General features: G+C 44.7%; 1 protein-coding gene across 2 annotated transcripts; it reads left to right on the top strand.

The window, feature by feature from the left end:
* Positions 1–12510: 12510 nt before the first annotated feature.
* med25 (mediator complex subunit 25) lies at positions 12511–50831 on the top strand. Of its 2 annotated transcripts, XM_084328584.1 has the most exons (20): positions 12511–12628; positions 17886–18035; positions 18669–18714; positions 18839–18963; positions 22855–22953; positions 23881–24001; positions 24178–24334; positions 26035–26159; positions 27897–27972; positions 28947–29281; positions 30409–30510; positions 36493–36578; positions 36763–36820; positions 36948–37055; positions 39415–39594; positions 43131–43241; positions 43508–43579; positions 49185–49355; positions 49557–49674; positions 49982–50831. In XM_084328584.1, exons 2-20 carry the CDS (start codon positions 17911–17913, stop codon positions 50083–50085), a joined length of 2319 nt encoding a protein of 772 aa, XP_084184710.1. In that variant the 5' UTR covers positions 12511–12628; positions 17886–17910; the 3' UTR covers positions 50086–50831. The 2 variants fall into 2 exon arrangements, with proteins under 2 accessions (XP_084184710.1, XP_084184711.1); XM_084328585.1 differs by lacking the exon at positions 43508–43579.
* The last annotated feature ends 21258 nt before the right edge of the window (positions 50832–72089 follow it).

The following is a 72089-nucleotide window of genomic DNA, read 5'->3' as shown; positions in this document are numbered from 1 at the left end:
TATGTCCGGGATGATGACGGGCGGTACGATGCTGACCGAACAACAACATGTTCAGCACGCCCAGGCGGCCGGAGCCATCCTGCATCTGATCCAGCTGCAGGCCATAGCCGCCGGGAAGGTACGCGCCCTGGCCATTCTATCCCAGCTCCATCTTTGGCTGGAGCAGGTGAGAGTGCCGGACAGGAAGAGGCTTCCCCTGCTTACGACACCCCTCTCCGATGCTGGGCTCTTCGGGTCGGCGATGCAGCTCATGACCGCAGCCTGCAGGGATATGGAGGAGGAGCGGGCGGTGCTCCAGCCCCATTTCCCCCCGCCCAATGTCGCCGGTGGAGTCAGACGGAGGCCTCGTCGTCGGGGACCCGCGACCAGTGTTGCAGTGCTGGTATAACGCGGTATAACGGCGTTTTACCTCGGTCACTGAGGCTGAAGTACGCGCAATCGCGCACGGATATGTTCCCGCGTGTACGCGCAGTCACGCACACAAAAATCCGCTGTTCCCATTCGTTGTAACTAAGTATCGGCTCGGCCCGCGGCCACCGTTTTTACATAACAAAAGCACAGGTAGAGTAGGCTGACCAAACGTCCTCTTTTGCCCGGACATGTCCTCTTTTCACGCCCTGTCCGGGGCGTCCGGGGGGGGGTTTATTAATTCATATAAATGTCCGGGGTTTCACTGTTTTTCAGTTTCAGTTTCAGTTTCACGGCCCTTTGCGAGCATCTGAAGGCTCGGGGCTGCATTTTTCGCCGAACATATAAATTACCGAATAAAGCGATATTCGTTGCCATTCGAATGCCATCTGAATCGCCAAAATCCGTGCCTCGGTTCTCGAGTTACATGCCGATATGTCAGGCATGCGACTTTTTACATGGCATTATCCAACCGGACTCCCGGAGAAGCATGCAGCTGCAGAGCCGCAGAGCCAGCGGCGCTCTCTGGGCCGCGCGCTGACGGCCGCGCTGTGAGGCAATAGTATCTAGCTGCAGGACGAGAGCACCAACACTCTCAGGACCGCAACACTTTAAGGACCCACACTTTAAGGACCCTCGCTTCCATTGGCTGATTTGGGTCACATGACCGTCCCACCCAATGGCTGAATTGATTGATTGATTGATTGATTGATTGATTGATTGATTGAAAACTTTATTAACAGATTGCAGAATGGGTACAGTACAGCTAAATACATACAATTGTTAAGGGGATGCAGACCAGAGAAAGACTTTCGTCTTGTTTACATCAGGGTCCCCCATTTTCAATTCATCATAACATATATGACATACACGACATACAGATAGACAGTACTGCTACATCTATACATGTATGACATATACCAGATTTGCAAATACAGTACTGTTTGTGATACAAAAGTTTCATACGCTGCTACCTTTTTCAGCTTATCTATTTCAAGGCAAAAAAAAAAAAAAAAAAAATCTGTGCCAAAAAAAACTGTGCATGCGCGCGCGCACACGCGTGCACATGCGCGCGCACGCGCGTGGAGCGTTTGACCTACTGTCAATTTGCCACTGCACCACTGCCCGCGACCGATGCCACCGCCACTGCTGGCCCTTCGGCGAAGAAGGCCAGGAGGAGAGAGGGCGCCTCGACCACCGCAGCCAGCCCACCCACGCCCGGAGGTGACGGTAGGGATCGTCGAGACCAGGCACCCCAGTACCGTCCCTCCGGGGCGAAAGCTCCCCGGGGTGGCAAGCCACGAGTGGCTCGTGGCAGGCGCCGCTGATGTGACTTCCCCTCCTGTTACCCCTGTTCCCTTCCCCGGCCCATCTATGTTTTGTTATACAATAAAAAGTCCCTCCTAGGAGGGACTGTATTTTGTTACAAACTGTGTGTTTATTCACTACATATGATGGGGATACGATGTGTAGATCCTCGCCTAGTGTGGGGTTGATAGGAGAGCTAGACTTTTTTAATCTTTGGTTGGTCGCTACATATATATATGTGTGCTTAGCAAGGCCTGTAGCTAACACTCGGTCGAAAGGGTTTTTTCTTCCTCGGCCTGGAGACTTATGTTCTTCCTATAAGGGTAGAGGTTAGTTGTGTGTTCTGTTACTTTAAAACAGTGATATTGAGCCAGAACACTGTAGTGTTGGCCTACAGAAGTGCTTGTGTGTGTGTAATTGTACCACGGTATTTTAGACCGCTCTCTCTCTCTATCAATCTTCTGTGTTTCTTGAAACATAAAACACAGGTGTCGTGTTCACACATAAACCTTGGCCTTGTTATAAACCCTGTTCACAGACGTTGTCGTCTGTGGCTAGCGTGTGTTGGGTTAGCTTATCCTATGTATATACGCTGTTCATTTAGCATGCTGGCTACTTAAGGTATCATCGTGGCTGTTTATTATTGTCGTATACGATGGTTGGGTTCGCGAGGGGGTAACCGGATAAACCCCTCCTTCCCTCTTTTCTGATTGGTCGGGGGGTTTGACCCTCCGTTCATTCGGTCCTGCCGCGCTGATTGGTCAGTACGGCACGGGGGGGGGGGGGGGGGGGGGGGAAATTCCCTGACTCCTCACCTATCACGGTCGGTTGAGTCATGGGATTCCCCCTGCCATAGAATACATCACTGGGCACGTTTCTATTGGTCGCTGACTTCCGTGAGTTCTTTACAGGCCCCATGTGTGGTTCTCTGTTATTGTCAAGTTGTTGTGGCGGAGCGTAGGGACTTGGTGTTCTGCTACGCTCGATATATGTGTAACTTGAGCCTTTTGGTCACATGGCTCAATGTTACATTGACTTTTCAAGTTGTTGCTCACGTGGGAAGTCTCTCTGGGGGTTCCCGTCCCCTCCTTGTGGAGTAGGTTGACGGGGTATTGTTTTTTCCCCTCAGCCGCGTCACATGGGACCCATGTCCGTCTTCTTTTTTCTCTTTTTTATAGAAAAGAGGAAATAAAGAACAACGGCTTCTTGTCGTTCTCCCAGGCGGCTTGGAGGAACAATGTCTGGTGTCTTGTTAGACTATCCATTGGTGTGTTTTGGGTCTCGACCAGGGGCGGAGCTAGGGGGTGGCTACCTGGGCTCAAGCCCCGGATGTATTCTGAAAAGCCCCGAATCTATTTAAAAAAAAATAAAAAAAAATTAAAAAAATGTGTTTTTTTTTTTTTTTTTTTTTTTTTTTACCATTCATCATTGTTACATGAAAATATGTTTGCACCAGATTTAGCAGAAGCTAATTTCCATCTGTGGTCTATCCAGCTGCTAACTGTATTTGAGTGAGTTAAGTCTTGGTGTTATGGTAGACTCAGACCTAAGCTTTAAATCACAATCAACAAGTTGACAAAAACTTAATTCTTCCACCTTAGAAACATAGCTAAAGTACGGCCATTTATAAATCAAAAGGACGCTGAAAACCAGATCCATGCCTTTATCTCAAGCCAACTCGACTACTGTAATGCACTCCTTACCGGCCTCCCGAAAAAATACGATGATAACTATTTTATTGCAATGCACTATTGCATTATTTTATTCTATTTGACTAACTATTTTATTGCACTGCACTATTTTACTTTGTATCAGTGAATCATAGATGCCTGGCCATAAGAGCATTCGGAGCATCTCTGCTCTCCCACTATTGAACTTGGGGGAGCAAAGGTATGATCTTGCTCCACCACTTTTTGATTATATGAAAAATATGATATATCCCCCCCCCCAATATATAAATCTAAGTTTTATAGTGAAAATAGCAGCTTTATTGGTCAAGATTAAAGGCTCTATATTGCAGGAAATTGCACGTACAGGTTCATTAAATTCAAAAAAAATCTGTCGTGGAGGGGGTTGTGCCGGACCCCCTCCAAACCACCCCTTGCCTGCCCCCAAAAAAAAAATACAAAAAAAAGAAAATAATATTTAAAAAAATATTAAAAAAAAGAAAAGAAAAAAGGGGGGGGGGGGCCATCTGGGCTAAGCCCCGGATCTCCTACAATCCTAAATCCGCCCCTGGTCTCGACGTGTACATAGTGCTGGCCCTGGGTGCTTCTCATAAGAATCACGCAGGGGCCTGCGCGCCTTGGTTGCTCATCATTAAAACTGCGTTTTTATGGGGCGACTGGGATGGAGTCTGTCTCTTCCGAGCGCCAGTGTTGTCTCGATGAATTCTCGTTCATATCTGGGGGATGTTAACGGAATAGATCAAAGCATAGGTAGAGGGGTCTCAAGCCCTTGGGGTGGGCCACCGAGCGCGGTACGTAAGGGACCGTCTGGGTGTCGCCCTCTATAATGTTTTGGATCTACACGCGTACCTACCCAGTTAGGACAGCCGAATCCCGTCCAATCTTTCGCCGTCGACTAAAGACTTACTTCTTCAACCATTATCTGAAATGAAATTTTTTTTTTAAATAAAATCTAACCCTGACTAACCTTACTGTCATGCACTTGTCCTAATAAACTAACCTACACTGTAACACGCAACACTTTGATGAACATTGTTACTCAGCTGATAGAGTTGTACCCTTATTGCTGTCTTGTCGTACAGAACTTGTAAGTCGCTTTGGATAAAAGCGTCAGCTAAATGACTAAATGTAAATGTAAATGTACCCCCCTCCTAGTGTTGGGGATGTCGGCGTGATTAGGGCACGGGACTGGTTCTGGTTGCGCCTGTGCAGGTCAGTTAACCCGTTGTCCACCGGGGACGCAGATCTGCTGTTCTGGTACCCTGAGGGACTTGTGCTTTTTTCGGGGGGGAAAATGCCGGGTCGGCCCGGGTGTCACAGGGTTTGACGTTATGGAGATGTTCGTGGTTGTGTTACTACGTGTTACCCCTCACTGTTGCTTGGTCCATGTTGTGTTGTACCTTGCGCTGCGCTAAGGGGGCCTGGTCCTTCTCCATTCTTTTCGCCCCTCTCTTCTCCTGCTTAAGCATGGCTGGGAGGGGGCTGTTGAGGTGGTTCTTATGGAACTCCTCTGGCATCCCTGTGTACATCCCGGTCCGCTGGGCCGAAATTGTTTCGTCGACCCGTAGGCCTGGGATAACCCCTGTTTGAAAACTGAAACACTTGTACTGCGGTATAGCCAGTGTTTACCCACAGTTGTGTTTTGGAGTTTTTTCTTGCAGGGTTATAGGAACAACCGCCTCATGTTTGGTGGTTGGTTCCCTGGTGTGTTGGTAGCTGAGTCAACTCTCGGGTTAACCGCTTGAGTGTGCCCCCGCACGTTTCATGACGTCTGCCAATCGTGTCAGCCTTCTCTGCCTCGACCCCTCTAGAGAGTCGGGGGGTTTTGTGGAGGCTGTGACATGGTGCGCAACAATACCAGCATACGCCCCTTCCGCCGGGGTGCTGTTTCAGCAGTCCCCTTTGGCGCCTGTCTAGTCCGCAGTGCTCCAGGCTCAGGTCAAGTGCCTGTTGCCTGGATTGAGGGATCGACCTCTTCTGGAGGTCATCTCCCCGGTGCTCTGCCTGCTCCCGCTGTAGGTGTAGCCTCTTGAGTGCTTCGAGTTTACAGCCATGCCACCCTGAACGCGCCCGATCTCGTTCGATTTCGGAGGCGGTATAGGTTCAGGCCTAGGTTGTGCTTGGATGGGTGACTGCCTGAGTATACCAGGGTCAGTGAGTCAGGCGGCGTGCTATTGGGGGGAAGGGCCTGCTCTTGGATGGCCCCTGTCGGAATACGCTGGCGATGTGGGGGGCGGTGTCACTAGTGACCGCCTGGTGAGGTCTCGATGGTGTGGCGTCATTGGCCTCTCCAGGCCCCCCTTTTTCCGGGGGGTCCTGTCCCTTCTGGGTCTGGGTCCTCCTTCGCGCTCCGCTGCTACGGCCTTGCCACAGGGTTGGGCTTTGCTCTTGACCCCGTGATTTTAGGGGTGGTAACGGGGGTTTGTTCCTTTTTCCGTTTGTTCCCTAGTGGTATGCGGGTTGTGCGTTTGTGTAGTCGTGGGTACGCCCCACGGTCTGCTCACCCTGTGCGTTGAGTTGCCCTTCCGTCCTCCAATAGGGAGGGTCGGGGGGGCTCGGGTCCTCCCCGGTTCTGATGGTTGTGGGGGGCCTCAGCGGGGTACATTTGTCGAGCTCAGCTCTGCTCAGCTTCTGTGTTGCACTATGACGCTGAGCAGAGCTATACGATAATATAACGTACGGTTATGTACTGAGGACCCCTTGATCTTGCCTTGTGGTGAAAGATTGGGAAGGAGATGAGGGCATGGCCACACCCCTGCTTATGTAGGTAGCGGATGGGGGTGTGGTCAGACAGATGTTGGTATGTAAAGGTACATTGTGAGTTTTTATTCAGTGCGCAAGTACTGAGGTGGAGTATTTGCACTATGACACAGAGCGTCACTATACTCATATAACGTTAGGTTATGACTATAACCAAGTTCTGTTAGTTAGGGGCGATGCTTGGCATCGCTACTGCACTATCTCGCGTACGTGCACGCGTACTGAATAAACCACAAATGTACCTCTAATACCAGTATTAGTCTGACCACACCCCTCATCAGCTTACCTTCATAAGCAGGTGTGTGGTCACCTGCTCTCCTCCTTCCCAAGCTTTCACCACAAGGAGGGTAGCCCCCCTATTAGGGACGTCACGGGAGGGCGACGGACCCGACCGTGCGAAGAGGCACTCAAGCAACTCAACGCACAGGGTGAGCAGACCGTGGCTTGACCCCACGACTACACACACGCACAACCCGCATGCCACCCGGGAACGAACGGAGGAACAACCTCGTTACTGCCCCCAGAATCACGGGGTCAAGGGCAAACCCAACCCCGTGGCAAGGCCGTAGCAGCGGAGCACGAAGGAAGACCCAGACCCACCAAAAGGACTGGACTCCCTGGAATGGGGGCCCGGAGAAGTCCATGATGCCAGCATCAAGACCCCACCAGGTGGGCACGTAGTGCCCCGCCCCCCACATCGCCAGCGTATTCGGACAAAGGCCCCTCAGTTACTGCACCTGGTATTCCCAGGCGGAACCAACCAGGCCAGAACCTGCCCAGCTTCCGAGATCGGACGAGACCGGGCGTGTTCAGGTCGGTATGGCCGTAAGCCGAGCGGGCCCCGTCCCCCCAATAGTACACCGCCTGGCACACTGACCCTGCAGAATAGGCAGTCAGCATGGCCGTAAGCACACAAAAAAGGTTAACCAACGGAAGCAGGCAGCGCACCGGGGAAAAACCAGGCAACAGGCTGTTAACCCTAGCCTGGAGACTGCGGACGAGACAGGCGCCAGAGGGGACAGCTGAACACAGCCGCCCCGGCGGAAGGAGCGTAAGCTGGCGGTGTTGCATGACCAAGCCTCCATTTAACAACCCCCACCCAGAGGGGTCGAGGCAGAGAAGGCTGACACGATTGGCAGACGTCATGAACGTGCAGGGGCACCCTCAACGGTGAACCCGGGAGTTGACACTGCTCCAACACACCAGGGAATCAACCACCTCGGTGTTACCCAATGCGGTGGTTGTTCCTATAACCCCTCAAGAAAAAACTCCAAAACACACCTGCGGGTATACACCGGCTATACCGCAGTACAAGTGTTCCAGTTTCCAAAAAGGGTTAACCCAGGCCTACGGGTCGCAAACATCACTTCGGACCGGGCCTGGCGGTACGGGAAGCACAGGGTCACCAGAGGAGGTCAAAAAACCACCCCCACAGGCCCCTCTTCGCCATGCGTGAGAGAGGAGCGAAAAATAATGGAGAACCAGCCCCTAAGCACACCGTACCTGGTATTCCCCGGCGGTCTCCCAACCAAGTACTAACCAGGACCAACCTGTGTAGCGGCCGAGATCCGACGAGATCGAGCGCGTACAGAATGGCATGGCTGTAAGCCATGACGACAGTGCTGAGTAAAAACATACCCAACCAGGGTCTCCATAGCGCTTAACCCTGTGACACCCAGACCGACCTGGCATTTTTCCCCCTGAAAAAAGCCCAAGTCCCTCAGGGTACCAGAACAGCAGATCTGCATCCCCGGCGGACAACGGGTTCAACTGATCTGGACCAGCGTGACCAGAACCAGTCCCGTGCCCTAACCACGCCGACATGCCTACTCCAGGAGAAGGGCAGATATGCGTGTTGATCTTAACATGAAAAGAAGGCGCCACCCAGACGTCGGGACGAACCGCGCCTGGTGGCCCACCCCAAGGGCGTGAGACCCCACTACATATGTTCAGATCCATCCCGTCATCATCCCCCAGACATGAACGAGAATCCGTCGACAACCCACCCAGGTCATGGGATGTGGTCGCCGGAAGAGGAAAAACCCCCATCTCAGTTGCTTTATAAAACCGCTGTTTCAACCACAAGCAACTAAGGCGTGCCAGTCAATCGCCTGTTTACAGCGAGCTAGCACTATACGTGCGTCGGGACACACCCCCATCAATGAACAGGCTATTTAGACCTGTCATTGAATCCCCAAGGCGCCCAGGGGAACGACAAGAGGGGCGTGACACTCCCTAACTCCAACACTTCTGGAATAGAAAGAAGGAAGCATCAACAGTATGTATCCCAGTCTACACAGCCGGGGTAAAAAATGTTCACATTTTTACATCCCACCACCCTCCCATAGGAAAGAGACGGGGATCCCCAGAGAGACTTCCCACGCGAGCTGTACAGATTGAAAAGAATATATTGCACCTTGAGCCATGTAAAAAAACTGGTTTTAGGGCCTCCGGGGAAGAGGCACCGAACCCATACACACTCAATAAACGAATTGAATCGAATATACATACAATAGAAAAGGACCCTTCTAGAGGGTCCACTCACTTTGACAATCTGAGGAGGAAGGCTCTGTACTCTGATGGAGGCTTCCTCACATGGAAGAAGGAGTCCGAACTCACAGAAGGCCTGAGTAGGCGCTTGGTGAGGAGGAGCCCTGACCACCCCCCCTGAAAACAGATCCATCACATGGACCTGAACAGCACACGGAAGTCCTACCAACAGAGACGCGCACGGTGACGTACTCTATGGCGGGGGAATTCCTGCGCCAATATACCAGGCCGTGGGACCAGGAACTCCCTCCCCCCCCCCCCCCCCCCCCCGTAACGTGCCGAACCGCCACGTGACGGGAACCTTGAAGGACAGGGGGTGTACCCCTGACCGACAGAACAATGGGGAGAGGAAAGGTTACCAGTTCACCCCTTTACGACCCCACACCCATGATACGACGTAACGACAAAAAGAGAATATGACACAGTCATAGTCAGCTCTATGAAGCGTTTCACAGCTCCACACAGCGCACGAGCTAACCTGCTATCTGATTTTTACTAAGGAAAAACACAGAATAGAGAGGGCTCTAAGAACCCCGGTCCAACATACACATGTGCTTCTGTGGCCAGTACAACCCAGTTGTAGGTCACATGACACACACAACCCATCATCACCTACAAAAAATGGCAAAAACACTCAACAGAGGAACGCCGTTTTTTTCACAATGAGAGAATACATCATTCTTGATTAGTATCGACCACAGGCCTTGCTAAGCACACATGACAGCAACCAAACCAATTTCCCTTTAGGAAATAAGTTTCTCCAGCAGATTTAGCACAACCTCAGCAATCAAGCTGAGAGTTACATCGTATCCCTACCACACAAAAGACACAATTAATGCACAACATGTCTGATAGGAGGTGATAAAGTCCCCAGGGAACCGGGGGGGAAACACAATCCTCCTATTTTACCCTCAATACGGCCAGTTAAAACAGGAAAACCTGTTAATGTGTGAACTCACTGTTCATTGTCATTACAGTCTGAGAAAGAACATTCTTTTACTCACTCGTCACCAAGCATAGCTTCATAGGTTAGTTGCCTTAGTAGTGAGTACACGGTACACATAAACACCATGATGTTTCTCACACAACAACCAGATCAATACATCACGACCTGCACGGAGAAGCTAACTGCCAGTGACAAAAACAGCTCACACACAACCCGCAACGTATCTCAAATGCATTGCAACAACACACGTTTTGGGAAAAAACACCGTTATTCACAATACATTTAGCAAGGTAAAACCAGAAGACGTGTTATGAGGTCTGGCCAACCCCGTACCTGCCCGGAACGCAGATCAGCGAAGTGCAGTCACAAGCCACCGTAGAACACAGCCGTCCCGTGTTGTTCGATCCGGGCAGCGTCGCCGCTCCACCAGTCGCTACAGTCCTCTTTGTTGACGCAATCCCCGTCTAGGCTCAGGCAGGGTCGACGAACATCCCCTGTCAAGGATGACGTCGTGGTCAAGAGTGTAAAACATGTTAAAAATCAAAGCACGTTCAACAGAATAGCATCAAGCTAACGGCTGCTCCAACCGTTCGGGTGCTATTGCTTCCGCTCGCGAGACGCCGATCTACGACGCACGCGATCAGGAGCGAGCTCCCGGCAGCGCGCGAGAAGCCAAGCTACCCCGCGCCAGGCCACCGACCGGGTAACCGTAAGCTATGAACATGTAAACAATGACATAACACTCACCCAGACAGGCCGCCGTTCTGAACCCTCCTCACTTTTTAAGAGAAAAGAGAAAACAAGACGTCAACACCGCTTCACAACGGTGACATTAACACGTCCGGCGGAATCAGCACAGTACCAACTGGCCTGTATAGCTGACTTTGAACATGAATCTGCCGCTATCGCACATTACATGCACATATCCCCTCGTGAAGGAATACTCTCATTTGGATATGAAAGATGGGGTCTTAACACGGTGACAGAGAGAATCCACTCGTCCAGAACACACCGGGATCACCAGTGTCAATGGTCGCGGCCCACTAGTTAAAACTATAATGGTCGCCAGACCAAGGCCTTCTGTCGCCTAGACGGCTAAACAAAGGACCCTAGCCTGGGGCCGGTTTCCATAAACTTTGTCAAGTAGCCCCCATAGCACTAACAGACAAGTGGAGCCCGCCAGCAAACACTACTCACCCAACCTGGAACGCACCGCTCCTCACAACAGCGGCATGTCCGACAGTTCAGCTGTGGCCTGACAGGTTTCACCCCAACAAACACAGCAAGGAACTGCAGTTGAGAAGCATGCAGCGGCGTGCTCCCAATACGAAAACCGGTGGAGGGTTTGTAGAATGATCATCATCTTCTAGACACTCCAGTACGAAGACAATATCGCCGTATTTTCTCGAAAATAGTGAGAGAGAAAATAAAGATATGATGTCAACGTATCCTTGTTTCCCAAGCTGTTCCTAATCCAATTTCTTCCATCATGGTGTCAAGTGTGGGGATCTACCGAGGCACCTCTTCCTTGTGGTGAAAGCGAGAAGGAGGAGAGCAGGTGACCACACACCTGCTTATGAAGGTAAGCTGATGAGGGGTGTGGTCAGACTAATACTGGTATTAGAGGTACATTTGTGGTTTATTCAGTACGCGTGCACGTACGCGAGATAGTGCAGTAGCGATGCCAAGCTAAGCCACTAACGATACAGAACTATGGTTATATACATAACCGTACGTTTACACCGTAGAGTTGAGATCATCGAAACTCTATACACTGACTACAGCAACTCTTTTGTGAATTTGTATATATTCGATCTGCACTGCCACTATTATGTCTTTTATACGGACAAATTATCTTGGAGAGCAGTCCATTTATGCACCATTTGGGCACTTTTTGAAGCAGAGGTGATGCACCCGGACTTTGTAATAATGTTTTCATGAAGTATTCAGTAGATTTATCCAGTTGTGTTTTTGAGGTTATCAAGAGTTTTAATTGGGGATTTTTCTCTTGAGTAGACTCTTTTTGTATCACAAACAGTACTGTATTTGCAAATCTGGTATGTCATAAATGTATAGATGTAGCAGTAGGCCTACTGTCTATCTGTATGTCGTGTAAGTCATATATGTTATGATGAATTGAAAATGGGGGACCCTGATGTAAACACGACGAAAGTCTTTCTCTGGTCTGCATCACCTTAACAATTGTATGTATTGAGCTGCTGTACTGTAGTCTGTACCCATTCTGCAATCTGTTAATAAAGTTTTCAATCAATCAAACAGGAAGCGAATGGTGGGTAGTACCATAGATATCTCTATATATATATGGGTAGTACTGTACTACTAGATTTCAGTGCAGCTTTTGAACTCATAGATCACGAGTTGCTGCTCATCAAACTAACTGCATATGGATTCAGAACTGCAGCTGTTAACTGGATAAAAAGCTATCTATGTAATGTGTGTTGTGTTTAAACTGGCCACCGTAAATGTCCAAACCCCCCCACCCCCTCCTAATGTACAGTCTCCTCCCCACCGTATGTATATTTCTCTCCCACCCACCCACCCCCTCCTAATGTACAGTCTCCTCCCCATCATATTATGTATTATACTCTGTCAGGATCTATGGGTGATAAATGTCACTATGAATTGAAAATGGGGGACCCTGATGTAAACAAGACAAACGTCTTTCTCTGGTCTGCATCGAGCCGTACTGTATTGTACCCATTCTGCAATCTGCTAAATAAAGTTTTCATTCATTCATCCATTCATTCATTGTTTCTAAATCGGATTTAAAATTGAGCTTGTAAAAATGAATTGGCTCCGCCCACCACCTGCACACACTTCCGTGTCAAAATACAAATGGTTTTGTCCCCTCTTTGGTTCTGCACTGTGTTCAACGTGAGCTAGCTTTCATTTTATATTGGGCTTACTATTATTCATTGTGGTGGCAATCGAATAACGTTACCATCAGGTGAGTGATACATAATCTGCTAACCACTAGCTAGCTAAAATAATAACAAAGCCATGGCAAACATTATGAATGGCAAGCTAAATCAGTTTACTAACGTTAGCTTCGCTGGCTAACACCAGCTAATGTGCGTTAGCAAAGCTAATTTAAATTGTAAACTAACTAATATTAGCGTGATCTAAGGTGATTGAATATAAGACAATATAGCTTGCCAGGTAGCATTTCAGTTAATAACCCGAAAGACCACAGCACTAACGTTAGCTAACATGTATATATTGAAGTAACATGGGATTGAGAAAGTGTGGAATAAGAATGTAAGACTAATCCACAGTATATGCATTGCATAAACTAACCCTGGGTTCTCAAACAATCAGGATCCAAAATGAATCGCAGACCTTTACCTTGCATCTGTCGGGTACTCATGATGATGAGTATGTCCAATGTACAGTTAGTTTCTACGTCAAATGTATACTCTCTTTTCTGGACTCTTTTCGTATCACAAACAGTACTCTATTTGCAAATCTGGTATGTCATAAATGTATAGATGTAGCAGTACTCTCTATCTGTATGTCATGTATGTCATATATGTTATGATGAATTGAAAATGGGGGACCCTGATGTAAACAAGACGAAAGTCTTTCTCTGGTCTGCATCACCTTAACAATTGTATGTATCTGTACTGTACTGTACCCATTCTGCAATCTGTTAATAAAGTTTTCAATCAATTCAATCAATGAAAGCAGTAACGTGTTTGAATGAGCCTGGGAGGTTGGGTCCATTTCCGATTTCCGACCATGAAGTTACATTAGACTTGTCTCCCTGCGTGCGCCTTTGAGAAGGTCACTAATGGAAGGTATTTTTTCCCAAGTGATTGATTGATTGATTGAAAATTGTATTAACAGATTGCAGAATGGGTACAATACATTGTACAGCTCAATACACACAATTGTTAAGGGGATGCAGACCAGAGAAAGACTTTCGTCTTGTTTACATCAGGGTCCCCCATTTTCAATTCATCATAACATACATGACATACAGATAGACAGTACTGCTACATCTATACATTTATGACATACCAGATTTACAAATACAGTACTGTTTGTGATACAAAAAGAGTAAAAACATTGGAGGTGGTTGGGTGGGATGGGTAGGGGGGGGGGGGTAACTGTACATTGGATTATCGACAACCTTACTAGGTCCAAGAAGAGGGTCTCGTGTATTACTGGGTTAGGACATTTACTGTACATTGGAGTTAGGGTATTTACAGGGGCCAGTTTCGAATTGCATCTTGGTAACCTTCTATGCGTTAGCCCCGTTACCGACACAGTGATAAATAGGCCACCATGGCTGCAATGGAAACATATGCTAATCTTATTGAATAATTGTTGGAAGCTGGTATTAAGACCCATACAGAGAGTTCAGTCAAGTCGCAGCCAGATGGGTGTCCAGCAATGCTCTGCCATTAGTGTGAGAAGTTTCTGTATCCAACACAACCTCAGGCTCAAACAGACACATTTTGGGAGGCAGGTGCTCAACCAAAAAGAAAGTGAGTAATCTAAGGTGATCAAACACGAGACAATATAGCTTGCCAGATAGCTTTTCAGTTCATAAACTGCAATATCACAGCACTTACATTAGCTAACATGTTTGATAATTATGGAAGTAACATTATGGGATCGAGAAAGTGTGGAATAATAGTGTAAGACTAATCCACAACATGCATTGCATATACACTAACCCTGGGTTCTCAAACAATCAGGATCGAAAATTTATCGCAGACCTTTACCTTGCATCTGTCAGGTAGTACTGTGTTTCAATGAGCCTGGGTCCCATGGTGTGAGGCAAAATCGCTATTTTGGGTCCTGGAGTGAAAAAAGAGAACTACACCAGGACGAGTACTAATTCATGTCAAACTAGCCCCTTCTAGCATTGCTTGGTGTTTCAAGTGTTCATGTCCATATAGTGTTAAAACCCTCAATTATCCACCTCTTAATTCGAGAAGGCTGCAGAGCCGCAGAGCGGCGCTCTCAGGTCCGGCGCTCTCAGGACCGGCGCTCTGAGGACCGCTCAGCAGCGCCACCCACCCAATGGCTGAATTGGAGTATTGCACTGTGCGGGCGCGCCGCGCTGTGAGCTGTATGAGTAAATTAACTATACTTTTGCTCACACAATATCTTGAATGAATGAGTTTATTTATTTCGAACATAAATTGAAAATAAATAATAATAAAAAAACAAGTAATAAACAGATTAAAAAACAAACAAGCAGGAGTAGGATGAAGTGTAAACGTATATAGTCCTACCCCTTCACACTCTATTATCTTATGCAACTCATATTCACTCCACAAACTGAAATATACATACATTGTTGAATGAACAGCCTGTTTCTTGAAGTTAGACTCTCCTCTAAATTGTAACTCTCCTCTCGATTGATTGATTGATTGATTGATTGAAAACTTTATTAACAGATTGCAGAATGGGTACAGTACAGACAGTACAGCTCAATACACACAATTGTTAAAGGGGAACTCCAACATTTTGGGAAATTAGCTTATTTAACATCTTCCCTGGAGTTAGACAAGAAGATACACACCTTTTTTGTCTCTGTGCGTGCATTTTAGCTTTGGGAATAGACGCTCCGTTAGCATAGTTTAGCTTCATCACTGGAAGTGAGGCAGGACAGTAGCCTTACAGTGCCTTACAGTGTATTGCAAGGTCTGACATTGACCAAATTCGATATGCATGACCTTGGTGGGCTCTAGGTCAACTCCTGAAAAGGGGGTCAATGTCAGACCTTGCAATCAAAAGTTAGGGGGCGCACTGAAATTATGGCAAGGGTTATTAGCCCCCTAACTTTTGATTGCAAAGTCTGACATTGACCCCCTTTTCAGGAGTTGACCTAGAGCCCACCAAGGTCATGCATATCAAGTTTGGTCAATGTCAGACCTTGCAATACACTGTAAGGCACTGTAAGGCTACTGTCCTGCCTCACTTCCAGTGATGAAGCTAAGCTATGCTAACGGAGCGTCTATTCCCAAAGCTAAAATGCACGCACAGAGACAAAAAAGGTATGTATCTTCTTGTCTAACTCCAGGGAAGATGTTAAATAAGCTAATTTCCCAAAATGTTGGAGTTCCCCTTTAAGGGGATGCAGACCAGAGAAAGACTTTCGTCTTGTTTACATCAGGGTCCCCCATTTTCAATTCATCATAACATATATGACATACACGAGTACACGACATACAGATAGACAGTACTGCTACATCTATACATTTATGACATACCAGATTTGCAAATACAGTACTGTTTGTGATATAAAAAGAGTCTAAAAATCACAGAATTTTTTGGATGTTACCCGGGAGTGAATTGTTTCGTGCTTTAAAACATGATTTGTGCAGTCTTAAATTCAGCCAGGTCCCCGAGTTTCATGGCATGTGATTTAAAAAATAGTGTGTTTGTGTCTTCCAGATATCCTACTTTATTGATAATCAAATCGAAATAAAATGTATTTGTAAGGCCCGACAACACACGTTAATGTCCCCATGGGCCGGACACGTCTTTTTTTTTTTTTTTTTTATCCACTTTTTCTCCCATTTTCTATTTTTCTCCCATCCCAATTTCGTATCATCCAATTCAACCCTATCCTGTCTCGAACGCTGTTTCTTGCCTCCCACAAGCCGGCTGCAATGTGGACTAAGCCATACATTCCACGAGTCCCCTCTGATACTCGAGGTAGCAGCCGTCGCATCTTTTCACCTGCGCAGCGCGATCTTTCAGCGTCAGGGGTCTGCGCTTTGGAGGGACGCCGCCCCCGTCGCTTCTTGATTCTACTGCGCAGGCGCACCAACCGACCTGTAGGAGTCGCTGTCCACAACGTCCGATCCCCACCCATCAGTTTCCCTCCCCCTAATACTGCCAATTGTATTAGTGCGGACGACCAGCTAAACTGAAAGCAATGTGGAGCGCTGGGTTCGAACCCAGCCTCTCCAGCATTGGAGGTGAGTGCCTTGCCCACTGCACCACCTAGCCGCCCCGGACACATCTTCTTTAAACAAGTCAAGAAGAAACATCACAATAAGTCAAGAACAAAACAATAGAACACCATAAAGTCCACATTTTTTAAAATAAATGCAAAATAAATAAATGCAACACTCCCAGACTTCCACGTGAAGGTAAGGAAAAACTCACTAAAACCTAGCAATAGGAAGAAATGCACCACAGGCAATGTGGAGGAGAGAAACCTTAGAAGGGCCATTCAATCCTAATTGCTCTTTTTTGTAGTGTGCATAATGGTTTTACTTTTATAAGTGTTACCCCAAATCTCCACACACAGTAGTTCAGAATGGTATACTAGTGAGCAATATAGAATGTACAGTGATTTATCCCTGCAGATGAATGTAACCTTCTGAGTCTTGGCAAATAACACCTCCATGCAGTCTTTGAATGCTTCAATTCAATGCTGGAATCTGGAGCTCTGTGTATACACAACTGACAATCACGTTTCTCAGATCTCTACTGAGATACAATCCATCAAGTTGTCAATGGTAGTTGACATGCATTCTACAACCTTATATTTGAGCCTATTTTTATATATAGGGCTACACCCCCACCTCTTTTCCCAATCCTGTTAATATAATTGAGTTCATATCCATTCAACTCAAAGTCAACTTTTTTCTCGGAGCTAAACCAAGTTTAGGATATTGCTATGATATTGAAAGATTTATGGAATTGCTCCAAATATTCTTTAATGTTTTGATGGTTGGCATATAAGCTTCTGCTGTTAAAAAACTCAAAAGTATTATTATAATTCTTCTTATAATATTGAAACATAGCAGCAAATAACTCAGTAGTGCAATAATGACGGCATCCTCATGTTATTCAGACTTCATATCAATAAGGTTTATCTTTGTCAACAACACAGGGAAGTTCTACAAACAGGCCAGAGGATGTACACTGTATGAGTAAAATATATACTTTATAGATTTCTCTTTTCTTTTTTGCTCACATAATAATCAGATTGTTTCCCCAAGATGGCGGCGGTCTCGTGACCCAATTCAGTCATTGGGTGGGTGGCGCTAAGATGGCGGCGGTCTCGTGACGGTCTCGTGACCCAATTCAGCCATTGGGTGGGTGGCACTGCTGAGCGGTCCTCAGAGCGCCGGTCCTGAGAGCGCCGCTCTGCGGCTCTGCAGCTGGATACTATTGCTTAATTCCCAGAGGTCTCCTAAAGTTTGTATAATTTCTTGCTTCTACATGTGTAGACTTGAGGTGGCGGGTTCGGCACTGATGGAGCCGTCCACAAAGCCCGGTCCAAACCAGGTGGCAGACGTGGTGTTTGTGATTGAAGGGACGGCAAACCTTGGCCCCTACTTTGAATCTCTCCGAAAACATTATATATTGCCAGCTATTGAGTAAGTGAATACTGAATATTCTTTGATGGGTTCCTCCTTCCTTGAGTCTTGATAGCCTATTAGCCGGTATACTCAATCTCTATCGCATAGTATGAGGTTGGATGGAAATACCATAGACCAGTAAACAAATGCTTCTAATTGCGCGCAATGTAATGTAAAGACATGAAATTACTTTGTTGGCTTTGTTAAGTTTGTTATTACACTGCCTCGTGCTGATGGTGGCGAAGTTGCAAAATTCATTCAATCGTTTGTAAAGTGCAATGTTTATAATCTTTTCCTCAAACTGATCTACGCAATCTGACACATGATTGCATTTCCAGGTGACCTGCCATGCAAAAATGTGGGTTCCTATGGGTTTCCCTAATTGAAGTTACCCACTGGTCACTTAACTTTCGCATGGCCAGTCACCTGCAAATGCTGTCACGTGTCAGATTGCGTAGCTCCATTTGAGGAAAATCCATATGCAAACCAGTGCTGGGATTATAAACATTGCACTTTACAAACAAGCATTTTGTTTTCTGTCCTATGTTACCGTATTTTCACCCAACATCATACTACCGGTATGTGGTTGAGCACAGTAGAGGTTGGGTCTGCCAGCTAGAGTCTTGACTGAATGTCTCGTCTCTATCACAGATACTTCAACGGAGGCCCTCCAGCAGAAACAGACTTTGGTGGAGATGTGAGCTTTGTTTTCTCCTCCTTTTCTTTTCCACAATATTCTTGCTCTTGTACTCTATGTAAAGAGTAAAGTGAAACACTATCGCTCTGTCTGTCTCTGTCTCTCTTGCTCTTCCTGTCTCAAGTATGGAGGGACACAGTATGGCCTGGTGGTGTTCAACACGGTGGACTGCGCTCCAGAGTCGTACGTCCAGTGCCACGCTCCGACCAGCTCCGCCTTCGAGTTCGTGTCCTGGATCGACAGCATACAGTACGTTGGAAACATGGAATTGATCTGAAACTCCACCCTCTCTCTTCTTGATCCTCCAATCACAACTGTTGCTTTGCTCTGACACTTAGTCACAACCTTGTACAGTTGTGATGGAGGGTCAAGAAAAGAGGGCATAGTTTGAGATGGAACAATTAGAGTTACGTTTTGAAATGATATGGAGAAATAGTTGATTCCTACAGACGAAGAACGATACATTTTGAACAGCAAACATGCTTGCAGTCAGATAGGCAATCAATACTGTACCACCGGGGGCACATAATTGTGAGTATACATACTACATAATATGGTTATGAATCACCTGAAAATACACAACATCTCTCCACTGTCTTTAATTGTGAGTACAAAGAACACTCAAGCCTTTAGATAATAACATTTTAACCTCTTACAGGCACCCAGAAAAGTGGCCATTTTCTTTTACTTGAACTTGAGGACTGCATACTATTTTTGCAAAGCTTATCTTTATACTTTATACTTATAGCACATGCATGAGCCTGGTCTCTTTTGAAAGATAACATTCTGAAGTTACTAATGCAAAAAAGGAAAATCACTTTTAGTGCTAATAGAGTAACAGAGGTCTGAACTTGAGTTGAACTTGAACTTGTATACTCACAATTTTCTGTAGTAATTGCAATACCCGCCCCCAAAAAAATAAGATAATAAAATAAAATAGGTATCAGCTGGAAAACATTGTGGGTCCATAGCCTGAAGTCTTATGTAGTACAGGTCCAAATCTTATAAAAATCCGTTCAGAAATGGGTCTTTGGGAGAGATCCAGGTAAACCTTGTGCAATAAAAAAAAAAAAAAAAAAAGCTGCAGAATTCCATTTCCTCGTCCACGGCCATTCATTCGAAATGTAATTCACTTCTGGTTTTCGCTCGTCAACTTTCACCTAGATCCCGTATTCCCACCCTCCCCCGTGGGGTATCATTGGAAAGCTACACTCATTGGCTACAACGCTGCTCAATCATTTCCGCCATCAGCGGATGATTGGCAGTTTTGGAGCGTCGGGAGTCCGGGGTGGTCTTTAATTCGGTAATTTATATGTTGGGCGGAAAATGCAGCCCGAGCCGCTAGACGCTTGCAAAGTGCTGTGACTTTGTGCGTTCCGGCCGTGGGCACGTCGGCTCGAATATGGCCCGTTGCATGTTAAGAGGTAAAACATCACAAAAACTTGCAGTTATGGATAATGTCTGGAGAATCTAAACGATCACTATTTTATTACAGTATTTCTGTTGTGATATCAACTTTTCTTATTATCAATCCAGTTTTTCCCCAATACATTGATTTATTTGTGGTGGTGGCAAATAAGATGACAAATTTCCTCAAACTAATCTCATATATTGTCCTTTTCACTCTCTTGACTATCTCTTTCTTTCTGGCTTGTTGCCACCACAAATCGAGGGCTTGGAGAAAAAGGGGCGTAAGTGACACCTCGGGCGAAAATTTGTTTTATATATCATTTTAAAGCTCTTGATGACCTATCAAATGGTAAAAAGATAAGTTCACTATACATTTAACTTTTTCAAATAAAGGCTGAAAACATAAAGGCTTAAGTGGAAACCTTCAATTGAGTTTGGCGCAAAAAAGGCGTAAGTGCATTGAGCTTGGTGCACAAAAGGCGTAAGTGTAGGTCAAGTGCATTTACGCCTTTAGTGCAATGACAATTCATACAAGAGCTGCACTTCAGCCCTTTAGTGCAGAAAAATTGCGCACTTTAGGCAAAGAAGACAAAAGTACACTGCAGAACAAGTCTTACTGCATATAATTGGAGAATTTGATATACCCACAGATGATGAAGTGAAAAACATTATTCTGATGGTGAGGAAATGGCTGTATAATGGCAACATTGAGTATTAAATGATAAATCTGAAAACAAATATTGACCAAATGCATAATTTTCGCATGCTGATTGTTATCTATCTAGATAGCACTAGCTTCTAACTAAACAGCTATCAATATTTTGTTTACCATACAAGCTAGCTGTCTAGTTAGCTTGCGCTAGCTCACTCTAATTAGCTCGCTAGCTAGTTCCAGTATCACATATTTTTTGAATGTCACTTACACCTTAAGAACAAAGAAAAAGTAATAAAATGTTGGCGCAAAAAAGGCGTAAGTGACGTTTTGGCTCAAATGTAATATATATATATAAAATAAATTATATATATTTGTTTACCGGTATATGAATTCCTTTTAGCCTAATCTCTAAAAGTGTAGATGGCTCAAATATGTTGTTGTTAATGAAATAATTACAATCAATGAAAGGTTTGTTTTTGCTCTCCTGTAAAATTCTGAAAATGTCACTTACAAGGTCAACTTTATTTTATTTTACTTACGCCCCTTTTGCGCCAAGCCCTCGAAATATAACCTGTAAGAAACACTGCAATAGGAAAAGCATTTTAAAGATCCGGTACAATGACCTTAATTCAGTAACACAATTCTTATTGTGGAATATTAATGTCAGGAGTGTAATTCTTCCAGCTTCAGATGTATAATTCTTTTTTGATGCACCCTCTCTGAGAACGACCAACTCTCAGTAGGTTGAGGGGGTGTGAATTTAGTTTTATTTGCATACAAAAACTATATGAACATAAATATGGTTATATTTGCATTTAAAACCAGTTTAAGATTAATAAGAGCTTTTTGGAGGGCATTAAATGAAAGCTGCAGGTTCTTCATGGCACGCATATAGATGGATCTGAGAACCTTTCAATGAGGAGACAATATCACTTACATGTAGGTAAAGGGGACTGGACCTAAAATTGAACCCTGCAGAACACCCTTTGTTACTGAATCTGCACAAACTTCGATTTGTGGAATTTCTGGACTTCACGCACTGACATCCTTCAAACAAATAATCCTGAAACCAGTTGCATGCCTTTCTACCTATATCAATATTACATAATTTTTGGAGCAAATAATGATCAACTATGGTATGTCAACGCTTTTGATAGATTCACAAAAAGGGCAGCACAGTGCTTATCATCTAATACAGATATAATGTAATTTGTAACTAATGTAACAATAGTTCTGTGATTAACTCTAAATACAGATTGGTGTGGACCTAAGGCTGAGTGAGTTGAGAGAAAGGTTTGAGTTGAACATAACATTAGCTAGCTGACAATTACACTTTTAAATGGACAAACATCATATCGAAACTCAAAATCAGAAAATCTTTAACTTTTTTGAGAAAACAAAAGAAAAATGTGTTTCTTGCAGAATGATATTTTTTCAAGGATATCCAATACAATACACTGCTTTTGGAAAATATCTTGCAGACGGACTGAATAGGTGCAGATAGGAGGTTTCTCATCATCCAAAGTGAAATCATAAATTTTGCAGATAGAAGGTTTTGCGTTTCAGCCATCGATATGTGTAATTCCAAAATGATTTGTCTCTTGCCATTGACTATCTAAATTGACCTATCTCAAACCCTGTCCTCTTTATTGATCTTCCAATCACGGGAAGCAACAGCTGTTAATGGAGGATCAAGAAAAGAGGGCGAGGTTTGAGATGGGTCAATAGGGTCCCACGGTGGTCCAGCGGAAGGGGAGGGATATGGCCTCTCTATTGTAACTAGTTTCATTACTTGTTTTAGGACTAGTTAGTCGATATCCTTTACAACAACTGACAACTGACTGATGGGCCAATCAGGGTAACCTGAGTAGATTATGCAATCTCTTCAGGGAAGCAGATTGGGTATCTGACGCGGTTTGATTCTTTTGATATCCAGGGGGATAGAGATCAAAGGGCTTTTTTAGTCATACTTTTTTGTAATGTTACATCAACATACCTTCTGTAAAAGTAAAACACAATTTTCATTGCACTGAATCTTTGAATCATTAAAAACGTGACCTTGTTTGTCGACGCAGGTTCATGGGAGGTGGAGCGGAGAGCTGCAGCCTCATCGCAGAGGGGCTCTCGGTGGCCCTGCAGCTCTTTGATGACTTTAAGAAGATGAGGGAGCAAATGTACGTCAAGTGCACGACCACACACTGACCCAGTCGTACAACAACCACATTTTGAAAGCGGCCCCAGTGTCCAGTAAAGCAGCGGTGCAATTGTTATTAACCTTTGACCCCTAAAGACAGAGGGATGCACCCCCCACCCCCCCCCCCCCCTACCCCCCGACTTCAAATATTGATTATTTTACAAGGAAAAAGCATCTAAACCAAATGATAATGTATTTTGTATACATTTTCACTAGGGACGGGCATTGATAGAATATTTCAAGCATCTGTGATGTAACCTTCGGAATGAATGCTTTACATTCGCCTGCTACGCTAGCGTTAGCTGTTAGCAATTCTCGAAGACACTCTGATGTCACGAGACCGCCGCCATCTTGGTATAGGGGGACCATACGGATTCCTACCATCAAATCCATGCGTTGAGCTCCGTTTTTATTACATGTTTTATCACATTCTTGTTCATTTCATAACATTTTCATACGATTTGTTTTGAAAATATTGAGGCCAACATGGCATTTCACTATTTCGAAAGCCTTTCTGGTGATTCTAAGGCGAGATATGGGTCAAATAAGCTCCCCCTGATTACCACGACCACAACATCAGAGCGAGTTAGCCGAATGTTAGCCACCAGCCACTTTTTCCTCCGTAATGGTATAAAACTTGCGATTTGGATTTCTGTTTTTGTCATTAGTACAACGCGTAACACAGCAGCTCTTTGGCATTGTGAAGGACTGAAGAAAATTCCGCTTGATTGTCTTTAATTTGCCGCTTTAAGATCCGTTTCTCCACTAAATGAAGTGTACACAATGTACCAGGCGGGGCAGTTTCCCCCTACGCTGCAGTTGCGTAGCAACAACAGACAGGAAGTTGACTTCGAGAATGACCGCTTTGCATCCATTTACCATTTATTCACCATTTACCTACTTCCAGAGGTCAAACGCACAAGGTGTGTGTCCTTCTCTGTAACTCTCCACCCTACTTGCTGCCTGCGGTGGAGAGTGTCAGCTACACTGGCTGCACGGCCGACGGCCTGGTCAAGATCATCAGAGATGTGAGTCGCCTCAACCCATTTAGACCTAAAAAAGGCCTGCTATTAATGCATTATATAGCCTGCATATACACACACAAATGTGTTTCCCGGTTTCAATGGGTTAACAACACTGTATAGTTCTTCTCATATACAGTAGCAACTTGTCTCAAGAGTCGTGTGTGTGTGTTCCTTTTTAGAAAGGGATTAATTTCTCTGTGGTGGCACCACGGAAACTACCAGCTCTGAGGGCTCTGTATGAGAGGGCTTCACCGGTGGGTGGACCAGGGGAACCTCATCCAGACTACAGCCAAGACCCCTTCCATATGGTCCTGGTCAGGGGCATCGCACTTCCTGGTGAGGAGATTGGGATGTTGTAATCACTGATGTGTGTCTGTGCCTGTCTGCCCATAACCACTATAACTTGTGAAATCTGTATTCGATTGGGCTCACACTAGGTAAATGGATTGAAAAGCCAAGGTCTCCCCCACACAGTATGATGTTATCCGTCCTGATCTACCCCACAATGCAAAGAGTTTGCCGTCTGCTTGAGCTGGCGCTAACATTTGCTAAAAAAAAAAATTAACTACTGGTCGGCTACCAAATGTTGCTAAACTATCTTTGTTTAACATTAACTTGTGTTAGCTGTAGCGTTTCTTAACTGACATAGCAGCTCTAATGTTTAGTAGCAAATCTTGGAACACTTTGCATTGTGGGATAGATAGACAATTCATGATGACACTGAACATGGGGGGCACCCATACTTAACACAGTCCCTTCAGTGGAGGACATGGGTGGAACAAACTGTTGGCTTGACCTTGATGCCGGGTGTTGACAATGGGCAGTCCTCCTTGGCAGTTTTTCTCAAGCGTAAAGAAAAACGCGGCGCCTTTGTCATAGACATTCTCTTATTCCACCTAAATAGTCCAATTCAATCAATGGCTGACGTATTACAGTAGGTTGCCATATACTGTCCAGAGAGGTCTTAGACACGGGTAAGTGACCTGGGATCCCTCGCACGGGGCGGGGGTAAATTGTAGTGAGATATTGGTCCAAATATGAACAATATCCAAATAAATGGCTGTCATTCACAGAAAAAAAGTGTGTATTTGCACCAAATTTCACATGGAGGTTCAAAACACCTAAATAGAACTTTCCAAGTTGAAAAAAACAATAATCCCCTGGTAAACTATGGAGTTATTCAACAAAACAATAGTGACTTTACACTGCACCAGACATAAAGGCTAGGTTCCCCTGAATCATAAAAGATACAACACTTGATACTGACTCAAAGAATACGCTCAGAACTGGCAAAAATATAACACTGTGTCCAGGCAAACCATTGTCTATGTCGGCTTTAGAGGGTAAAAGATAAACATTTTACATAGACTTTCCTTTTCTCTGTTGTTCCATAATGATAAAATACCACTAGGGGTTGAAGGACGTATTTGACATAGAGGGTTAAGAAACCTTTTAACCGCAATGCCAGATTCATCCACTAGGGGTGGGGGAAATCCATACAGAAATATTATCACAATATTTTACATCGATACAGTGACGGCAAGTATGGATAAAAAAAATACAATCCCGTTGTACTGCAATAAAAATTATTGACATGAGGTGAACAGACTGAAAACATTACTGTATGAACTTACTTTACTGTATGAAGCACAATCTCAGGGGGCTCATACAGAACCAAGCATTTCATTATATACAAGCATGTACATTATATGTGACAAATAAAACAAAACTTGAACTTATATTATTAGATAAAACATGATGTATATATATTTGTATTGCAGATGTTAACCAAGGTTTTCGTTGATGACATAATTTGCAGTTGGAAAAAATATTGTGATATTACAATATCGTGACTCGAGTATCATGCTAGTATCGTTGAGGTCCATCTCTGGTCATTCCCACCCCTACCATCCACACACCTTCCACAATGTCCTTCCGGGCACCTATAAAGAGCTAATACACTTGAAATAACATGGCAACTGGGATGTCAGGATTGTCCATCCATTAACTTTCATTGGGGAACGTCTTGTCTTCAGTTTCCTCCGGTGGAGGACCAGGGCCCCTCAAGCCTGTCCTGCCCCCTCAGCCTCTGCCTGTCAGCCAGCCTCTTGGGGTGGGGCCGCAGGCCCTTCCACCAATCAGTGCAGGCCATCCTTATCAGGTAATGACTTTAAGCAACATTGTTACATTGTAAGAGTAAAGAGTGCCAGGGCTTGACGCTAACTTTTATTTCTTCCCAAGGAGTACATTCTCCTAAATGAAGAAATGTAGGAGCACACAAAGACATTCAGGAGCAGACAAAGACATTTAGGAGTACAGTGAGACATTTTGATGATTTTTGAATATTTCAAATACAGCTAATACATTTTATAATATTTATTATCATCAACTATCCAGTTCGTTTTTATAGTGCAACGTTTGGCTACTTACAGATCACTGAACGTACAGAGAGGGAGATATTTTGTGTAATCTCGCCCAGAGGACTTCTCCTCTGTGAGCTGCTCCAGGTTTAGTTGAACTGGTCCAGAGGTCTGCTCCTCCGTGAGCTTCTCCAGGGTTAGTTTAACTGGTCCAGAGGTCTGCTCCTCCGTGAGCTTCTCCAGGGTTAGTTGAACTGGTCCAGAGGTCTGCTCCTCCGTGAGCTTCTCCAGGGTTAGTTTAACTGGTCCAGAGGTCTGCTCTGCTGTGTGCTGCTCCAGGTTTAGTTGAACTGGTCCAGAGGTCTGCTCCTCTGTGAGCTTCTCCAGGGTTAGTTTAACTGGTCCAGAGGTCTGCTCCTCCGTGAGCTTCTCCAGGGTTAGTTTAACTGGTTTAACTGGTCCAGAGGTCTGCTCCTCTGTGAGCTTCTCCAGGGTTAGTTTAACTGGTCCAGAGGTCTGCTCTGCTGTGAGCTGCTCCAGGGTTAGTTTAACTAGTTTAACTGGTCCAGAGGACTGCTCTGCTGTGAGCTGCTCCAGGGTTAGTTTAACTAGTTTAACTGGTCCAGAGGTCTGCTCTGCTGTGAGCTGCTCCAGGGTTAGTTTAACTGTTTTAACTGGTCCAGAGGTCTGCTCCACTCTGAGCTATTCCAGAGTTAGTTTAACTATTTTGGGGCTTAGTTAGCAACAGCTAATGTTGTCTGCACCTTGCTGAGACATACCTGTGCCGACTATTGCTGTGACAGACGAGGATCACAATGGAAATAAGTCTCTGACTTTATTGTGTGATAATTCCTCAAATAATGCAATGCATGTGATGGTTGTGGCCCAATTGGGTTTTTTAAATCCTGTGTGTATTTTTAACATCTGTTTAAAATAAATTCATTCATAGTTTGTTTTTACATACAGGGATGGATGCCGAACCATTTTAGACGCATCGGACCCGTTGGCTGTCACTTTTCATCTGCATGTTGGATAACCGTCTTGTCAAATGCCAATCTCCTGGTCGTTTTATTTTTAGATATCCAAAATGATCCCCCAGTACCGATTTTTTAAGGTGCTTTTTTGGCGGATATAAGGCTGGGATGTTAGTTCCTTCTGCTGTTTTGACAGCATGCCTCCTCTCTGTAAACGAATGTGTTGGTGGGAGTGGCGCTCACACATAAACACCTCACAGAGAAACAGTGTGACTCACAGGGCAAAGTCTTAATGCTTAATGAACAGCTAGATATAGATTGTTTCTAAAAAATCAGCTTGGAAACCATGACATTTATTTAAGGTTCTAGCAGTGGCTTGGTAAAAGATTGCGGTAGGTTGTAATGTTTACACACTCTGCTCGTAAATATTCTTTCGCGCTCATATATGTTTAGTCCCAAATGCGAGTGAGAAACACTCCCACGAGCCCCGAAAAGCAAGTGTTTTGTCCTCCTGTAAATAGTTTTGCTCTGCGTTTGTCTCCTTCTCTGCTGTCCTCCTGCCAGAACGCTCCCTCTATGACTGCAGCCCAGGCGGCTGCGCAGATGGCAGTAGAAGCAGCCAACAACCAGAAGAGCCGCTGTGAGTAGCCGTGTTCCTCAGGCCTTTTGTCAACAACACTTTAGATCTGCACCATTACTTGGTGTGTGTGTTCTTCAGTGTGACGTTTTATCCTATGTTTATCTCGCTATATATATATATATATATATATATATATATATATATATATATATTTTTTTTTTTTTTTTTATAAATGGTACCAATATCAGCATTAACTCCAGCCAGAGTCATATTCCTACTAGGCGTGAACATATTCCTACTAGGCCCGTATACATTCCTATTAGGCTTGTACATATTCCTACTAAGCGTGTACATATTCCTACTAGGCACGTATATATTCCTACTAGGCTTGTACATATTCCTATTAGGCTTGTACATATTCCTACTAGGCTTGTACATATTCCTACTAGGCTTTATATATTCCTACTAGGCTTTATATATTCCTACTAGGCTTGTACATATTCCTACTAGGCTTTTATATATTCCTACTAGGCTTGTATATATTCCTACTAGGCTTGTATATATTCCTACTAGGCTGGATTCTACATATTCCTATAGGCTTGTATATATTCCTACTAGGCTGGATTCTACATATTCCTATAGGCTTGTATATATTCCTACTAGGCTGGATTCTACATATTCCTAATAGGCTTGTATATATTCCTACTAGGCCTGTATATATTCCTACTAGGCTTGTTTGTATATATATATATATTCCCTACAAGACTGGCTTGTGCATATTCCTACTAGGCCCATATATATATTCCTACTAGGCTGGATTCTACATATTCCTAATAGGCTTGTACAGATTCCTACTAGGCTAGATTGTATATATTCCTACTAGGCTTGTACAGATTCCTACTAGGCTAGATTATTGTACATATTCCTAATATGCGTGTACACATTCCTACTAGACTTGTACATGTAGTGCACTTGGCAAATGTCTCTCTCTCTCTCTCTCTCTCTCTCTCTCTCTCTCTCTCTCCATCCTGCAGTCCCAGGAATGGTAAATCAAGGTGCCCCGTTCAGTGGCCAGCCAACTCTCCCAACCGTCGCTGGAGTGAAGTTGGCTCCATCTGGTCAGCCCAGCTTGTCAACGGTCACCACGACAACACTCACCCCTGTGATGCCACAGCAACAAGTTCCTCCCAGTCAACAACAACAACAACAACAACAACAACAACAACAACAACAACAACAACAGCAGCAGCAGCAGCAGCAAGGTCCTCCCCCGGGACAGCTCACGCCCAATCAACAGCAACAGGCACCCCCACAACAACAGCCCTCAGCCAATCAGCAGACGCCGCCCTCGGCACAAGTGGGCATCATGGTTAGCATTTCAACACCCAACCCGTGATATTTTTGAACATATCAATATCGCTACATTTATTATTTTTCATTCAAGTACTATACCAGCCTCTCGTCACCAGAGATTGCCCCTGTTTTAAAACGCATGTTGTGTTCATAGGTGTATACGGTGTGTTTTCAGCTGATCTCCGCTTACTTTACCAAATGCCATTCTCACTGCCATTGATGCTGAAAAGTGGTGGGAAAATACTCCATGACACTTGAAAGTTGCCAGGCGTAAGTAACCGGCTCGTAAATTACTTTCACCGACGCTCTCCCACGAGTCCCGCACGGTGAACTCCAGCATTCAGTTGGGTGCGCTTGTTATTAACTCATGGCCGCTCCAGGCTGGCGCGTGGATTCGAGTGGCTTGCGGTAGAGTAATATAGTAATGTTAGCTGACGTACGGGCATAGTGGTTTTCACAAGGGTCAATTACCTATGCCTAGTGACTTTCAAGTATCATGGAGTATATTTCCAACCTTTTTCAACACCAATGACAAGTGTGAAAGGCAGGCTGAGATCTATAACACAGACACTTTATAGACCTATGCACATGAATGTATTAAAGATGGGTATGATCTCTAGTAATGTAAAATGTAAAGTCAAAATTAAACTGGTATTAATCATCATTAATCAGAATATAGCTGTGTTTAACTCCAGTATTTACAAACGTATTACAGTCCCAAATATTTTATTATATTACAGCAAATACATTTAAAGACTCGTATTTACATGGCCTCTAGTGTTTGTCCTTCTACCAAGCTCAGTCAATCAACTATAGAATGAAAAGAAGTCTTCATTCCTTTCTCTTTTCTATTTGCGGTGCTGAGGGTAACCGTTTGTTTCACGTTGGGATCACAGGTCGGGTCTTTCAAGGATGTTCTGATGAGATCACAAGTTTGATCTGGAAATGTGTGACTAAAATGCGTATACACACGACTATACCCATATAACCTACTAGTCCTACTAACTTATGTCTTTTTAAAATGTATCTTGTTTATTTCATTGTCGCAATGTCTTTCTTGATTGACAGTGCACCCTGAGCTCCCACTGTGTGAGAAAGTGTGCTGATGTTGTACAACATGTCTTCCTCTTGTCTCCTGACCAGCCTGGTGTGTCTGGACCACCTGGCAATGTAAATCCAATCGGACAGCAGCCAGGGGTAGCCAATAAGATCGTAGCATGGAGCGGAGTTCTGGAATGGCAAGAGGTAAAACGTACCATTTTGACGTATTTATGTACAGTATGTATGTATGTATGTATGTACTGTATGCATGTATGTACAGTATGAATGTACTGTATGTATGTATGTATACAGTATATATGCTGAGTCTCAACTAGGGCGTGGTCCGGAGGGGGGCGAAATAATTGCAATAAAGAAAGCCATTTGTTGTAATTTCCTGCAACTTAACACATTCTGTGCCACGCAGTTTGCCCATCTTATACCACTCTCTGCCAGTGCTGTAAGCCTATGGAGTCGCTCACCTTCTTTGCAGGGCTATAACTTTTTAAATATTATAGCTATATCGTCATTACTATGGCCCATTCAACATCGGGTATCTATCGTTCCGGATGTGGGAACGTTATATTTTTCCATTCATACATTGTTGTGTTAGTACCGTCGTGAATATAAGTATGTTTTTGACTCATATTACACATAATCGTTTCGTTCCTATACACGCTATATTAAAGAATTCAAATGCATATGCTCGGTATACATTATGCTCCATCATGCGTGAAGGAAAGGGGGGGGGGGGGGGTCGTTTATGATTCCTTGATTGTCAGTAACAGCTTTCCTTAGTACGACATCATACGTTGAGCAGATGGATTGCAATGAAATAAATGGACAATCGAGCTGGAATTAACGTTAGATTCCTCTTACCTGTGGCCGATGCGTCTGGAGAAAAGAAATTCCAATTATTTGATGTTGATCTGCTAGATCCATTTTCTGTTTGTATGACGCAATAAACGCAGAAAGCATATTGATTCTTGCGTCTCGAAAGCGATGAAATGCACTTGAGTGTTTGTTTTGATCAACATAACAAGATATCTCTGCCGGAGGATTTTCCCCGATGCACATAGCGCCACATCCGGTTTAGAGTGGAGTGAAACTCGCCTGAAATCCACCAGGCGGCGGTATTGAGGCGTTGAAATATCAGGCAGGGTCCAGCTGGCTCCCGGAGCCTTCCTGGATGAATTATGAATGCCAATAGCGAATAAAGGAAATAACGATCATAAAAACGAGTAAACTCGTTGTTGGCGTTATTAGATTGGCGGGAAATAACGACTAACTCATTTTTGTCGCAGGATGTGTTAAAAACAATTTCAATAAAAATAACACATTGGTAAGTTCCAAATAAATTATTTATTTAAGTACAGTGTATAAGCTTGCACAATAGTTTACGTTGAACACGAAAACACACACACACACACACACACACACACACACACACACACACACACACACACACACACACACACACACCCTACACACCTACACACCTACACACACACACACACACAAACGGAGGACCAAGCAACCGCGTATTAGACAATGATGCGTCTGTTCCTAAGCTGGCCCCTGCAAAAAAAGAAACTACAAAAACACATGGTGGCGCTGGCGTGTTGTCATAGTGGCGCTGCGACCCTATATTTTTGTTTAGGGAAAGCCCTGTACATATGTAATAAATAAATTGAAATTCTTTATTGGGAAAACCACATTGAGATACAGTATCTCGTTTTCGAGAGGGTCCCAATATTGTAATGCATATGAAATAGATTAACCAGGTGAAATATATATCATAGATTATTGAGACTTATTAAAGATGGAGTGGAAACAGGATAAATAAGGATTTTCAAAAGCAGAGACTATCTCAAACCCTGCCCTCCTTTTTTTGATCCTCCTTGATCCTGCCGCCTCCTCATTTTGTCTGAAGGAAGCAGCCGTTACGATTGGACGCTTGAACACACTCCTCCTACTGAGACCCACCCATCATCATTCCCATTGGTTGATTCAGATTGCCACAGTTCCTTACTCTTCTGTCATTTGTTAGAACCTAATGGTGGGGGCTGTGTCTCTTAGCAGAGAACTGTGTTGCACCCAAATAGTTTCCACACTGATATCATTACACAGTTTCTATACTGAGACCACAAATAGATTCTATTGACCTTTTGAATGTTGATAAAGAAGTCTCACTTCTCCTAGGGCGATCCAGGCCTGAACACACACCCTATCACACAAGCTATTGGCATGATATGTCCATACATGCTATAGTTATTAACTCATTGAGCGCCACGCTCTTTTCCCATCTTTACTCAATGGTGTCAGCGTTATTGACCATTTTAGCGATGTTTGCAGACCCATCGTGTGTTCTGTATTATAGCTATGGAGACAATAGTATGGCTCATTTGACAGGCATTGTTCATAGTCCATCACTGACTAACCGTCCAATCTTTCGCTGTCGACTAAAGACTCACTTCTTCAACCATTATCTGAAATGATAAAAAAAAAAAATCTAACCGTGACTAACCTTACTGTCATGCACTTGTCCTAATAAACTAACCTACACTGTAACACGCAACACTTTGATAAACATTGTTACTCAGCTGATAGAGTTGTACCCTTCTTGCTGTCTTGTCGTACAGAACTTGTAAGTCGCTTTGGATAAAAGCGTCAGCTAAATGTAAATGTAAATGTAACCAGTTAATTTCTACATACTGTAGTTTGTGCACTATTACACGCTAAACATCGCCCCTTTCCGTTTTAACTCAAGCTAAAAACTCTGATCGTTACCAAAAGCATGGTTTAGGTCCGGTAAAATACGACACTGATCGCTACAAAAACATGTTTCAGGTTAGGTAAAATAGACATAGAATATACCTTACCTTAGCCAGAAGGTACTCTAAAAAGAATAATCCCCAGTGATCCCATCGCGATTACTCGTGTATACGGGAAATAGGTTTGAGGCGTTAAAATCTCTGTCCTCTGAAGGGGAGGAGTTTTTGCAGATACTATTTTTTTTCTTTTTTTAAGTGTCCACACACTAAACGTTCCCAGTTCAAAAGGTAGGTGATACTGCCACCTGGCAGGATTTGATCGTCATTGCAATTTTAACGTAGGCAGCGGTGCAAGGGAGATACAGGGAGGTCCACGCAGCTCCTCAGAGGAAAAATATCAAAGGATCAAAACCTGAGTATACTCGGGTTTTGGCGCTCAACGGTTGGCGACGAAAACCCGACTATACTCGGGTTTGGCGCAGAAAGGGTTAAGGCAACCAATACAATGCATCACAAGGTGTCATGTATTATGCATACACCATAAGCTCATTATGAATCCAACCATTTGTTCATCATGAAGCCATCCATTTATAATTTCCCAGTGAAGCTGTATCACCTCTCTACCACAGGATCAAGAAAAGAGGGGTTTGAGATGAGTCAATTGAGACAGATTGTGCGTGCAACTCAATATAAGGAAGTTGTTGCTAATATTTTGTACTCTTGGGTGTACATCATCATTAGCATTCTCTGCCACTGCCTCAGCCATGTCATATTGGCATGTCCAATAAACAACCTGTCATCGATTATTGCACCGTTTGATTTATTACCCATAATTTACCTCTATGCTGGTTTAGCTCAAGGTCAAACCATTGATTTATTTGACTTTTGCCAAGTGAGGCAAGAAAATGCATGTTAATAGCTTTTATATATGACGCTTGTCAGCCCTGCAAATTATGGTGTTTTGTGGACCGGCTTTATCGGTTATCTGTATTGACCGTTTTCTCATTGTTCCCGCCTCTGTTAGTCCAAGAAGTCGGTAGGCCATTATGAAGATTGGAATATCCATTAAACCCTACATCGTGTCTTTGTTTTGCAAACGTATATTTCCAGAAAACCTATTGGAATACCATGATAGTTTTTTTTGCTAATTCAGTATTTCTTCCTCCAATGGATCTTCAAGTCCCGATGTGATTCTGCTCCAGTGTTCTCTGCACTGCTGAACCATTCAAAGCGTATAGAAGAGTTTCGACGAATGTGTTTTTTTCAGGGTCGGGATTTGGGAGAATTGGGGCCAATATTCAATTGCAGTAAATGGGAAACTTCTAAGTGTCAAAATGTACAGTAACACAAACCCTGACCACATGGTTAATATAATAACGTATAAAATAGTTTAACAATACATTTAAAAGTACATGAAGGTCCCAACTAGTCTTTCAACAAACTGAATGGAAATTCTAAACGGACATACAGTAAATAAATGACTCCTGAAAACACGAGACAAATGTAATGATGAATTGAAGAAGTACATAGAGTGCATTCAGGCGTTCCTTTGTCTCAATGAATTCACATATAGTCTACTTGAACTTGAAGGCCAACTTTCTCTTGTTGATCAGATATTTGTGATTATTCTGCACTGCTTTCTATAGCCTAGATAAACATGGAGTTAGCATAAATCTAGCCTGCCAAAATATTGCTAACCTTCCGGATATAAAATATCGCAGTTAAGTTTTCCAGTCAAAATACTGGACTGCACTGTTTAGCCCCCTTCTGGGTAAACTAGCATGAAATTGTATCAGTGGATTCCTTGCCATCTCTAGTTTCATAATGATGTATCGGTCAAACCCTACCATGGAAACTAAAGTGTTGTAGTCAAGTCACTAAATCTCGAGTCTCGAGTCCCCAGTGTCTGAGTCACCATTACCCTAGTCTGAGTCCAAGTCATCAAGGTTGAGTCCACTCCACTCCGGCAGTCAAAGAGCTGACATACTAATAAAAAAAGGTCTACATTAAACATAAATGACACAGCGGTCACCATTTCAAAGGGAGTTTATTTACTTTGTGACACAATAGCCAAACAAATGCACTCGCCGTCAATATCTTATGACAAATGATTAGAAAAAAACAACTGTATTTATCAATGAACAAGTCAAGAGTCCTCATCTGCACCTTCCGAGTCCGAATGCAGTCAATGCTCGAGTCCAAGTTCAAGTCCGAGTCATCAGTGCTCAAGTCCAAGTCGAGTCACGAGTCCTGAAAATCAGTCCAGGACTCGAGTACCACAACACTGCATTTAGAGAACCAGGTAATCATGACAGCAGTTAAGAAATTCAACCAATACATGACAATATTTGGATGGAACTGTATATAGAATACATTGTTGACGAAAAACAGAATATACTGCCATTACTTCTTGGTCTATACGTGAGGTTACCAGGAAAAAAAGATAGCTGTGCGATAACAAGGATACAGGAGTACCATAGATGCTAAATCTATTTACGCAAAGGCATTTCCCATTGGCTGCCACTAGGGACAGAGCTACTGAATGAGTGAGTTGGTCTTATATGCTGCTTCATGTCTGAAAATCGAATTCCGTCTTCTCCATGGAACCTCACACAGTCAGATCTATTCTGTTCTTCACTGGATCCATACACCACGCCCCGCCCCCTTCCCCATACCACGCCCTGGCAAATGCCTGGCATAAATAATCTATACGTCTTCCTTAAAAATATATATACTAGCAATGGGCTGCACTACAGCAGACCTGACCAGTATGGGATTGATTAAATATTGATCCATTATCGATTGATGCCCTGAAGAAATACAGTGCAGTTGGTCCCCCCCCCCCCCCCCCCCCCCCCGTGGAACTGGTGTATTGACCCTCTGGAGTGTTGCATTCTTTTGTTGTCAGGACAATCCCTCATGTTCTCTGCTCCGAGGTTCTAATGAGACAATTCCTCACTTCCATAGCCCGTGTGCATGAACACAGAGTGTTAGCCATGTGTTTAATGTGTGAACCATAGCTTAAAGGCCCAATCAGTGATCAACAAATGGGTAGACCCGACATGTTTTCGTTCTCTAGTTGATTAACTGAACTCTTGATACAAGGACTAACACTCGACGGGTCAAATGATTACATTCGTTTTTAATCGTGTTTGCTGTATTTTGTGGCTGCAAATGGTTTGTTTACCTTGTTAATGTTTGTGAGTAAAAAGAGATCTATATTCCCATTTTCAATGGATTATAGAAGTATCAAATGGGGTATGTTCCTTCTACAGATCAAACTCTTAATGAATCTATGAGAATATACCCAATATCGATATGGTAAAATAATTATAATAATACTAATTTGGGGCTTTAACTTCCTCTCATGTCACCACCCACTCCACCCCCCCCCCTTCTATATTCATCCTTCCAGAAGCCTAAAGCCTCATCCATGGACTCAGCCACCAAACTCACACGGTCGCTGCCATGTCAGGTGCAGGTCAACCAAGGAGAGAATTTGTGAGTGCGCCAAGCTGCATCAAATGTTGATAACCCAGCATGTCTGCTGTACTAATGTATTTCGTTTTTTTTCATTATGTTTTTCCTCAACCCCCCCAGACGGTTAATAAAGTACCCATGTAGCTTTCTATTGGAATGCACTTAATCCAATATTAATAATATTGCACTTTGCGTCTGTGAACAGGAACACGGACCAGTGGCCGCCGAAGCTTATCATGCAGTTGATTCCACAGCAGCTACTGGTGAGACTATTCCCCTTTGTGAGAATATAGGATTTATGAATGAAACGGGAGGTAATCTAAGAGTTTCTTTCTTCCCCCCCCCCCCCTCTCTCTCTCTCTCTCTCTCTCTCTCTCTCTCTCTCTGCAGACAACTCTAGGTCACCTCTTCAGAAACTCCAGAATGGTCCAATTTCTGTTCACCAACAAAGATATGGATTCTCTGAACGGTCTATACCGTATAATGGCCAATGGTTTTGTAAGTCTCTCTCTCTCTCTGAAATCAAAATAAAATTTTGTATTTCTTGCCATATGTAACATGTACAATAGAATGCTTACACTCCGCTCACCCCCCAAGAATACAAAAAACAATAGTGATAACACAGTACAAGAATATTACACCTTAACTCATTGACCGCCACGCTGTTTTCCCATCTCTACTCAATGGCGCCAGCGTTATTGACCATTTTAGCGATGTTGGCGACCCATCGTGTTCTGTATTATAGCTATGGAGACAATAGTATGGCTCATTTGACAGGCATTGTTCATAGTCCAACACTGACTAACCAGTCCATCTCTACATACTTTAGTTTGTGCGCTATTCCATGCTAAACATCGCCTCTTTCCAAAATAATCCAGTCTTTTTTCATAGATGAAACAATTATTTTTATTCGTTCGGGTTGCTCGGGAAGCAGCCGGAGGTAACTCGGTACTGGAAGACAACTGATATACCCAGTTCAAAAAGTAGGCGATACTGCCACTTGGCGGGATACGATATCGTCATTGCAATTCCAACGTAGGCAGCTGTTCCAGGGAGCTCCAAGTGAGTGTTTAGAACGGGGATCAAAGGAAAAATATCAAAGGATCTTGGCGCTCAAGCGTTGGTGACGAAACACGAGTATACTGGTTTTTGGCGCCCAATGAGTTAATAATATATACAGAAAATGATACGACAATATATGTGCAAACAAATACCTGTATTCTGCAGTGGCAAAAGAAAATGCTGTACAGTAATCAGGACAGGTAAGGGGGGGGGGGGGGGGGGGGGGGTGCCGGTGGTCAAGAAGTCGAGGATCCGGTTACAGGGCGGGGTACCCAGGCCCGGTTACAGGTGGGGGTACCCAGGATCCGGTTACAGGTGGGGGTACCCAGGATCCGGTTACAGGTGCGGGCACCCAGGCCCGGGTCCTTTCACTTCTGGATTACTGACTTGGCCTGGACAGCGGTAGACGTTGAGCCGTAGTGGATGAACGGCCCCCTGGCCTGTGTCTGGGTGTTCCACCGCCCCCTGGCCTGTGTCTGGGTGTTCCACGACCCCCTGCACCACGGAAGGGTTCCTTCAGGTTCCGTCAGCTGCCGTATGCAGTCTGCACCTTAGGTGATGGAAGGCCGGCACTGTAGCTCTCTCACTCACTCACTCACTCACTCACTCACTCACTCACTCACTCACTCACTCACTCACTCACTCACTCACTCACTCACTCACTATCTCACTCTCTCACTCTCAAAACAAGCATAAAACATGTTCAGCTCATCTGGGAGGGAGGGGTCTGTGTTGGCGATCCCCTGCTGAGCTCCCCTAGTATTCTGTGGGGTTCCCTAGCCCCTGTCACATGCGTCTGGTGTTCGGAGCTCCTCCCCCACCATACGGGTACTCCAGTATGTTCTTATTATTAAATGTTTTACCCTTTATATCCATCATTCAGCATACCTAAATACATTTGACCATGAGCCACAACCAACCCAGTGTAAAGTCACCCTCTGTCCACTAGTCGGACTCAGAATAATGGCTCTGAGCCGCAGTTTTGTGCTAAAGACCCTAGATGGCGCACTAAGCTAATATTTAGATGTACATGCAAAATGGATAATGGGATTTGAAGCATGCTTTGCCATCAGTATAGAAAATGGGAAGTTTAATTGTTTAGTTTGATTCAGTTCCAAACGGCTTAAATAGTGTCTGCCTGATGGGGGTTTTGTCAATGTGCTGTATTGTTTCTCAGTATTAATCAGGTTATACCGGAGTGAGATAGGAGGTATTGTGGTTCTTGGTCCCACTAAGCCCCACTATCATGGTCTGAATTTAATTTTTGCTCCTGGAATGAACCATACAAACCCGGTTAATACCATTTGGATTAAATTTATAAAACGAATTGTTGACTGTTTGTTTGGACAAAGAAACCATTGGACATTTGATGAAAAAAATTATATAATAATAATAATAATACATAAAGAAATAATACTTGGTGAGATTTTGATTTGTCACCAGCAGGTGGTATAAAAAACAAGTCTGATAAATAAAATACTATTGATACCATTAGGAAATTATCACTTGCATAGTGACTCAGGCGTGGATGATAATGGAAATCAATTCAAGCACATTATGGCAATACACACCCCCCCAATAATTATTCCAATTGGTACTGGTATCACAAAAATAATTTTTTTTAATATAATTTTTCAAATATTCTTTTTAAATGAAGTGTCCTGATAATACAAAAAAATTATTAAAAAAAAAAAAAAAAAAAAAATCCCTTTCCTGAAATAATGCAATCAAACCATGCCATAATCACTTTTGGACCCATGACCTTGTGACTTCTTTCTTGTACTTTGACCTCTAGGCTGGCTGTGTCCACTTCCCCCACAGCGCCCCCTGTGAGGTGCGGGTCCTCATGCTGCTGTACTCGTCCAAGAAGAGGATATTCATGGGCCTCATCCCCAACGATCAGAGTGGCTTTGTCAACGGCATCCGGAAGGTCATCACCAACCACAAACAGGTCCAGCAGAATCGAGTAGTAGGGGTGAGCAGGGGTTGGGGGAGCAGAGGGGGAGGGGGGGGAGTGTGGGCCGCTGGACCTCAGATATACTTCAAATATATCATGGTAAACTAGGAATGGCATAATTCCCCCCGTCAACACCATCACAAAGATTAGAGTTTTGCCCCAGCCAATCTAGGGTTTGACCGATATGGTATTTGCAGGGCAGATAGCGGTATCGATTATTAGTCAATCAAAGAGGCTGGATAGCCGATATTTGGGGCCAATATTCAATTGCAGTAAATGTGAACATCTTTGTCTCAAAATGTACAGTAAAACTAAGCTGCCATTTCAATTAGAATCATCATATGATTAACTTTTCTGTTGTCGGCTCCAAATAGCTTAGCTTAGCACATGAATCAACAGATGATTTTCATGCAAGCTGCACAATACATACGGTAATATAGTTGTCGGATCAATTGATACAAGAGTAGGCTACTTCATGTCATCATCACTGTCCCAGCTATCTGGCTCAGAGTTCTTTTTATTTATATTATCTGAATCGTCCTCAACATCCACAACAAGTTCCAATGCTTGTTGAACATTATACCTCTCTTCGTGTCTTTTTGTAATTTTATTATAAAACCAGGGACAAGCTCTTCTCTCTATCCTCTGTTACGCGCAACCATCTGAACTGGACTATAGAGAAACAATAGGAATGTTCCATTGGTCCTCCCGTCCCACTTGACCATTTCTAGCATTCCCATTGGCTATAGGCTAAAAGCTCAGTCACAGATATATAGACAGAGGGGATTTACAAGCCTGAATGCGGGAGATCGAAAAATACCTATCTAGATGTTTCAAGATCCTAGCTAATTCTAAGTGTACTGCCAGCCTCCCTGTGGGTGACTGAGAAAGACTGATAAGAGAATCTCCCGATTCAGATACAATTAAAATCGAGTCTTTATCATAAGCGGTTCCAAAAGATATTTAATGTTTCGCAAAAACATGCCTTGTGGCGCGGGGGCGTTACACTCAGCTTTCAAGGGTTAATGCCCATACATAGCTGGTTAATCTGTGGCATGCTGCCGTCTTTCTGTTGCCAAAACCTGCATGCACACAGAAATGTCATCATTGTTTACAAACTGTAAAAAGGTCTATTGGGAGACCAGAAGGAGAATCAGTGTTGCACACTGCTTGCCAGGTTACTTGCGGTGGACACCAGCTGGTGAAGGTGGGGGGGGGGGGTGGGTTTGAGGGATGTGGGTTACACCACGGTTACTATAGTTTTGAGTCCATAAAGCCGTCTGCATGTGAATAACGAGGGATTCAAGCAGGTGAGGAGAATGAGATAGAGGAAACTAAGTGATGTCTGTGTTCTTTTAAGAGGCCTGCGTGGGCAGAACAACTAAAGACTGTGTGTGGGGAAACACTAGAGATGTTGGGAGGCAGAGTCCAGGAACATGATGTAAAGAATTGGAGAAACCTGTGTGTGTGTGTGTGTGTGGGGGGGGGGGGGGGGGGTGCACGCACACCACTACAACTTTTTCAGTACCGATACCTGGGCTTTGGATACCTTTTTCAGTAACGATACCTGGGCTTTGGATACCTTTTTCAGTAACGATGCCTGGGCTTTGGGTACCTTTTTCAGTACCGATACCTGGGCTTTGGGTACTGATCCAATACATTACTTTTATTGAACATTTACATTTTGTCATTTAGCTGATGCTTTTATCCAAAGCGACTTACTAGTTTTGTACAACAAGACAGCAGGAAGGGTACAACTCTATCAGCTGAGTAACAATGTTCATCAAAGTGTTGAGTGCTATAGTGTTGGTTAGTATATTAGGACAAGTGCATGACAGTAAGGTTAGGGTTATTTTTTTTAATTTAATTTAATTTAATAAATCTTTTCATTTCAGATAAGTGCGTCTTTAGTCGACGGCGAAAGATTGGATGGGTTTCGGCTGAACAGTATAGACTTTGACAATCTTTTTGTGGTCATTGGACAAAAGGCATAATAAATAAAATATTTTTTAGAGAGTTGTCAAAAATGCAGCAAATCAAGTCACTTTGATTTCTGGCACGTTAGACGTGTTTCTTGGGGAAATTCTTGGATACCGATATAACATTCTAGCCTGGTATCGGATATCGGTGCATCCCTGGGGGGGGGGGGGGGGGGGTACTAAATACAGACAGGCGCAGGAGTCAAAAGAGACAGGAGGAGCACATGAAGAGGCCCTTCCTGTCCACTCAGGAGCTTTCCTGGGGGGTAAATGTCTGTCAGCTCAGTTTTCCTGGGGGGTAAATGTCCCGTCAGCTCAGTTTTCCTGGGGGGTAAATGTCCCGTCAGCTCAGTTTTCCTGGGGGGTAAATGTCCCGTCAGCTCAGTTTTCCTGGGGGGTAAATGTCCCGTCCGCTCATCAGTTTTCCTGGGGGGTAAATGTCCCGTCAGCTCAGTTTTCCTGGGGGGTAAATGTCCCGTCAGCTCAGTTTTCCTGGGGGGTAAATGTCCCGTCATGGAAATTCCACTCTCCCCGTCTCTTCCTCGCCTCCTCTGATTGCACCAGACCGTTCCCCAGGCTCATCAACGCCCCCAGGAGGCCGCTTTTAACAAATCCTCCAGGTTGCCATCGGCCGGATTGGGAGCCGGCAGGCGCGGCTCGGCGAAGAGTCCCACGGCTCAGCGGAAGCGGTTCACATTAGTTACATTACATTTCTTCTTGCAGTCTTTCTGTTCCCATTAAGGTTGATGGCACTTGTTTACTCAGCCTGCTAATTTTACGTGTTGGAAAGAAGGTGGCGCGTCCTGTATCTGCGAGCCACATGTGTGTGTTTAGAGGCATTTAGAGAAGGCAGAAGATATCAAATCATAATGAAGACATTTCTTTCTTTTCTCCTCTTTCCTCGCGCCTCTCGCGTGTCATCACATATTCAACGCTGCATTGCTAATGGCGGAACGCTACAGCAATCTTAACATGATTAAAATGTCAATTTGGGGGCAGTAGTTAGGGCTCCTTTGTGCAATGCCCCGAGCTGTATTTCTTGGGGGTACGAGATTGGATTTTGCTCTGTGCACACACAGTAAAACAAAATAGAATATCCCCCCCCACACACCCTAAATGTGATCGTGTGTGTGTGTGTGCTCTGAAATCTGTATTCAAGTGTTTTCAGGTTACTGGGTTAAAGAGAGAAGATGAGGCAATGGGAAACGATAGGGCTGAACCAGGAATATTTCATTGTCCCTAAAAGAACTGGAGCTTTGTTTGTTGTTGTTGTTTTTGTTGTTGTAGCTGTTAGTAATACAGCTACTCTGTATATTAGTATGGGCAGGCGGAGATTTGCTCATATTTCTCACGAGGGGGGTGGCTGGCTGGTAAATGGTTTCCCCCTCGCATCTACCTTTAAAATCTGGAGTTCACAGAGAGGTTCCAGGAGGACGGCTCCCTCCCTCGCTATCAGCGGAAAGAGCTGTGAAAACAATCCCTGTGATTAATACTGAGCGAGAGAACTTTGGAAGGCAGATGTTAATGACTGTTCTCTCTCTCTCTCTCCCCTTCTGTTTTGTTTCCGTGCTCCAGCTGGGCGGTGTGGGGGGCGCCATGCCACAGGGCCAGGTACCCGCCGCCCCCAACTTTCTCAACAGGCCCACCGGACCCATACCCGTCTCCCATGGCAACGTCCCGCAGCAGGTGTGGTAATATATATATATACACACGCTCTCTGTGGCCTGTCCTGTCCTGCCTTGCGCCTCATCAGTCCTCCTCCCTCTCCTCTCCTCCTCACACTCCTCCTGGTTGGCTGGCCGGCTGGCTGCATTGCCCCGTTTGAACCTCCGCCAGTGTGCATGCCTTGCTGTTAACCCTTTCCTCCCCTGTCCTCATCTCTCTCTCTCTCCCTCTCCCCCCCCCCCCCCCCCCTCTCTCTCTCTCTCTCTCTCTCTCTCTCCTGTGTCCAGTCTGTGGTGGTGGGCATGCCCCCCGTTAGTCAGGTCACTATGATGGAGGACCAGCAGAGACTCAACAACTTGGTGAGACTTGCCTCACAACGTGTTATAACAAACAAACAAACAAAAAAAAAAGACAAAAGTCCGCCCCTAAAACGCGATTAACCTATCTCGAACACCGCCCTCTTTTCAGCGACTGTTGTGATTGGAGGATCGAGAACAGAGGGTTGGGTTTTAGAGTGGTCAATTTACATTGTGCTTCTCCGACGATCTCGGGACATTTAAAACTGTACGACATGGCGTCAGATCTACGTGACACGTTCCAGCAGCAACTATAGCAAAGAGGAGGCTCAAAGTTTGCAGATGGAAATAGCGATTTCTGGGAATTAATCCACATAATCACTGCTGGTTCGAATTGTATCTAGTCAAGTGTAGCACTCGAGTTCAACACTGTTTGGCGAACAATGTCACTGACTCTTAGCTCTTAGAGTTGTACCCTTCCTGCTGACTTGTACAGAACTTGTAAGTCACTTTGGATAAAAGCGTCAGCTAAATGACTAAACGTAAACATAGTCATTTTTATCACTGGTTTCAATCGGGATGCTTGGCACAATAAATGAAGAACAACTTTGTTCAGTCCAAAATTATGTAGGCCTTTATGCCTCTTTATTAATTGTGACTATATAATGTGTGGCATTGCGCCATATTGTATGGCAATTTGGCAAACACTTCTTTTCTTCGTTGTGAGAATAGTATGGCGCAGTACCAGGAATCAGGGGTGAGAAAAGGACTGTAGCCTATTGATATGAAAGAGCATTTTTATTTCCTTGCCTGCAATTTAAATCACTGGCCTTTCTTCCCAAATATGATGAGACATAAATCCAATAAGGGTGGAACTGGTTTTGTCATGGCATGGTGTTCCCCAGCCGCCCGCTTTGCACCAGCATCCCAAAACGAGTGCATGTTATTCGCCTCTCGGGGAAGCGAGACCCACAGCCTTACAGAGCCTGGGAAAGGGTTGACAGGACGTCACTTCTAGTCAGGAGGCTATTTTCAACATATGGCACAATGGAAATAACTGCTTGTAGAGCAACACTGGAGAGGATATTGGACAACTTTCAGGAGCGTTAAACCAGCGCCGTAGGAAATGGCCAGAGTTTGAATGACAGGAGGGAAATAGGCTCCTTGCGTGGAGAAGGCATTCCTTTCTGTGTACTTCTGCCTAAGACCAGCATCATCAAATCACTGTCACAAGGATGAACTCGGGTTGCATTATTTCTTTGTAAAGTATGTGAATAGCTAGTGTTAGCATTATCTGGATAATTATCTTACATTACCTAAACAGGAACTTGGTGCAGCTTATCTTTATGTGAGCTACTGTCAAAATCCAGCTAGATGGCCTAGTTGAATTCCCTTTCTGTCCCGCGCTGAAAAGCCATATAAGAATGTCTTAATCCTTTGACCATGTCGCAGTAATTTAAAGGTACCGGTACTGTAAGTGTTTAAAAATATATATATATAATTAAGTGTTAAATAGCTCTACATTCTGACAGCCATCACTGATATATAGAGTGTTTTGTCAGTAACGTGGGTCTCCCAGTCCCTCTGCTATGCAGTAAACGGAGAATACATTTTCTGGTATCCCTTCCCACTTTATCCAATCAGGACAGAGAACCCTAGATATTTGTACTTATTTCAAGAGATCTTGCCAAGCCACATTAGCTTACTGCACTGGCAGATTACTTTACTTGTTTCGAGGACACATTTCCTTAAAACTAGTTTTTATTTCTTATTTTTGTCTTATTTTTGCAGTGTAGAGTTCTCTCTCATAATTGGATAAAGTGGGAACGGGATACCAGAAAATGTATTTTTTGTGTTTACTGCAGAGCGGAGGGACTAGGAGACCCATGTTACTGACCAAGCACTCTATATCAGTGATGGCTGTAAGAGTGTAGAGCTATTATTTTAACATGTAGACCACTTGTTTTAACAAACAACACAACTTTCAGCTCATTTTAGGATAGGACTGCACTGGTCCTCGTCGGCTGCTTGGTCGTTTAAAAAGGCAGTCAAATAAAGTTAGGCTCTCAACTAAACTGACGAGGAGCAGAGAAATTAACAACTTGAACACATAGTCTAAAATAATTTTGCTGTGTGCCTACAATGTAACAGTTTATTTTTGGCCATTAATTTCTGCTTTATTCAACTGCAGGGTTTACACAATTGCATCGGGGGTAGGCAAAGGAAAATACTGGCGCTACCACCCATTCCGCTGTGCCTCAAAGTGCCTTCAATCAGGAAACTGAAATCTTGGCCGCAGTTGGCCGAAAGGAAGAGATCACATAATTTAACATAATGGATTTCTTTGTTGAGAACATGCGTTTACAGAGCGGTCAGTGTATTCCCACACTTCACTGAGGTGCCGCGGTGGGAAAATACGACTTAAAGCGTAAAAACTGATTTCATAAACACTGCACGGAATCCGTGTTACTACGTTATGGACCATGTCACCACTATTTCTACTGACTGATTGACTCGCTACTGTTCACTGTTATCACTATTATCACAATCATTATTATTACTTTGTTCTGTTATTATTTATTAATAGATATTTATAATATAATGGTATTATATATACCTTTATGCTATATATACACCCCCCTGCTGGTATGATACCTGAATTTCCCCAAGGGGATTAATAAAGCAACACTTGACTTGAAAAGAATGAAGCAGCAGAAAATCGCTGGTGTATTGCATCCGTCTCCCGCGCAGCCTACACGTCTGGTAGAGATTGCAGCATTAGAGTAAGATTAGAGCGTCTCTGTCCCGACACACACACGCGTCATAAAAACACATCTGAAAACACTGCCTGTGCACATTCCCCCATAAGCTGGAAATTGGAGTATCAAAAGTTTAATTTGTGATGTCATCACGTCACACTTTGTGGAGTTGGTCCATTGACAACTTAGCCGCCGACTCTGTGGGCTCAAATCTTTTTTCTTTCGAGCTATTGCATCCAAATTAATTGGATTTAAATTGAAGGGCTCTGAATCTGAAAATGTACCCATATCCCCGTAACATCGCCACGGTTACTGTCCATAGCATCCTAGGTGTTGTTCCACTACTTGCCGTCTATGGAGCAGCTCCAGGATTTGTCTCTTGATGGCATCATTATTTCATTTCATTCTAATTATTTATTTATTTATAAGTCAAGACAAGTCATTTATTTATAAAGCACGTTTAAGAACTCAAGAGCCAACCAAAGTGCTGTACAATCAAAGCATAAAATGTCATAATATAAAATACAAAAAGGCACAGCAGGACAAGACGGTACATTCAGAGAATAGGACAACAGTAGGCCAACACACGGACAGGGGAGCACAAGTACAATATAGCACACAGGGGACAGAGGAGCACAAGAAGAGATACAAGGGGGAGGGGGCAGGATAAAATTGCATGGGAGTGTGTGAGTTAGGGTGTGGGGAAATCAGGGTTTATTCAAGTATAGGGAGTAAAAGTGGGTTTTTAGTCTGGCCTTAAATGTCTCCAGCGAGGGGGCAGATCGGATCTCCAGGGGAATTATACAGGAAACTCTTTTTAAAATTCAAAGATATGACGTTTAAAAAGGCTGGAGCTCTACTCAGTAGACCGATTGATTTTCAGAGGGTTCCCTGTCCTGCAAAGAGATAAGGAGAGTGACTTAGTCATAAAAAAGCGTCGGGAAATAGAATAGATCAGAGAAATATAAGGGGAGAGATACATACTGTAGATAAGGATGAGGTATAGAAAAGAGTTAACTATTAAGTTAGCTTATTTAACATCTTCCCTGGAGTTAGACAAGAAGATACATACCTTTTTTTGTCTCTCTGCATGCATTAGGCTTAGGGAATGCCCGCGCCGTTAGCGTAGCTTAGCTTCATCACTGGAAGTGGGTCAGACCTTTACCCTGAAGTTCCCTACAGTCACGAAATACACTCCAAATACAACTCCAAAAATGTTGTGACCTGTGTATTTACCACGTGGAGAAATAAAAAATAATTTAATTAGACATTTACGTTTTCTAAGCAGATATACCGTACTCGGATTTTTTTTTTGCCAAACCACTCCTCTCTGGGCTCAGTGATTTCACGTCACCAGTGCTACTTTCTAACGTGAGGCCAGTGTTTGTTTACATTTTCATTTCATTCAAAGGATCAGAACCGATTGAAGTTATTATGGATACCATGACTGTGGTAAGTTTTAAGGGGCTAGCGTTACACAATAAATGAGTTATAATAATACCACAAGTGTGGATTCACTCGCCCAAACCCTGTAGCCGTGCATCGCAGTCACGAAAGGGGCTAACTAGGTCCATAGTCCAGCAACGTTATGTCCTATTCATCAATCTCACAATATTCACTAACGTTAGACAGATGGAATACAGCCTTCCATCTAAAAACATAAATTAAAACTTACCAGTCATGGTATCCATAATAACTTCAATCGGTTCGGATCCTTTGAATGAAATGAAAATGTAAACAAACACTGGCCTCACGTTAGAAAGTAGCACTGCTGACGTGAAATCACTGAGCCCAGAGAGGAGTGGTTCGGCAAAAAATAGTTCCGAGTATATCTGCTTAGAAAACGTAAATGTCGAATTCAATATTTTTTTTCTCCACGTGGTAAATACACAGGTCACAACATGTTTACAGGAACGTTTTGGAGTTGTATTTGGAGTGTATTTCGTGACTGTAGGGGACTGTAGTTTCAAGTTTCAAGTTTCTTTAATAGTTGTCATACAGAAGTACAGAATACTTTCATACAAAATGCTTCTTACTGTTACGCTCCAGAGACTGTGCTAGACAAGATAGTATCAAATAACATAGTATAGCATGTTTAGGGAACTTCAGGGTAAAGGTCTGACCCACTTCCAGTGATGAAGCTAAGCTACGCTAACAGTGCGGGCGTTCCCTAAGCCTAATGCATGCAGAGAGACAAAAAAGGTATGTATCTTCTTATCTAACTCCAGGGAAGATGTTAAATACGGTAAGCTAATTTCCCAAAATGTTGGAGTTTTCCTTTAAAAAAAAAAACGACACTTTTCTATACACACCCAAATGCATACATAGACACACACAATGATGCACGCACACACATATTCTGATGACCCCCTTGAAAATGAGATGTTACGTCTCAAGGGGTTATTCCTAATAAAGAAAGAACTCTACCGTTTTCAAATTCTTCCCTCTTTCAGCTCAGCACCGGTCTGGTGGACAGCTCCTTTCCACTCGGCATGTGTTTACTGTTTGGGTGGGCCTTTATCTCATAGCATGCCTGCCATATTCCTTCTGGTTGAAAAACACATTTCATTTGTGTTTATTTAATCAAATCTTACATGTGTGTACTTGGCACGAAGATAATGCACTTTAATGATGCCATACTTCAGTCCAACCTCTCTAGTTATCTCTTTAGTTTGTAAAGTTAGTTGGAAGTACCAATGTTGTCATCCCAACCACGATTTCGGTGCTTCGAGAAAACCTTTTTAGAAAATGATGTCATAGGCCTACTGTCATAGGCCTTTTCACCCTGATCTTCTAAATTAGTTTGGGGCAATCTAATTAGCGATAAATACAGTGGTGTCTGTCCAAGCGTAGTAACTCTTATCTTCTCTATCCTTTTAAACCTCTCGAACTGTGCGACACTCGCTCAGATGACGATGAGAGCAGCAGGTCCTGCCAACCAGCAGCCGCCAGGCGTGGGCGCTCCACCCAACCAGGTCGCTCAAGGTGGCCAAGCCCCGCCTCAGGGTGCCATGCTCCGCCTTCCAAACCCGGGAGCCAATCCGCAGCTGCGCAGTCTCCTCCTCAGCCAACAGCAGCCAGTAAGAATGTAACAAAATGACTATTCCAGTGATCACCATTGTACCCCTGTCGGCAATCACAAATGACTCACTACGCAGCACATGGCTCATGTAGAAAATGTCTCAAAGCGTTTCGAGTGACCTTTGCGCTTCTTGTGAAAATCCAGCCTTTTGCTGATGTTAAACGCGGCTTCCTTTCTGTCTCCCGTGTCTCTCTCGCAGCAGGGGGGCGTGCCTCACATGCAGGGCATGATGCCCCACCAGGGCTTAGGCCAGCAGCTGGTTCACCCGGCACCAGGAGGTCCTCAGATGCAGGGCCAGTGGAGACAGCCTCTGCAAGGTGGGCCATCAGCAGCAGTCAAACCCCCATACTGTAAACATACATGAGACTGTAAACCCAGCGATGAGCTAGGTGACGCTCTGCTTTTAGATATTATGAGGATCCTAAGCAAGCATCAAGCGTTGTAATGACAAAAGAAAAACAAAAAAACACTACAGCTTATTAGTCCTGATTTTTAATCTTCTGTATTTGGAGCTTTGTCTCCCATCAGTATCACCCACGAAACCTCTTGAGCAACCAATGACCTAATCGCCCTAAATCTTCTCTCGCTAACCTCCCTCCCACGTCCTCTTGGTTCCCTCCACAGGTCAGATGCTGATGGCCGCGGGTCAGAGAGGGAACGTAGCGCAGCCTGGAATGCCCCAGGTGTCCAGCGTCATGGAGGACGAGGTCCTCATGGATCTCGTATGATTCGTTCTGGACCGTAGAGATGTCGCTGATAGCAGGGGGGCCGTTCCGTTTTCACCTCTACGACGTTCTTTGAAGGGTCGTATATAGGTGACGCACTACAATGACTGCAATAGATCTTTTTCTTCTTTTTTTTTTTTTGTGTGGATAGAGTTGTCATGGGAAATCTGCGTCGGATCGGCTGTGCGTGAGACTCCCCCGACGTGTTCTATTACCGTGGCGATGGCATCATATGAAGGAACATTCTAGTGGCGGTTGGAACATGAGTCTCAATCACTGTCCACACTGTGTGACAATAATGCTCCGTTTCCATGACGATGGAACCATCGGACTTCTATGTCAACTACATTATTGTGTACCAAAGGAGATTACCATAAGTTACATTGATACATTAGGAAAGGCCCTTTCTATTTCATTAATGTTCGGAGCTCTGGACTCGTCACAGTACAATTTTCTTTTTTTATATATATATATAAATATAAGCTGCTGAATATAATTGGCAGCATATATTTCAAGCATTATAGTCATCATGTATATGTTGTAAGCAGGACTCACGCTGGGACACGCTGCACTCTAATCCACCATGTTAACTTAATGAGTCCATCAGCTCTTATTTCGCTTCCTATACCTGTTTTACATTTTTTTACCGTTCGAATTATGAAATGTCTTTTCTTTTTTTCTTTTTTTTTATCAAGGTTTTAGTTTTCTGGTTGGACCTTTTTGACTGAAAGATATGGTTGTTTTATTGAGATGAAATAAAAAGAATAATAATTTTGTGAAGGACGTGTGACGCTAATTGGGGGGGGGGGGGGGGGTAAAGGTTGTTTCTCGGTATGAAAAGGCGTCGCTGTTGGGAGCGCACACATGGCGCTGAGCCCGTGAAGACCACCAGTCTCCACAATCTACCCCTCCCCCACACACACACAGACACCTTAAGGTGAGGGAGAGACCGGGAATAGACACAAATAGTTGGTTCAGTGTATTTCCTTTGGCCAAACGGTGTCACAGTGTTAATTTTAACTACTCCAATATGTTGTGGAACCATAGAGGGGGGCCCCTTGTGCCAAGTAGTCCTACCAGATGGCATCAGTTGGCCATGTTCTCCCTGGCATGACGTACTGTCAGGCTGACCGCATGCGCACATGGCAGCGAGTCCACATATGTGCACAGAATCAGCTTTGCAACTTGCGAATGCAGACCAAACGGTCTCATGCACACACGCACACACACACACACACACCACAATCGCTTTCAAACGTTAGCACAAAGTGTTACGATGTGTAGTACTATACACAGACTCCTGTGCTGAGGGCACATAGCTCGATGAGCCGTCCCACAGATGTGGAAGCATCAAAGCATATACATGTGAACTCTGTTTGCCCCCAAACACACAAATTCTCATCTTGGGGTTCAAACAGGAATTTTGTATTTTATTTATATATATATTTATTTGTTTTACACTTGCACACCATGTACACCGACTTGGATTTCTCACACGCACTGACAGGAAGTGATGTCAGTCCCAGTCACCTGGGAGACGGGAGACGGTTGCTAAGATACCGTGACAGTGGGTTCTTGTTTCTAAGCTTTTCCTTAGCCCTCGCGCTCTCACATGGACTCACACAGACAGACACTGGTCCCTCAGTGGCTGCTGTACGTCTTAGCTCTCTCCCTCCATCTCCCTCTATCTCCTCTCACATCATCTTTCTTTTAGTATCTGTCTTGAGATCATTCATATTTCAACATTTCCTTTATTACGCCACCAGTGTTCACACACACATCCCTTTAGATCAACTGTTGCGCGTGTGACAATTTAATAATTTAATCCGACAAAGACGCAGGCAGCGTAGCTGTTGTCTGTTGCACGTCGTAGACACCGCGGCCCGTTTTCGGTCGTGTCTGGCATTCTGGTGTCTGTCCTTGGTGCATCAGCGAGGAAGGGGACAGTGGGTCATTGTAACGGGTGGGTGGGGGGGGCTTGATGTTGCTGGGAAGGGAAATGGAGATTATATAGCCTAGTGGCAGAAGTGTTGTTCAACCTAATGGGGTTTATGGGCCTGGGGGCAGCGTTTGTTTTACGGCCTGCTGGAGGAGGTGGTGACAGGGCCGGGCGGTGTCTCTGAGCAGGGGAGTCAGTTGTGTTATTATTATTAAGCCTTGCAGCAGTGGGGGTGTGTGCGCTGCAATGGGCCTGGTGGCAGATGAGTTTAGCCCGCAGGTAAAGGAAGGAGGAGGCGGAGAGGGTCGGGACCGGAGGTGGAGGAGCGTATAACACCTGAAATTGGATTTGTCTTCCTGGCCCTGCTGGTCGAGGTCCACTTGGCCTGGGTGTGGGCAGATCAATGTGACTTGAGCCTTAATGGATGCCCGGGTTGCCAGATAGGACTGCTTTCTGATAAGGGGGGTCTATTTGCTTTAGTGGTGAAGATACATGCTTGGTTAGCTCTGTGTTTAAAGAGAGCTGCTTCATTCACCGCAGAGGAAAGAAAAACAGTGCCAGGGTGTTCATGGGTATAAGCTTCGGATAGTTTCGAGCCTCGCTTCCAAGTCACAACGGCGTGAATGTTCAATTTGTTACATATCACTCAGGTGAGTGTATCTACTGCCGGGGGTAAGGCTGTCTTGCCATCAGATACAGCACAGCTCACCTAAAGGCTTTGAAGGCTGCGGAGAGTTCATCCTTGAGATGGGGGGGGGGGGGGGGGACACAGCATGCACTCCACACCGGCCAGTGTATCTGCCCCACATCACACAGCCTCAGTGCCGTGCATCAGAATCAGAAAGGGCTTTATTGCCAAGTAGTTTACACATACAAGGCATTTGATTTGGTAGTTTTTGGTGCGACATTAACAGACATACAGGACATTAGAGGACAGACTATTATAGAAAGTAGAATAAGATACAATGGAATATGGACTGAATTAAAATGGAAGCACAATAGAATAGAATTATAAAATAAAATAGGCCAGAGAAAGACGAAAGTCTGGTCTGCATCCCCTTAACAATTGTGTGTATTGAGCCGTACTGTATTGTAGCCATTCTGCAATCTGTTAATAAAGTTTTCAATCAATCAAACCAGGGCTGTACAATTGTGCACGATGTGAGCAAGTGTATATATACACTAATTAGAATAAAAATAACAATACAGTGGGGTGGAATATTTAGCAGGCCTGTGCAATTGAGCAGTAATGTGCAAAAATAATGAACAGTGAAGTATGAACAAGTATGAAGAGTTGTGATGTGTGCCCGGTGCCAGTGTATGGCAGCCACCGAGCGTTGCCATACACTGGTCGGTCGCTACACAGCGGTGGTGAAGGAGGCAATTTCCACCCTACATTGTAAAGCACGTTGAGTGTCTAGAAAAGCGCTATATAAATGCAATGATCACTCATTCATTCATTAATCTCTCCCCATGCTGCTCCCCCACATGGCAGCGTGCTAGCGTAGCACAGCTTGGGTAGGGCCAACAGCAACGCCGAAGCTTTCACTCAAAAACATGGCAACCAGCCACAGAAGCCCCGGGACCTGAACGTAACCCAGGGCAAAAAGAGGGAGCGGAGCGCACGTCCCAATATGCCAGTGCAGCACAACGCGAGGGAGCATGAGTGGAGCAGAGAGGGGAGAACTTCACCCACAGCAGAGCAGAAATAGTAGATGGCAAGAGCTTTCTGTCTTCATACAAAGTGCATTAATCCTCACAGCGGCTCCCATCTTTATTCATTTATCGGCCTGTGGCGTCCACTCAATCAGTCACTTAAAGGGTGCCCTACTGGACGGAGCCCCACACACCAGAGAGAGGGGACGGGAGGGGGTTACTCCACATCACAGCCCGAGCAGACACTGCAGTACAGAGACACAAACGGAGAGAGAGGGGTGTGTGTGTGTGAGGGTCTATTTTAAATAATGAGGGGGGTGGGGTGAAGCAATTGGTGGTGAAAAGAGAGCCGTTTGTATCAAGGGTGAGCGAGATTGAGAGGTTCATAGTGTGGAAAGAACAGTCAATATCAACAGCATGCGATAGGGAGAGATCCAGAACCACAATGTCACAGACTGACGTATTTGTGTGTGTGTGTCTTTCTCCGTGTGTGTGTGTGTGTGTGTGTGAGAGAGAGAGAGAGAGAGGGAGGGAGGGAGGGAGGGATATCCACTGCACTGTTGTGTGACTGGAAATTTAATAGAGGGAGGGAGGGAGAGAGAGAGAGAGAGAGAGAGAGAGAGAGAGGCAAGCAGGCAGGCAGGAAGGGAGAGAGAGGAGGAACGATGCAATGCAAAAGCACCGCAAGTGAGCGAGGAGCGTATATATACCCATTGGTATGGAGCTCCAGAGGACTGCTATATAGCCTATAGGCTGTGGGACATGCTAGACCGTCCCTGCATAGTGAATGGTGGTAGGTATAGGTGGGCAGGGATGATGAAGAGAGTCCATATCGTTGAGATGCAGTGTCAAGGAAGTGAGTGTATATCGTGGAGGAAGAGAGAGAGGGTGGGGAGGGCAGCTGAGGCCATGATGCACATGAAGACATTGGGGCATATCAGACAATTTAGCGCTATGTCTAATAATCAGCATTGTTAAAAGAAATCATTTGGCTCTACGGTCTCATGACCTGTGTGTGTGTAAATGCCCAGGTCAGATGTGTATGGCAAAGTGTTTTTGTGTGTGTGTGTGTGTGTGTTTTTTTTTGGGGCACAACACGTGTTTGTGTGTATGAGTGAATATGTGCACGTGTCTAGCGGAGAGCTGGCTGCGAGCTGCAGGGATATGAGAAGGGAGACTGATCCACTGAGTCTCGATATAGAATGTTATCAATCCAACACTAATCACCCGTCTGAATACCTAACCCCATTGCTCGCTCGCTCGCACACTCTCTCTCTCTCTCTCTCTCCCCCACCTTCTTCTCCCTCCCTATGTGTTCTGTTGGACGCATACACCACACACACACACACACACACACACACACACACACACACACACACACACACACACACACACACACACACACACACACACACACACACTCAATCCACCAGCCTATCCACACACATCCTTGTGAGGTTATTTCATTGACTGATGATTAACACTAAATAACACGTAGCATTCCCTTGTGAGGTCTAGGTTTTTCCTTGTTTTCAATATTATTGTAAAGGACATTTGAATGGCACAACATAACAAACAAACAAAAAAGAGCACACACACACACACACACACACTTGACAGTATCATCTCAGCAGGGCTCATCATTTATCATCCCTGCATTGCTGCATATAACATAATATACCTAACCCATGTCATTTGGTATAGGAGCTGAGATGAAAGGACACCGACCAGAGAGAGAGAGAGAGAGAGAGAGAGAGAGAGAGAGAGAGAGAGAGAGAGAGAGAGAGATACAGGTGGGGCTTGGTACTGTATCTGTATGTGATTGAGCGTTGCCAAGGGAACCGGCCAAGCAGCAGCGAATGTTCCCTGTAACAGCCCGTAAACACGCCCCCCCCCCCCCCCCAAAGTGCGCACCGCAAGCGCTGAGCGCATGGTCACCTATATAGGGTGTGAATGGTGGTCTATATATGTTATTTCTCATATTGTTCAAGCAGGCTTAAGTTGTATGCCATGAGCATTATGTTTGGATATTTTCAAAAGAGACGATCTACCAAAAGTGGAATAGGTATTTGTAATCTATAGTTGCATAACAAAAATAGCCTGTAGCCTATTATACAGAACCTAATGCAAACTATAGAACGTTATCTTTATTTTTTGGGCCATAGGTTGTCTCGGTCGTGGGCACGAATTACCGATATGTCGACTGTGCTGTGCCCGCATGGAGTGCAATAACGGTCATAATAATTTAGATAATAAAATACAACGTCTCGGTCAAATGGGCTATTCATGTCATATGTGCCTGTTTATGTTTCCGTTTAAAGCAACGTCTATAATGTTCCGAGACAGTTCGTATTAGTCAGAGCATCACAGCAGCAAGTCTAAGAGCTTCGAAAGGGTGAATCAATTTGAGTGAGCGAGAGGGAGAGAGAGAGAGGGAGAGAGAGATAGGGAGAGAGAGAGAGGGAGAGAGAGAGAGGAAGAGCGAGAGTGAGAGAGAGAGAGAGAGAGAGGAAGAGAGAGAGAGAGAGAGAGAGAGAGAGAGAGAGAGGGGGAAAGGGAGAACGCGAAGGGAGAAAAGACACCGTCGGCGACTCTACCCATCTGCAGTGGAATAGCCTGTAGCCTATTTTAGGAAGGTAAGAGAGCTCCGGGTGCGAGGGATGCAAGAATGTCATTCACGTGTCGCATGTTGAGCCGATGATCCGTCTGATGATTTGAATGCAATCAATCACCCGGCAGGCAGGTAGGCGCGTCTCTTATCGAATATAGAGCTGCTGATGTCGTTGTGGCATCAGAGTCGCTGTGTCAATTAACATGATACAGATTTAAGGTAACGGTACTGAAAGCCCGTGTGTGTGTGTGTGTGTGACTGTGACTCTGTGTGTCTGTGTGTGTGTGCGTGTGTGCGTGCGCGCGCTCTCGTGTGCATGTGTGTCTGCACTGTCCAGTTTGTGCATCATCTCCCGTGGCTATGCGCGTATTATAGTGTAAAGTAGAGTGATGTCGCTCTAAATGCTTTCATATACGAAACGCGTTGTCTCAGACTGGCATTGTCTGCATTATGTTTTCTAAGCTTTCTGAATCATGACGGTAAACTATGGGCCTCCCTGTCCCTGCATTGGTCTGTTGCTGTTCATCCAAGAATTATGGAGGCAATGTCTGTGTGTGATTATACATTGGATTATATTGTTTTTAGTCTAGCCTAATCGCTCATACTTGATACAAACTGTCTATATAGTTTGAGACATGATGATCGAACACATGATGCCACTAATGATGTTCACAGTTTTTCTTCGAAAGCACTGTCTAGCCTATATTAGGGGCAACATAATCGGCAATAATTTAGTGATGATCACTTGTTTAATTTGGTCCAGTTGCCCTCGTTGGTTGGCCCTACTGATGATGACCCAAGATGGGAGGAAATACGCAGGAGGCACCTTGCGGCTTTTGCACGCGGGTTATAAGCTGCGCTCCGGCATCGCCTCTGAGTCAGAGCTGATCAGCCCCTCTGGCTGAAGAACAAGGAGCAAATAGATTAGGACTGATGAATGAAGATCTACTGCCTCTCTATCTGCAACACAATGATACGGTTATGAGAGGATTTAAATGCTAATGTGCAGTGTTTCAGAGAATCCGGATGGAAGACTGGCAGCATGAGATTGCTGCTGGTCCGTCCGTGCATGGGCCCACTGGATGATCTCGAGTTTATGACAGAGAGCCTGTTATTAATGGGGTGTTGGGAGTGGGCAACTGTGGGGCAGGATTATACTGTCTGGGTGTAGTGTTGTTGAGCTGTGTGTATATGAGGGGCAGAGCATTAAGATAAGAGCCCCCATCATCCACAGCCAGTTTGTTTTGCACAAGGGTATAGGAGTTGGGAGAGGTCTGAATTCTGCTCTGAGATTTTATAGGTTAAGTTCAGAACCTTTGACCCTAGCCCCGCATTCCCTATACTTACCAATGATGTTGTCATTTGGATGGAGTCCTTTCTCGACACACAACCCATGCTGTTCTTCATGCAGGAGGGGAGGCCCACAGCTCCAACCAGCCACAAGACGAATGCAAAGTCAATGGGGCCACGCTCCAGTTTGTACAAGCCCTGAAATAAACGCTGACATCTACTTTGAGGAGTATGTTGTATAGTGTTTGCCTCAGGGCTTGTGCAGACTGGAGCGTGCCCCCATTGATTAGCATTAGTCTTGTGGCTAACTAGCCGGGCCTGCGGGTTTCCAGTATGAAGAACAGCATGGACTATATGCTGAGAAGGGATTCAACCGATCGGCATCATTGGCAAGTAGGGTTCCACAATTCAACAGGGGCAGTAGGGGCACGGACTATTAGGGGCAGTGGGCCTATGTCGTTTTGGGGGATACGTTTTCAACTCAGCGTTGTGGGGAAATGCTATGGTGTATGACAATATACATTACAATAAACTATTCTCAGGCAAACACTGGGTCCCTGGGACTCTGAAAAGTTAGCATTTTACTGTTGTTGTTGTTGTTGTTGTTGTTGTTGTTTACAATTGCAGGGCCAGATATATTTACTATTCAAATTAGCGTCTGATATCGGCTTGTTTGATTGACTGCTAATGTAAAACAATTATCTTTCTCAAAACTACATACTGCACCTTTAACTTAGCCTTAAAAAGATTCGAAGGCATTTTGTTTGACACATTACTGGAATAGATATCATGATGAGTACAACGTTTAGTTGTACTTATACAAATGTCTTTTTATAGTCTACTTTCACATGTCTATTAACTGCTACTGTTGCAGTGCCTGCCTTATTGATTTTATTAAAGCACACATGTTACATTCAATGCTTTTTATAGTGCCACTAAGGTTCTATAGAGGCTACCATTGTTCTCAACTGTCACTTGAATGAACACGTTATATATACACCACTTAAATGAGCCTGTGCCACCACGGTGCATATTTGTCTCTATTCAGTCAAAATAGGCCCATAGACGTAAAAAAGAAAAAGAAAAATGAAGAGCATGACACATTTTTATATTGGCTGGGGGGCACAGAGGCTCAGGAAGTAGAGCGGTCCTCTGGTAATCAGAAGGTTCCCGGTTCGATTCCGGCTCCTCCCGGAAGTGTGTCGAAGTGTCCTTCAGCAAGACACTTAACCCCTAACTGCTCCCGATGAGCAGGTTGGCACCTTGCATGGTCGCCTCCGCCATCTTGTGTGTGAATGTGTGAGTGAGTGAGTGAATGTGAGGCATAAGTTGTAAAGCGCTTTGGATAAAAGCGCTACATAAATCCAGTCCATTTACCATATTGTCCCTAAAACAATCTGTTTTATCTGCTCATGTCTACATTGAGTGTGTATAGTGAAGTGGTGATGGAGCCTTTTGAGGGCTTCCCTCTCCATTGTGTGGATCAGCACGTCCCCGCCAGGCCCCACGTTTATCAGAGGGACGTCGGATGGAGTCACATTTAAAGATGAGGTATTGTAGCCACGGGCGGTACTTAAGAATATCAAGACATCTCAAACACAAGGACAAAATGCCAGTGGAACCCGATCTCCCTGAACTTTGTCCTCGATCGCCTTCCTTACTTAAGACATTCCCTAAAGCTATCATAGACGTGTCTACGTGAATTAGATCTGCGCCGGGTTAAAGGGTGGCCAATCGTGGGAATTCGACCATCCTAGGAAAAAGGAGGAAATGGTTTATTCAGCACCTGTGATAATGGCTTTTATGGTGAGCGGAGAGAAGAAAGTTCCCATAAGTCTCATTGTGGATGGCGGCGGGGCGATCCTGTGCATTAAGGCAGAGGAGCGAAATCAGGGACACGGCGTGCTCGTAAAGCAAGCCTAGAGGAGCGGATCTGTCTTTGAGCTCAGCCACCGTCTTATTTTAAATCTTGTCAGTACAAAGTCGCGACGGCACCTCTTGACCCGTCACACGTGTTATTAAAATGAAACGTCGCCGTGATTCACAAGGAAAGGTTAACACAGATTACCTAATGGCGCGTGGGGTATTTTATTCAGCGTTCATCCCTTTTGTAAGCTGTATTTGTTACAGGCTCCAGTGCTCCACATATAGGTCAACTCATGGACAAGCTCTACAGTACATTGCGGAAGACTGTGCAGTAATTTAACCACTCAAATATATGGGTAGATTTGGTTGTTTCCTGTCCCACATATGGTTTTGGTTTCTGAAGTCTGAAGACTCCAACATTGTCAGGATGTTGTGATCCTGGTATTGGATATCAGGCTGATACCAGTAGGGTTGGGTACCATTCACATTTGAACCGATAACGGTACCAGTACCAGTTCCTGAAATTCGGTATCGGCACCCAACGGTACTTTCCCCCTCCCCCCGGTACATAACTCTGTAATAACAAAACATTTTATTTCAGTTGTAAAATAAATAAGTCCAAAGATCAACATTTTTACATTGTTATTTATTTAGAACATTTAGTTATTTATTGTTGTAACACACCATACAAAATAAATCGCATGATCATGTATTATGTTTGTAAATGTTTAAATATCAACATTATCTCACTAAATATGATCAAACTCCTCTGACCTCATCTGGTCTTTCCAAAGACCCAAGAGACGGGACAGTAATATATATATTTGTTGAAAAGGCTCCCTCTTGTCTAGTATATTACACTAAACATGTAAAGGTACCGAAATGTTCTACCAATTGATCTGAATCGGTATTGTTCATTGTTTAAAAGGATCCCCATTAGCTGCCACCTAAGTGGCGAGCTAGTCTTCCTGGGGTCCACACAGAAAGACAACAGAAAACACAAAATATAACAACATGAGATACATATGACAATCACAATTAACAATGATAATCTAAAAACAGTAAAACATTGTAGACATCATTATCAACATCAGAATATTTTGCTCACATATTTAAGTAGTGCATTCTCAGGTGGTATTTGAAAGACACTTTGCTATTCAATTTACTTATGTTCAGTGGGCAGTTATTCCAATGATTGATGGCACGATAAACAACAGTCCTCTTTAAAGCATTTGATTTTGGACGTGGTAACATAATCTGTCCATCATCGGCTGACCTAGTAAAATAAGAATGAACCTGACTGCATCTGACAATTTGTTTGTATAAGAAAACGGGTTGAGACGAAAAGACAGTGTTCCTGAAAATGTTAACTGTGTTGAAAACCAGCCTATTCTCTACCGTTAACCATGAGAGTTGCCGGTGCATAGTGATAGTGTTTGTTCTCATGGAACAATGTAAGACTATATAAAAGAAGCCTCACGGCTTCTTTTATATAATACTTAATGGGATTTCAGCACCCAGTGTCGTATCTTGAGAGCGCGGTCTAACTTGACAATGTAAGACTAACCTTGCAGCTCTGTTCTGGGCAGTTTGCAATTTCTTTAGTTGACCTTTGGATGCAGAGGACCATACTAGTGCACAATAATCCAGGTGACATAAAATTAAAGATTTCGCCACCTGTCCCACAATGTATACAGGGACATAAGAAAGAAATTTCCTCACCATGGAGATACCACTCCCCATCCTCTTCACTATGGTATCAATGTGTTCTGCCCATGACAGCTGGCTATCAATTATTATGCCCAGTAATTTTACTTTATTTACCTGTTCTATGGGTTCCTCAGACACGTTCAAACTCATTTTTGGTATCGATGACAGTTTATGACTCGAACCCAAGATAATTGATTTGGTTTTTGAGATGTTTAGTACCAACTTATTCCGTTTTATCCAATCAAACACCATATTTAACTCAGCTGATAAAACATTGTCCAGTTCACTGACAGTTTTTGCAGCATAGTACAATGTGGAATCATCTGCATACATTTGTACAGTTGCTTTACACAGAACTGATGGTAAGTCGTTTGTGAAGATGGCGTATAGGAGTGATCCTAGGCAGCTCCCTTGCGGGACCCCGCAGTCTAAGACCTTAGAGTGAGACCAGCTGCCAGTGTAATAAACCCTTTGTGTCCTACTTGTGAGATAACTCTTCATAAATATGATGGCTGTTGGACAAAACCTATAGCATTCTTAGTTTACAGATGAGCAGATTGTGGTCTATGACATCGAATGCAGCACTAAAATCAAGTAATACTGCACCAGTCATCTTTGAGTTATCAATTTCCTTGAGCCAGTCATCTGTCATTACTGTAAGGGCAGAACAAGTGGAATGGTTAGGTTTGTAAGCATGTTGAAAACTTGTGTTCACGCCGTTACAGTCAAAGTAATCCTGTATTTGTGAGTGGACTATTCTCTCCATCAGTTTACTGAGAACTGGGAGAATAGCGATAGGTCTACTGTTCTTCCCAGTGAGTGCTAGTCTGCCATCTTTAGGTAAGGGAATAATTTTACCATCTTTCCAGACAGTGGGATAAACACGTTTCATTAAGCATGCATTTAATATATGACATATCGGACCATAAACATAGTCAGCTGCCAGACCAAGTACCTTACTATCTAGCATGTCAGTACCTACTGAGCTATGTTCAGGAAGGGACTTCAACAGCTTCCTTACTTCCCGCTCATCTACACAATTAAACTGAAAAGCGCAACTCTTAGGCCGGCTAAGTGGTGCAGTGGGCAAGGCGCTCGCCACTAACGCAGGAGATGCTGGGTTCGAGCCCAGCTCTCTGCGTTGCTTCCGGCTTGGCTGGTCGTTCATACTAATACAATTGGCAGTATTAGGGGGTGGGAAAGCCGGTGGGTGGGGATCGGACGTTGTGGACAGCGACTCCTACAGGTCGGTTGGTGCGCCTGTACAGCAGAATCAGGAAGCAACGGGGGCAGTGTGAGCCTCCCACGCGTTACTCCTCGCCGCTGAGAGATCGCGCTGTACAGGTGAAAAGATGCGAAGGCTGCCTCCTCGTGTACCGGAGGGGACACGTGATGCAAGGCTTTGTCCACATTGCAGCCGACCAGTGGGAGGCATGGTCTAACAACGTTAGAGACAGGGGAGGGGAGAATTGGACAATACGAAATTGGGATGGGAGAAAAATTGAAAATGGGGAGAAAAAGTAGATAAAAAAAAAAGTGCAACTCTTGTCTAACATCACATTATTTTTACGAGCTTTAGATAATCATAATCAGTATTCGGTACCTATGTAATTTAGTCGGTACCCTTGAAAGTACAGAGGTCGGTACCCAACCCTAAATACCAGGCTTAAAAAAGAATAATCTGAGATCAGAGGTAACGGAGGTACTAGAGATATTCCCAGTACTGAAATACAAGAGCCATACAGTATGTACAATTTCAGAAATCAAAGAAAAGCAACTGGCATATAGAAGCATTTTAGATCTCTCTAAAATTATATTTCTGTCATTTTTGTCCAGTGACCCCATGATCTAAGTGTACACTTTTCAGTAAAAGCAATGGGCGATATGTGGTATTGACCTATTAATTAAAGGTTGGGCCTTTAATTGGTAGAAAGTGCAACAACATAGTAACTTCCTCATTAACTTCAACAAACAGATTAATCTTTTAAGTTCCACCAATTACTATAGAAATAGCTATATAAGTAGTGTTTCTGTGATACAATATTTGAGTCATTCACCATACATTCCTATAATATTCCTTTACAGAAATACTATGGTGAATCACTACAGTATGTCTCTGGTAAATCTATAGTGTGTATGAAAAAAGCACAGGAGTACTACAGGTTCTACTATAGTTCATTATTGTATGGGAGTGTCCTCAACTGTTCACCAGTCTGGTGACATCAGGAATATGGAGCAGGTTGTCCAGTCACCTTGCTCATTTCAACCATCAAAGGGGCAATTCACCAAAAAATAATGCTGATTTATTTTGCACATAACCTCACACATCCAAAAACCTCTAAACCGTTTTGCCCACATTAATTTACTTTGACAGTTATTGAGAGTAAATGCTTTTGAATATGGCCACCAGTGATGTAATTTTGACATTGAATCCTTGTGTTGTTTTACCCTGATGTAAACAAGACGAAAGTCGTTCTCTGGTCTGCATCCCCTTAACAATTGTGTGTATTGAGCTGTACTGTACTGTACCCATTCTGCAATCTGCGTTAATTAAAGTTTTCAATCAATCAATCAATTGTGTTAATTAAAGCTCAATGATATGATAAGGCAGCAGCCCCTATATGACAAGGTATTGCTACTTTTTCATCTGCATAATTTTACACTAAATCATGGTGCTGAAATTAACACAACACAAGCATTTAGTGTCCCTGATGGCATCACTGGTGGCCATATTCAAACTAATTTTACTCTCAATAACTGTCAACCTAAATTAATGTGTGCAAAATGGTTTAGGTTTTTTTGGATGTGTGAGATTATGTGCAAAATAAATCAGCATTGTTTAGTTTTTGTTATTGTGAAGTGCCCCTTTAATTTTAACACATTGCAAATTAAGCACTAGTCGAGTGATTTCACCCATTTGAGAAATCAGGCCAGGCTGTTCTTTAATTTTAGAGGCGCACCCCTTGTGCATAGCTGATGAGCTCGATGGAAACAAGCAAGCAGGTTAACGGGGACATGCTAAATTAACCTAAAATCCCAACCTAAAATCCTCTAACCTTCTGTAGTGTGGTAGTGAAAGGTTAACCTTATGTAGTGTGGTAGTGAAAGGGTTAACCTTCTATAGTGTGGTAGTGAAAGTGTTAACCTTCTACAGTGTGGTGGTGAAAGGGTTAACCTTTGACTGTGTGGTGGTGAACGGGTTAACCTTCTACAGTGTGGTAGTGAAAGGGTTAACTGTCTGTAGTGTGGTAGTGGAAGGGTTAATCTTCTACAGTGTGGTAGTGAAAGTGTTAACCTTCTACAGTGTAGTGGTGAAAGGGTTAACCTACATTGTGGTGGTGAAAGGGTTAACCTTCTACAGTGTGGTAGTGAACGTGTTAACCTTCTACAGTGTAGTGGTGAAAGGGTTAACCTTCTACAGTGTGGTGGTGAAAGGGTTAACCTTCTACAGTGTGGTAGTGAAAGGGTTAACCTTCTACAGTGGCAGTGAAATGGTTATCCTTCTACTGTGATAGTGAAAGGGTTAACCTTCTACAGTGTGGCAGTGAAAGGGTTAACCTTCTACAGTGTGGTAGTGAAAGGGTTAACCTTCTACAGTGTGGTGGTGAAATGGTTAACCTTCTACAGTGTGGTAGTGAAATGGTTAAACTTCTACGGTGTGGCAGTGAAATGGTTAACCTTCTACAGTGTGGCAGTGAAAGGGTTAACCTTCTACAATGTGGCAGTGAAAGGGTTACCCTTCTACAGTGTGGTAGTGAATGGGTTAAGCTTCTACAGTGTGGTAGTGAGCGGGTTATCCTTCTACTGTGGTAGTGAAAGGGTTAACCTTCTACAGTGTGGCAGTGAAAGGGTTAACCTTCTACTGTGGTAGTGAAAGGGTTAACCTTCTACAGTGTGGTGGTGAAATGGTTAACCTTCTACAGTGTGGTAGTGAAATGGTTAAACTTCTACGGTGTGGCAGTGAAATGGTTAACCTTCTACAGTGTGGCAGTGAAAGGGTTACCCTTCTACAGTGTGGTAGTGAACGGGTTAAGCTTCTACAGTGTGGTAGTGAAAGGGTTAAGCTTCTACAGTGTGGTAGTGAACGGGTTAAGCTTCTACAGTGTGGTAGTGAACGGGTTAAGCTTCTACAGTGTGGTAGTGAACGGGTTAAGCTTCTACAGTGTGTTAGTGAAAGGGTTAAGCTTCTACAGTGTGGTAGTGAACGGGTTAAGCTTCTACAGTGTGGTAGTGAACGGGTTAAGCTTCTACAGTGTGGTAGTGAACGGGTTAAGCTTCTACAGTGTGGTAGTGAACGGGTTAACCTTCTACAGTGTGGTAGTGAACGGGTTAAGCTTCTACAGTGTGGTAGTGAACGGGTTAAGCTTCTACAGTGTGTTAGTGAAAGGGTTAAGCTTCTACAGTGTGGTAGTGAACGGGTTAAGCTTCTACAGTGTGGTAGTGAACGGGTTAAGCTTCTACAGTGTGCCGGGTTAAGCTTCTACAGTGTGGCAGTGAACGGGTTAAAGGATAACTCCACTTTTTTTTTAAATTAGCTTATTTAACATCTTCCCTGGAGTTAGACAAGAAGATGCATACCTTTTTTGTCTCTGTGCGTGCATTTTAGCTTTGGGAATAGACGCTCCGTTAGCATAGCTTAGCTTCATCACTGGAAGTGGGGGAGGACAGTAGCCTTACAGTGCCTTACAGTGTATTGCAAGGTCTGACATTGACCAAACTTGATATGCATGACCTTGGTGGGCTCTAGGTCAACTCCTGAAAAGGGGGTCAATGTCAGACCTTGCAATCAAAAGTTAGGGGCGCACTGAAATTATGGCAAGGGTTATTAGCCCCCTAACTTTTGATTGCAAAGTCTGACATTGACCCCCTTTTCAGGAGTTGACCTAGAGCCCACCAAGGTCATGCATATCAAGTTTGGTCAATGTCAGACCTTGCAATACACTGTAAGGCACTGTAAGGCTACTGTCCTCCCCCACTTCCAGTGATGAAGCTAAGCTATGCTAACGGAGCGTCTATTCCCAAAGCTAAAATGCACGCACAGAGACAAAAAAGGTATGCATCTTCTTGTCTAACTCCAGGGAAGATGTTAAATAAGCTAATTTAAAAAAAAAGTGGAGTTATCCTTTAAGCTTCTACAGTGTGGCAGTGAACGGGTTAAGCTTCTACAGTGTGGTAGTGAACGGGTTAAGCTTCTACAGTGTGGTAGTGAACGGGTTAAGCTTCTACAGTGTGGCAGTGAACGGGTTAAGCTTCTACAGTGTGGTAGTGAACGGGTTAAGCTTCTACAGTGTGTTAGTGAAAGGGTTACCCTTCTACAGTGTGGTAGTGAACGGGTTACCCTTCTACAGTGTGGCAGTGAACGGGTTAAGCTTCTACAGTGTGGTAGTGAACGGGTTACCCTTCTACAGTGTGGCAGTGAAAGGGTTACCCTTCTACAGTGTGGTAGTGAACGGGTTAAGCTTCTACAGTGTGGCAGTGAACGGGTTAAGCTTCTACAGTGTGGCAGTGAAAGGGTTACCCTTCTACAGTGTGGCAGTGAACGGGTTAAGCTTCTACAGTGTGGTAGTGAACGGGTTACCCTTCTACAGTGTGGCAGTGAAAGGGTTACCCTTCTACAGTGTGGTAGTGAACGGGTTAAGCTTCTACAGTGTGGCAGTGAACGGGTTAAGCTTCTACAGTGTGGCAGTGAACGGGTTAAGCTTCTACAGTGTGGCAGTGAACGGGTTACCCTTCTACAGTGTGGTAGTGAAAGGGTTAAGAACTTAAGCTTCTACAGTGTGGTAGTGAACGGGTTAAGCTTCTACAGTGTGCCGGGTTAAGCTTCTACAGTGTGGCAGTGAACGGGTTAAGCTTCTACAGTGTGGCAGTGAACGGGTTAAGCTTCTACAGTGTGGCAGTGAACGGGTTAAGCTTCTACAGTGTGGTAGTGAACAGGTTACCCTTCTACAGTGTGGCAGTGAAAGGGTTACCCTTCTACAGTGTGGTAGTGAACGGGTTGTTAAGCTTCTACAGTGTGGCAGTGAACGGGTTAAGCTTCTACAGTGTGGCAGTGAACGGGTTAAGCTTCTACAGTGTGGTAGTGAACAGGTTACTCTTCTACAGTGTGGCAGTGAAAGGGTTACCCTTCTACAGTGTGGTAGTGAACGGGTTGTTAAGCTTCTACAGTGTGACAGTGAACGGGTTAAGCTTCTACAGTGTGGCAGTGAACGGGTTAAGCTTCTACAGTGTGGCAGTGAACGGGTTAAGCTTCTACAGTGTGGTAGTGAACGGGTTACGCTTCTACAGTGTGGCAGTGAACGGGTTAAGCTTCTACAGTGTGGCAGTGAACGGGTTAAGCTTCTACAGTGTGGCAGTGAACGGGTTACCCTTCTACAGTGTGGTAGTGAAAGGGTTAAGAACTTAAGCTTCTACAGTGTGGTAGTGAACGGGTTAAGCTTCTACAGTGTGCCGGGTTAAGCTTCTACAGTGTGGCAGTGAACGGGTTAAGCTTCTACAGTGTGGCAGTGAACGGGTTAAGCTTCTACAGTGTGGTAGTGAACAGGTTACCCTTCTACAGTGTGGCAGTGAAAGGGTTACCCTTCTACAGTGTGGTAGTGAACGGGTTGTTAAGCTTCTACAGTGTGGCAGTGAACGGGTTAAGCTTCTACAGTGTGGCAGTGAACGGGTTAAGCTTCTACAGTGTGGTAGTGAACAGGTTACCCTTCTACAGTGTGGCAGTGAAAGGGTTACCCTTCTACAGTGTGGTAGTGAACGGGTTGTTAAGCTTCTACAGTGTGACAGTGAACGGGTTAAGCTTCTACAGTGTGGCAGTGAACGGGTTAAGCTTCTACAGTGTGGCAGTGAACGGGTTAAGCTTCTACAGTGTGGTAGTGAACGGGTTACGCTTCTACAGTGTGGCAGTGAACGGGTTAAGAACTTAAGCTTCTACAGTGTGGTAGTGAACGGGTTAAGCTTCTACAGTGTGCCGGGGTAAGCTTCTACAGTGTGGCAGTGAACGGGTTAAGCTTCTACAGTGTGGCAGTGAACGGGTTAAGCTTCTACAGTGTGGTAGTGAACAGGTTACCCTTCTACAGTGTGGCAGTGAAAGGGTTACCCTTCTACAGTGTGGTAGTGAACGGGTTGTTAAGCTTCTACAGTGTGGCAGTGAACGGGTTAAGCTTCTACAGTGTGGCAGTGAACGGGTTAAGCTTCTACAGTGTGGTAGTGAACAGGTTACCCTTCTACAGTGTGGCAGTGAAAGGGTTACCCTTCTACAGTGTGGTAGTGAACGGGTTGTTAAGCTTCTACAGTGTGACAGTGAACGGGTTAAGCTTCTACAGTGTGGCAGTGAACGGGTTAAGCTTCTACAGTGTGGCAGTGAACGGGTTAAGCTTCTACAGTGTGGTAGTGAACGGGTTACGCTTCTACAGTGTGGCAGTGAACGGGTTAAGCTTCTACAGTGTGGCAGTGAACGGGTTAAGCCCCCCGTGGCCCCTCCCTCTGCTCCGCTACAGACTGACCTGCCGGCCGCTGGTCTGTAAAAGCCACGTTGGACTGTTCCAAGAGGAGAACGTGACAAACCGATCCTCCCCCAAAAAACAAATGCCTTGGGTGGGACAGGACGTGGACATGGATGGCAGGACGCGGATGAGCTCCTCATACAGAGGATTTCACATTATGGAGTGTAGCTTTTATGTAACTTTTGTCCTGAATGATGATCAAACAGGGAGACCTCAGCAGGCCAACACATAGTTTGACTTTCCTCTCTCTGCTGCGCTTAAAAGGACAATGGACTCCATTAATTCTGAGAGACCTCTCTGCTCCTGCATTAGAATGCATAGAGAGTAGCTATTACACAAAATTCTGTGCGTGCGTGCGTGCGTGCGTGTGTGTGTGTGTGTGTGTGTGTGCGTGTGTGTCGGGGGGGGGGGGGGGGGGGGGGGGGGGAGTAGATATACCAATATACTGAATGTGTGAGTTAGATAGAGTACTGCATACACAAGTGTTTTTGCGTGAGTTTGAGAGGGATTGATACAGAGTGCAGCATATGGTGTGTGTGTGTGTGTGTGTGTGTGTGTGTGTGTGTGTGTGTGTGTGTGTGCGACTGTGTGTGCGACTGTGCGTGCGTGTGCGTGTGTGTGTGTGAGAGAGAGAAAGAGAAGGAATATTAGATGAACATTAGAACTCTTCTAATCAGGCCAAGCTGGTGGCTGATCTTTCCCTAGGCTGTGAGACTGTCGCTGATTGATTGCAGAGCAACTTGCTGATGTGAAGAACACGTTGTTGAAGGTTGAAGTTTCACTGCCGGCGCGGCGGAGACTCTTGCTGATCAGACCATGAAAGGCTTAACATGGCGGGTCCACCTCAGGCTCACCCCCAGTAATGCATTGTGATGAACCCCATCTGAATCTCTGTGATCATGTCACACACATCACCACCAGTCACCCTGTGTGTGTGTGTGGCGTGCGTGTGTGTGTGTGTGTGGCGTGCGTGTGTGTGTGTGTGTGTGTGTTCGTGTGTGTGGGCGTGGGCGTGAGTGCGCGCGCTCATTGTCTTAACCAGGGGGACAGAGATCTAAAGTCCCTTTTTATGTGCATGATCTGGTTACCATTTCAGTCGCAATGACCAAGGGGCCGGATATTGCACGAGCACTGACCCGCTCACAGCACAGATATGCTAAGACTTCACTGATGGCTGGGCAGATATAATTAGCCGTGATTGGTTTGATTGAGTCTCCGGCCTGGGTGTCGGCCCCAGAGGGGCCTATATATGATGTCTCTCCGGGCATTAATTATTGAATAATACTTGGGGAGAATGGCAATGGTTAATGATATAAAATGAATACCATCATCCATTGAAATGACATAATTAGAAATGGTGAGATTTCCCCTGAGGAATCCGCTGTGCTCATCAGGTCCCAAAAGCAGAGATGGAACGCCCTGGAAATGGACAGAGGCGATGGCCTTCCTCACCTCCTCTGCGTGCCGCATGTCAGGAGGGGGAGCCGCCTGGTCCCCATCATGTGTCAGTGAAGGTGGTTGAAAGCGGTCTGGCTAATATCCACTCGCTTGTCAACAAAGTCACTCGGGTGACTGCGGGGATCAGGGGGGGGAATGCGTTTTGCTCGGCTCACGCCGTTAGGCAAAATCAGCCGTGGCGAAGGAGGCGATCGCTCCCTTGTTAGATAAGATAAGATGATCCTTTATTGATCCCCTTGGGGAAATTCGGGTGTCAAAGCACTGCAGCATGGGGGGGGGGGGGGGGGGGGGATACAGGGTGGGGGATGCATAGCTTCACAGTCCTATACAGTCCAGTATCTATATACACTATAGATACACTTAAAGTATAGATACAAATACAATGTAATAATATAAAAGGTACAACAAACACAAGATAGTCCAGTGATGAGAGTCCAGTGATGTGAGTCTCTAGTGCAAAAGAACAAGACAGCCAGTACGGTGATGTGTGAATCTCTAGTCACAGTTCTCAAGTCCCGAGTTGTGACAGTGATCGTTCTGGCAGCAGATCCAGGTTAGATGGAGTGTTGGTAAATAAATACGGTTGGGTAAGGATTGGAAGGCGCTGAAGCTTCAGCAGCTATGGACGGCTCGACTGCATCCAGGCACAATATCTTGAGGGAGTTTTGTTTCGGGTCAATGGCGGCATAAGAAGCGCACTCTCTACTGCAATGCACAGTCAGTCTGAGGGCACGGTCCCCTGGTCGCCTCACTGACTTGTGTGAAGCACAACAGTCCGTGCCATACCGATGTTGTCGTCGATGATGTTGTTTATATTTACGATGCCAGTGACACGGAACGGAGAGAGTACACGAGAGAAAGAAAAAGCGTTAAGATATAACATTGATGACCAAAGTCTTCTTATGCCTCTTTTTGATTTGAACAGTGATGCAGACAGGTTGGTTTCCACACCGTGCTCAAAGAGCGAACACGAGATCACGGCTGCACTAGAGACGTGCGTGGGGAGCGTTGTCACGCGAGCTGACGTGTAATCAGGAGTCATCTTTGGTTCTGGTCGGAGGTTGTCATATTTAACAAGGTGGGGGAAGAGTGAGAAGTGAGAAGAGGAGGAGGAGGAGGAGGAGGAGGAGGAGGTGGTGGTGGCGCCAGGGGGTGGGGTGGGGGCATCCCAGCAGTGCTCCCTATAGATGACCTTAGGGCCCGGGAGGAAGCTAGTTAGCGATGCCACACACTATTACTGCAATAAATCAGTACCTCACAGTGAGGGTGATCGCTCGCAGGGCTGTCATATGAGCACACATGTGCCATTGCTGTTTGTTCTCCTCCTCTGCGGGGGTCATGTGTAGAATGTTGACTCAGTCGTCCTCGTTTATTTATATATTTTGCAACGTCTTGCATTCCCCTCCCCCCCCCGTGATAGTCCCTGGATCGGGTGCAGCAGCGGCGGCGGTGGTGAGGCGTATACAGCCAGGAATCCAGCAGGGCCCCAGTCAGTCCCCAGCGTGGAGTGATGGAGCCGGTCCGCTTCGGGAGCCGTACTGTAGCCAGGCCACGGGCACCCCGAGCCCCCGCCGACGTGATGGAGACGCCGCGCAAGATGGTGAGTGAGCAGGTTACTATGGCAACCCGGGTCTTCCATTCCGCACGGCGTGGGAGAGAAGGGGTGGCGAGAGAGAACCCTGCGGAGAGAGGAGACGGGTGGAGGAAGTCAGTGGAGATAGTGGCGAGGAGGAGGGACGGTGTGGAGGGAATGGCCTCGGATGTGGGAAGGGGAGAGAGAGAGAGAGAGAGAGAGAGAGAGAGAAGGTGGGGTCAGGCCATAGGGGAAGAGAGCAGAGGATTGAGCCTAAGAGCGTGAGAGAGAGAGAGAGAGAGAGAGAGAGTGATGGAGTAAAGCTAGCAGAGGTGTGAGTGATGGGGTGAGACCAAGGTGTGAAAGAACAGCAGATCGGAGGGGAGGGGAGGAGAGACAATCACG

The sequence above is a fragment of the Notolepis coatsorum genome (genome assembly GCF_963971535.1).
Source record: "Notolepis coatsorum genome assembly, chromosome: 14".
Lineage (NCBI taxonomy): Eukaryota > Metazoa > Chordata > Actinopteri > Aulopiformes > Paralepididae > Notolepis > Notolepis coatsorum.
The sequence above is the reverse complement of the archived record's forward strand: the minus strand, read 5'-3'. Positions and strand labels throughout refer to the sequence as shown.

Excerpts from the sequence above, each read along its gene's own strand:
- med25 (XM_084328584.1), top strand. The coding sequence starts at position 17,911 with ATGGAGCCGTCCACAAAGCCCGGTCCAAACCAGGTGGCAGACGTGGTG. Across the intron at positions 18,036-18,668 it reads TATATATTGCCAGCTATTGA|ATACTTCAACGGAGGCCCTC; the intron begins GTAAGTGAATAC and ends TCTCTATCACAG. Across the intron at positions 49,356-49,556 it reads TCCTCAGCCAACAGCAGCCA|CAGGGGGGCGTGCCTCACAT; the intron begins GTAAGAATGTAA and ends TCTCTCTCGCAG.